General features: G+C 45.4%; 1 protein-coding gene across 1 annotated transcript; it reads right to left on the bottom strand.

The window, feature by feature from the left end:
* Positions 1–6,152: 6,152 nt before the first annotated feature.
* Positions 6,153–52,661, bottom strand: LOC124511691 (zinc finger protein 721-like). Its single transcript, XM_047079073.1, has 12 exons — positions 51,835–52,661; positions 48,145–48,271; positions 47,760–47,852; positions 37,296–39,007; positions 31,863–31,983; positions 31,490–31,585; positions 20,027–20,181; positions 19,863–19,918; positions 18,113–18,212; positions 14,765–14,891; positions 13,294–13,389; positions 6,153–8,211 (listed from the first exon to the last, which is right to left on the bottom strand). Exons 1-12 carry the CDS (start codon positions 51,847–51,849, stop codon positions 6,494–6,496), a joined length of 4,416 nt encoding a protein of 1,471 aa, XP_046935029.1. The 5' UTR covers positions 51,850–52,661; the 3' UTR covers positions 6,153–6,493.
* Positions 52,662–66,619: the final 13,958 nt, after the last annotated feature.

The raw sequence follows: 66,619 nt of genomic DNA on the forward strand, positions 1-66,619 counted from the left end.
CTGGCTGGCTCAGTCCGTGGAGCGTGCCATTCACTCTTGATCTCTGGGTTGTGAGTGTGAGCCCCACGTTGGGTGTAGAAATGACTTAAAAAAAATAAAATCTTGGAAAAAAATAAAAGGTTCATTCTTTTTTTTTTTAATTTTTTTTTCCAACGTTTATTTATTTTTGGGACAGAGAGAGACAGAGCATGAACGGGGGAGGGGCAGAGAGAGAGGGAGACACAGAATCGGAAACAGGCTCCAGGCTCTGAGCCATCAGCCCAGAGCCCGACGCGGGGCTCGAACTCACGGACCGCGAGATCGTGACCTGGCTGAAGTAATGATCGTGACGCTTAACCGTGACGCTTAACCGACTGCGCCACCCAGGCGCCCCAAAAGGTCCATTCTTGAGTCACTGAAGAGGTATCATTTTTTTTAAAAGTTTTCACATTCCCAATTTTTGCAGTTTTCCATTAACATCTTTGTATCGTGATTCTGTTACTTTAATATAAAAAGATGTCAATCTTAGAAAAGTTTTAGAATATTTAATGATGTAGATGTTCATAACATAGTAAATATAATAAAAAGCCTCATTTTTCTTTCATGAAAGACATACATATGTTTGAAAATTTGGGAGAAGATACTGTTAACAATGCTAGACTCGCAGGTACAGTTATGGGTGATTTAAGATGTCTTCATTTGCTTATATATGTTTTCTAGTTTCTATACGTTTAGAACTTATTGTTGGCATAATTTCTTAATAGTATTATATTCCCTTCAAGGATTAAATGGGCAGCCCCATTCACCTGGGATGTCAAGCTCTGAAAAGTGAGTTCAGCATCTGGTCCAGAGAGCTCAGGGCAGCCTGGGTAGCCTATTCTTGGATGATCAGTTTCCTTGCCATGGCAGGATGTGTAGATTCACAGAAGGATAAGAAGTAAAAGGATTCTAAGCACTTGCTTGCTAGAGCATTCATGTCTGTCTGTTTGTTTGTTTGTTTTTACCGTAGAGTGCCCAGAATCCATCCTGTTACAGAGTGGAGATGGTGACAGGAACACTAATCCAGGATTTAGGGAAGAGATATTAAAATTTAAGAAGAGTTCACAAAGATCATTTTATAAATGCAGGGTCCTGGACCCCAATACTAGAGGTCCTGGTTTAGGAGGTCTGGAGTGTGACTCAAGGATTTGTATCTTTTTCAAGCTTTTCAGAGAATCCTGAGTCAGGAAGCCCAGAGAAAACACTTAGAAACTGATCTGGAGTGTTCCTGGCTTACAAATATGCTGGCTGGTTGCCCTCAGTACACTTAGGTCTTGGTTCAAATTACATCTGCTCAGAACAGCCTTCCTTGAAAACCCTTATTAAAATAGTTCCTCCATTACAACCTATGTACTAAGCTTAATATTTCTTCATAGCACTTAGCAGAACTGACATTCTATTATGTATTTATTTTACTCAGTCGCATTCACGACATGATATGTACCACAAAGGCCATGACTTTGCCTGTTTTGTTCATTTTGTTCATTGATGTGTCCCCAGCGACTACAATGGTGCCTGGCACAGTGTAAATGCTCAAAAAATATATTTTTAGGGGCGCCTAGGTGACTCAGTCAGTTAAGCGTCTGACTCTTGATTTAGGCTCAGGTCATGATCTCACAGTTCATGAGTTCAAGCCCCACGTTGGGGTCTGCACTGACAGTGTGGAGCTTCCTTGGGATTCTCTCTATCCCTCCCTCTCTGTCCTCTCCCCAACTCATGCATATGTGCCCACACTCTCTCTCAAAATGAATAAACATTAAAAAAAATTTTATGTTTATTTTTTTATTTTTGAGAGAGAGAGAGAGAGACAGAGCATGAGTGGGGGAAGAGCTGAGAGAGAGACACACACACAGAATCCGAAGCAGGCTCCAGGCTCTGAGCTGTCAGCAGAGAGACCGATGAGGGGCTCGAACCCATGAACTGTGCGATCATGACCTGAGCTGAAGTCGGACGCTTAACTGACAGAGCCACCCAGGCGCCCCCCAAAATTTTTTTTAAATAAATGAATTACTCAACACTAAGTTGGTAATGAATTTTACCATAACACTGCATGGCAAACGTCTTTTTCCCCCCACAAGTAGGATTTGTAAATTGGATTGCATATCCTTATTATATCAAGAGAAATAACTGACCAAAAAAGAGAGAACCAGAAAAAAGAGAGAACAAGAGCCCTTTTGCTACGAAAACTAACAATTTGTTGCCAGCAGATCTGCTCAAGAATTACTAAAGGAAGTTTTAACAAAAAGGAAATGACAGAAGGAAACATGAAACATCAGGAATGAAGAAAAGGGAACATATGGCCAACTAATTTTTGACAAAAGCAGGAAAGAATATCCAATGGAATAAAGCAGTCTCTTCAGCAAGTGGTGCTGGGAAAATTGGACAGCGACATGCAGAAGAATGAACTTGGACCACTTTCTTACACCATACAAAAAAAAAAAAAAAAAACTCAAAATGGATGAAAGACCTGAATGTAAGATAGGAAGCCATCAAGATCCTAGAGGAGAAAGCAGGCAAAAACCTCTTTGCCCTTGGCCACAGCAACTTCATACTCAACATATCTCCAGAGGCAAGAGAAACAAAAGCAAAAATGAACTATTGGGACCTCATCAAAATAAAAAGCTTCTGCACAGCAAAGGAAACGATCAGCAAAACTAAAAGGCAACCAACAGAAGGGAGAAGATATTTGCAAACAACATATCAGATAAAGGGTTAGTATCTAAAATCTATAAAGAACTTACCAACTCAACACCTAAAAATAAATAATCCAGTGAAGAAATGGGCAAAAGACATGAATAGACACTTCTCCAAAGAGGACATCCAGATAGCCAACCGACACATGAAAAAAATGCTCAACATCACTCATCATCAGGGAAATACAGATCAAAACCACAATGAGATACCACCTCTCACACCAGTCAGAATGGCTCACATTAACAACTCAGGCAACGACAGATGTTGGAAGGACGTGGAGGAAGAGGATCTCTTTTGCATTGTTGGTGGGAATGCAAACTGGTGAAGCCACTCTGGAAAACAGGAAGGAGGTTCCTCAAAAAGTTAAAAATAGAACCACCCTACGACCCAGCAATTGCACTACTAGGTATTTATCCAAGGGATACAGATGTGCTGTTTTGAAGGAGCACATGCACCGCCATGTTTATAGCAGCACTATCCACAATAGCCAAAGTATGGAAAGAGCCCAAATGTTCATCGATGGATGAATGGGTAAAGAAGATGTGGTATATATATACAATGGAGTATTACTCAGCAATCAAAAAGAATGAAATCTTGCCATTTGCAACTACGTGGATGGAACTGGAGAGTACTATGCTAAGCAAAATTAGTCAGAGAAAGACAAATATATGAGTTCATTCTTATGAGGAATTTAAGAGACAAAACAGATGAACATAAGGGAAGGGAAGTAAAAATAATATAAGAACAGGGAGAGGGACAAAACATAAGACTCTTAAATACAGAGAACAAACAGAGGGTTGCTGGAGGGGTTGTGGGAGGGGGGATGGGCTAAATGGGTAAAGGGGCATTAAAGAATCTACTCCTGAAATCACTGTCGCACCATATGCTAAACAACTTGGATGTATGTTAAACAGTAAATAAATTAAAAAATAAAATAAAAATAAAAATATCAAAGTAAAAAAAGGAAAAGGTGAATATATCATCAGACATGATAGGCTTTGAGTTTTTTGTTGTTTTTTTTTTAATTTTTTTTTTTCAACGTTTATTTATTTTTGGGACAGAGAGAGACAGAGCATGAACGGGGGAGGGGCAGAGAGAGAGGGAGACACAGAATCAGAAACAGGCTCCAGGCTCTGAGCCATCAGCCCAGAGCCCGACGCGGGGCTCGAACTCACGGACCGCGAGATCGTGACCTGGCTGAAGTCGGACGCTTAACCGACTGCGCCACCCAGGCGCCCCGATAGGCTTTGAGTTTTTAAAATTATGTTCGATGGTTGAAAACAAAAGTAACAACTTTCCCTGATAATGGTTCTCAGCATATGTAGAAGCGCTAAGTCAGCATCACGTGCCGTTGGGAAAGCTAAGACCACCACTATATGCTACATACACACACTGGATGGGATGTCTAGGATCCGATATGACCATGCCAAATGCTAGAAAAAACACAACTGGAGCATCTGTACACTGCCGGTAGGAATGTAAATTAGTATGGCTACTCAGGAAGAGCCTGGCTGTTTCTTATAAGGTTAAACACAAATTTAACATGGGTACTTATCCCAGAGAAATGAAAACTTACATTCACACGAAACTGGATTCATAGCATCTTTATTCATAACAGTGAAACACTAGAAACAACCCAAAGTCCATCAACACTGAACAGATAACCATGGTACATTCATCACAAAAGAACACTACTCATAACAAAAAGCAAAACTATTTATATGCCCAACAAAGTGGATGGAACTTAAGGGCAATTTGCTGCGTAAAATAAAGCCCGTCTTCAAAGGCTACACTGTATCATCCCATTTCAACAGCATCCTTGAAATGACAAAATCAGAGTGATGGAGTACTGGTCAGCGGTCGCCATGGGTCAGGGTTGTGGGGAGAGTGTGACTATAAGGGGCAGCACAAGGATGTTTCTTTGTGTTGGCACAATTCTGCTTCCTGCTTGTGGTGTGGTGGGATTTACAGAAATCTATGTATGTGATAAAGTTTCTTAGAACTCTCCACTAAAAAACAAAACAAAACCTCACACAAATTGGTGCATGCAAAAACTAGTGAAAACCAAAAAAGGTCTATAGTTAACAGCATTGTACCAATGTTATTTTATTGGTTTTGATTATGTATTACAGTTATGTAAGATCACGTCACTGAAGAAGCTGAGTACAGGTACTCAGGAACTTTGCATATTTTACACTTTCCTGTGAGTCTAAAATTATTTCAAAAAAATTTAGAAAAATCATACATAAGGTTATTTTTGTAAACTACTTAATGCTAACTTATAAACTTAGATAAATACCTCCAAATGTTAAATTACATTTATAAATATATCCCTTTTTCTTTTGCCCAAAAGAGATGAATTTAGAGCCTCAGAAATGCAAGAATCAGATGACACACGTTGGGCACAGAACACCCCTGCCTTGTGTACAACATTAACATTTAATCAGCAGTGAGAACACCCTGCTTTAAAATTATGGAATCACTGAGAATGTGATTCAAGGTACCCTGCCCCAAAATGGACATCAGGTGTATTAAGTTTAGATTGTGACAGAAAACTCAGGTATGCATCATTTTCATGAGGCTTCTTTTCTTCAGAATTTCTGATGTTTTGCTAGTTCCAACACATTTAGTGTGTTCATGAGTTTTATTTCTGCATGACTTCATGAGAAAGGATGAGGCAGAATGTATCACTAAAATCCTGCCATATTCACTGCCATTTTCCTTCAGCATGACTTTCAGACAACTATTGAGGTTTTACTTCTAGGCAACGACTTTCCCACGATCATCATGTTGCTACTGTGTGTAAGTTCACTGGTGATCTGTTATGATCACTTATTAGACAGGATCTTTATTCCCATGAGGCTTTCCTGCTCTCTCCAGTCACAAGATTCATCTTACTGTATGCTTTTCAGATATATAATTACCTAAAAATGTTTCCTCAAGACGTTTCTACATTGAATGTGTCAGGGGTTTTGTCTACCTGTTTTGACTTACGGTGTGAGGTAACTGATCACTGAAGGCACTAGCACATTCTCTGCACCCATTAGATTTCACTCCTATTCAAAATTCCCTACCTTCCCAAGGGTGAAAATTTAGCAACAGGCTAATTAATCTACACTGACTTTTTCAGGTATGCTGGGAGCACACTGGTGTTTAATGAGTTCACTGAACTATCACTGTTTGTCTCCTGCCTGGGTTCACTTGTATGTAACTTCAGATTCCCTGCAAAGGATTATGTACTTTGACTTACACATTTTTTGTGTGTATTTTTTTAGTGTCTATTTTTGAGAGAGAATGCAAGTGAGCCAGGGGCAGAGAGGGAGGGAGGGAGACAGAGGATCCGAAGCAGGCTCTGTGTTGAGAGCACAGAGCCTGATGCACTGAAAGCACACAGCCTGATGTGGGGCTCACACTCACAAACCGTGAGATCATGACCTCAGCCAAAGTTGGACGCTTAACCAACTGAGCCGCCCAGGTGCCCCCATTTCTTGTGTGTATTAACGAGGCTTGACAAATGAGAGAGATGTAATCCTCGGTTATTGAACCCATCGAGTCTTTCTCTTCTATGAATTCTTTGATGTCCAATGGTGCTGACTTGGTGTCGGAAGACTTTCTCACACTCACCACATACACAGTTTGTCTCCTGCATAAATTCCCTGGGAGGTACTGAATAGGATTTTCCACAGTCGGTACAAATAAAGGAAGTCAATCCTGTGTGAAATCTCCAATGTGGCACAAGGCGTATTTTCCTCCTCAAGGTGTGACCGCGTTCATTGTGTCATTAGGGTTTGTTTCCATTATGAGTTCTCTGATGTACAATCAGATTTCTCTTTGAGGAGAAGCCTTTTCCACATTCACCGCATATAAAAGGTTTCTCTCCTGTATGAGTGCGCTGATGAACGATTAGACGGCTTTTCACAGTGAAGCCTTTCCCACATTCATTGCATGCATAAGGTTTCTCTCCAGTATGAATTTGCTGATGTAAAATGAGCTCGGTTTCCACAGCGAAGGCTTTACCACATTCGCTGCAGACGTAGGATTTCTCTCCTGTATGGATTTGTTGATGTACGAGGAGATAGCGTTTCATGGTGAAGCCTTTCCCACATTCACTGCACGTAAAGGGTTTCTCTCCAGTATGAGTTCGCTGGTGTACCACGAGATTGCTCTTAAAGGCAAAGCCTTTTCCACATTTATTGCATATATAGGGTTTCTCTCCAGTGTGAGTTCGCTGATGTAACATCAGTCCGCTATTCACAATGAAACCTTTCCCACATTCACTGCATCTGTAAGGTTTCTCTCCGGTATGTGTTCGCTGATGTACGACCAGCCGACTCTTCAGGGGGAAGCCTTTCCCACATTCGCTGCAGACGTAGGGTTTCTCTCCAGTATGAGTTCGCTGGTGTATGATGAGCATGCTCTTCACAGTGAAGCCTTTTCCGCATTCACTGCATACGTAGGACTTCTCTACCGTATGATTTCTCTGATGTACAATGAGATTACTCTTCCTGGGAAAGCCTTTTCCACATTCGTTGCATACATAGGGTTTCTCTCCGGTGTGAGTTCGCTGATGTTCAATCAGTCGACTCTTCATGGTGAAACCTTTCCCACATTCGTTGCATAGATAGGGTTTCTCTCCTGTGTGATTTCGCTGATGTATGAGGACATAGTGCTTCGTGGTGAAGCCTTTCCCACATTCGCTGCAGACGTAGGGTTTCTCTCCTGTGTGAGTTCGCTGGTGTATGATGAGCATGCTCTTCCCAGTGAAGCCTTTCCCACACTCACTGCATACATAGCATTTCTCTCCAGTATGATTTCGCTGATGCACAATGAGATTACGCTTCCCTGGGAAACCTTTGCCACATTCGCTGCAAACATAGGGTTTCTCTCCGGTGTGAGTTCGCTGGTGTTCAATTAGACGGCTCTTCATGGTGAAGATTTTTCCACAATCGTTGCATATAAAGGATTTCTCTCTTTTATGAATTCTCTGATGTTCGTTGAGCCTGGACTTTCTGGAGAAAACTTTTGCACAAATATTGCATCCATAAGGTTTCTCTCCTGTATGAACTCTGTGATGATCTGTCAGCTGAGACTTCTTAACGAAGGCTTTTCCACATTCACCACACACATGGGCTTTCTCTATTTCATGAGTTCTCTGATGCTTAGTGACTTGGGACTTATTGCTGACGGGTCTTGTACTAACAGGGAATTTAACCGCAGAATGAAAATCTTCACGCTTATCATGCAGAAATGATTTCTCACTTCCATTGACTTTTGTAGAGTTCCTAATTTCATAGATCTTGCTCTGGTTGGCTAAACTTAAATTTGATTTCAAAGTTTTTATATAGAACTCAAACATATGATTTTGCCTGAAAGGAAAATGACTTTTGCTTTGAGGGACGATATTTCCGAATGCATTGTGTTCGGGGTACAGTTCCATACCTTTCAGCATTCTTTCATCTTCCCAGTGACCCTGCAGGTGATTATCAACTTTGCCAGTTTCTAGAAAAGAAGAGAACAATGAATCCTTTCATAATCTTGTTTTGAATAAAACTTTATTTATTTTTTATTTTTTAGAGAGAAAGAGAGAATAAAACTTTATTTTTTATTTTTTTAGAGAGAGTGACGGAGAAAGAGATCATCTCAAGCAGATTCCAGACTTGGAGTCCGATGTGGGGCTCAATCCCAAGATTCTGGGGATCACGACCCGAGCCAAAATCAAGAGTCGGACACTCAACTGACTGAGCCACCCAGGTGCCCCCAAATAAAACTTCAAGAAATTCTTTGGTGTTTCTTAAAAACGGCATTTTAGTGACAACAGTATAATACAGAATGCCATATATAAATGTTCCTTATCTCTTCTACATTGATAAAAACATAATTACACAGACAAATGAAAAGAAAAAAGCAGTAAGTGTACCAATAAGGTGACACTGTTGACAACGTATGTACATTTGGCTGCTTTCTAACTAGGAACTTGCAGAGATACTAAAACACAAGTCATTTTTGGCAGCAAATGACAAGGTCGGAGGGATACCATTCCACAGAACTTGGAAAGACATCAGGTCACAGGGGTAGAAGAGACTACTATCCGGAACGATGAGGGTTGTGTTTATTCACTCCAAGCTGTTTACTGAATGGCTCCTGTGTACAGGCACTTATGCTGGTGTTTGGAACATTTAAAATATGCCTCACTTTCACTGATCTTAAGCCCAGTTGGGGAAAACCAAATGAAGAAAAAAAAAGAAAGGAGTTGGATACTGTTAAATGTGATTAAAGGAGAAATGGACACTGGAAAGTAGAGAAAAACAGGACATACTTGCATAAGGAAAAGACAGTTAAATGACGAATTCAGCAGACAGTGGTTAGGAATCAGGGTGACCCTGCTAACTTTATGGCTTGAGCCACTGGGTAGGTAGAAACATGTCAAATGGAGATGAGGAATATTACTGAGATCCAGAAAGTGTTGGAAAAAGTCTATGTTGCAAACATCGAGAGGATTATTAGGAATGTAGTATAGGGGCATCTGGGTGGCTCAGCTGTTTGAGCGTCCAACTCTTGGTTTTGGCTCAGGTCATGATCCCATGGTTCGTGGGATGGGGAGTCCTGCATCAGGTTCTGTGCTGCTTGGGGTTGTTTCTCTCCCTCTCTGCCCCTCCCCCCACACATGGTCTTTCTGTCTCTCTCTCTCAAAATAAATAAACTTAAAAAAATGTAGTATAGACATCAAGATCTGGTTGGGGGTATAAATAGAGATAGCAGTGTGGAAATAATACATACCTGTTATTCAAAAGAGGACCGGGTGAAACATTGGGAGGACACAGAGAATGAAAGATAATGAAGGTTTTAGATAGTCCAACATTTCGTTTGTGGATTCTTTAAGTTCACTGAGAGAAACCAAATTCTGACTAGAGAGATCAGGGAAATATGCATACTAAGGTGTATATAGAAAAAATGCATTTGTTACCTAGCAAATAAGAAAGCAAGGCCTTCAGAATTTAACATGAACTGAAAGATACTCTTGCATTATAATCCTGTTCCTAAATTTGCCTTTCTATAGACCACCATCCAACTAACTTCCCAAACATCAATCAGATTTAGTGGACCACAGTCCAACCTTGGTCCACCTGGCTCATATAGGCCACACGTGATTGGCAGGAAATCTTTGTACAAAAAATACAAAACCAAGCACAGCCCTCCACCATGCTACCTCAATTACTCACCTATCAAACCCAGTCATCCTGGCAATAAATGTGTACATCATCATGAATACTCCCATTCATCCATGTCCCCGCTGCTTCTCCTACAGACACCTTCAAATGCTGGCTTTCATCCAGCCAATTCCAGACCACTCTGAATAGTCAGCCCCATGGCCTTGCCCATTTCCTATTTCATGCCTTCATTCCTAATTCATGGCAGCATCTTCTTAATTCAAAATGCACGTGTACCTTATACATATCATGCTGTCATTCCATTCTGATCGGACGGCCATGAGCTCTATTTCTTCTTTATTTCTAAATTAATTCCTTTATTGTTTGTGTTTAGAGTTACCTTCAGTGAAGATTTAACCTCCCCCAAAGAGAAGTATGGCCCTTGCCCTTGGCTCCAGGGAAGTGATCTCTAGGCCCTTGGAATGTCCTACCTGACAGGAGTGTCTTTGTTTGCCCGGGGTCTTTGACCACTGGACATTCTAACAATGTGATTTACGATGGAGGCTTTGGGTCATGCCATATCAGTTCCAACCTTCAGACCCTCAGAGGAACTGGAGACTATAGGAATTAGCCTGATTTCTGGAGGGGCTAGAAACTAAAGTTCAGCCACGTGGGCAATGTGGGGTTGAGCCCCAGTAAAAACACCCAAAGGATCAAGTGAGGTCCCCTGGTTGGCAATACTCTGTTATTGTCACACACCGTGGCTGGGAGAAGGAAATGCTGACCATGAGTCTGGAAGCACCGTGTTCAGACACTTCCTGGACTCCATGTGACCCAAGAATTCCACTCCTTGATGTATACCCAAGAAAAATTAATGTTCATAGAATAATTCATAAAAGCCCCAAAAGTGGAAGAACCCAATGTCCATCAATGGATGAATAAGTAAATAAAATGTGGCATATCCATACAGTGGGAGTATTATTTGGCAATAAAAAGGAATGAAGTGCTGATACATGTTAAAGCACAGGAGAACTTCAGAAACATTAGGCTACATGCAAGAAGCCAGACACAAAAGACCAAATATTTTATGATTATATGAAATATCCAGAACAGGCAAATCTGATATAGAGAGTAGAGCAGGGGTTGCCTGGGGCTGGGGGCCTGGGAGGAAATGTTTTTCTTTTTATTCTTTATCTTATTTTTTTAAAGATCTTACTTAAAAAAATTTTTTTAATGTTTATTTATTTATGAGAGAGACAGAGTGTGAGCATGGGAGGCACAGAGACAGAGGGAGACACAGAATCTGAAGCAGGTTCCAGGCTCCCAGCTGTCAGCACAGAGCCCAACGCGGGGCTTGAACTCATGAACCGTGAGATCATGATCTGAGCTGAAGTCAGAAGCTTAGCAGACTGAGCCATCTAGGCATCCTTTTAATGTTTGTTTATTTTTGAGAGAGAGAGAGAGAGAGAGAGAGAGAGTGTGTGTGTGTGTGTGTATGTGAATGGGGGAGGGGCAGAGAGAGAGGGAGACACAGGATCTGAAGCAGGCTCCAGGCTCTGAGCTGTCAGCACAGAGCCCCACGCAGGACTTGAACTCATGAACCATGAGATCATGACCTGAGCCGAAGTTGGCCACTTAACTGACTGAGCCACCCAGGCACTCCGATTTTTACTTTTTTAATTTTTTTTTTTTTGAGAGAGAGGGAGAGAGAGAGAGAGAGAGAGACAGAGAGAGACAGAGAGAGACAGAGAGAGAATACGAGTCGGGGAAGGGCAGAAAGGGAGAGAGAGAATCCCAAGCAGGCTCCATGCTGTCAGCACAGAGCTCAATGCAGGGCTCGATCTCACAAACCATGAGACCATGATCTGAGCCGAAATCAAGAGCCAGATGCTTAACCAACTGAGCCTCCCAGGCGCCTCAAAGATTTTACTTTTAAGTAACCTCTATAACCCTGAGATCAAGAGTTGCATACTCTCCTAACTGAGCCAGTAGCCAGATGCCCTAGAAATGTTTCTTTTTAAAGTGATAAAAATATTTCAAAATATTTCAAAAAAGGAGCCCTAGAAATGTTTCTTTTTTTTTTTTTTAACTTTCCTTTTTTTTAATTTATTATGAGAGAGAGATAGAGAGCAAGTGGGAGAGGGGCAGACAGACAGAGGGAGATAGAATCCCAAGCAGGCTCCATTTGGGGCTTGAACTTAATGAACCGTGAGATTATGACCTGAGCCAAAATCAAGAGTCAGACACTTAACCGAATGAGCCACCCAGGTGCCCCAGAAATGTTTCTTTTTAAAGTGATTAAAATCTTTCAGAATCAGGGATGGTTACATAACTGTGTTAATGTGATACAAAGCACTCAATTGTATGCGTTAAGTTGGCAAATTGTAGGCTATGTGAATTATCTTAAAACTGCTTACAAAAAAAGAATATGAAAAACAAATGATTTAGAGAAATTAGTACAATGGGAAGACCTACGATGAACCAAAGGAAAATCACAAATATCAACCACAGGAAGGAAGCCACAGAAGCAAACACAGCTGATTTAGGCTAGACCTGATGATGTAAAACCATCTTTTCCAGTGAAACAGTCAACAGAAACTTTTCTAGTGACACAGTCAACAGAAACAGCAGAGATCTTTAAGACAAGAATGCCACAGTTAACAGCGTGGGCAGGGTAAGGTGTGCAGTACTAAGACAGAATAATGTTAAAATGGGATCAAGAGGGATTTTTTGTGTGGAGGGCAGAGCATTCCTATTCCTCATGCAGGGACTCGGAAATCTTAGGCAGGTAAAATACCTAGAACTGAATTCACACTAGACAACAAGTAGGGAGGTATCGATTTGGAGTCTCATCCAGACATCAGAAAGAGCTTAATCCATAACCCAGAAGAGAAATCTCAAGTATTAGGAATACAGCAGAGAAAATGGAAAGGATCTGAAGACCTTCGAGGTGGGGGAAGAGCTAGGAAGCGGACCAGGGAAGAGAACAGGTTACTGTGGAGACACAACATACAGGGTGGGGTTGGCTGTTGGGAGGGAAATCAGCATTTCCAGAGGGGCCGGAACGTGCAACCGTCGGAAACAGTGTGAAGTCACACATTTCTCTTTGGACTCAGCCCCTGGGAGGGTAATTTCACAGCCAGGGTGGGAGGAACAGGGACACCCACTCTGATGGGGCACAAAGAAGGGGGTCAGCTACAGAATCCATGGAAGAACACTAGGCAAAAGCAACACAAATTAAGGTGTAAAATGAAAAAAAGCAAGGATCAGATATCAGAAGAGGAAAAAAAGAGTTCTACTTCCTTCTAAAGACCTGGAGGAAAAGCTCTCCCATGGCGGGGAGATGCATGGAGTCCTCAAGCACCCGGCCCGCCTCCTCTGCCCGGCTGGAGGGGGACTTCCTCAGTGACCCAGCTAGCTGGCTCCCACTCACCTGGACTGGTTCCACTGCGGACTTCCTCTTCTATCGCCCACGGTTCTTCCCCTCGTTCCAGCTTGGCGAGCACGTCTGGTTTGCTGGCTTGATGCCCTGCCCGTGGGAGAGACAGGACACTTGGAGATGGGCTGGGGTGTGTCGGGATGGGAGGACGCTACACGTGAGGGGCTGACAGTTGTCGCATCTACACGGCAGGGGTTCTTCTCTCGGGAGAGGGCACTCGTGATGCTGTGATATTATAATATATATTTAGTCTTTGTACAGGCTCCCGGCACAGAGCTCGTAAGGCCCTTGTAATTTCCTGAGTGGCAGCTGTGATAGGAACATCTGTTCCAGGATTTGTTCTAAGTCCCAGTTCCTGACACAGGAACTTCTAAGGCCCTTGGAGTCTCCAGAGTGAAGGGTGTCTTTTGTGAACTAATGACTGGTCACAGGGGCACCAATCTAGCTTTAGCCTGGGGGCTGGCTGCCAGAAACACCCACGAGTGATTAGGAGGTTGGGACCTTCAGCTCCAACCCCCTCCCCCAGCCACTGGAGACTGAGTTAATCACCAGTGGCTAATGATCTCAGTGGTTATGTCTACATAATGAAATCTCCATAAAAAGTCCCAAAAAACCAGGCTGGGAGAGCTTCCAGGCTGATGAACACACTGGGGTGCTAGGAGCGTGGCTTATCTGGACAGGTCATAGAAGGTCCACACCCCTCCCCCCATACTTTCACTTCTACCTTTCTTCCTTTGGGCTGCTCCTGAGTTTTATCCTTTATAATAAAATGGTAATCTTCTTTTTTAATGTTCATTTATTTATTTTGAGAGAGAGAGCACAAGCAGGGGAGGGGCAGAGAGAGAAAATCCCAAGCAGGCTCTGCGCTGTCAGCACAGAGCCCAATGTAGGGCTCAACCTCACGAACCGCGAGACCATGACCCGAGCCGAAACCAAGAGTCAGACACCTGACCGACTGAGCCACCCAGGTGCCCCCATAAAATGGTAATCCTAAGTAAAGTGCTTTCCTCAGCTCTGCGACCTGTTCTGGCAAATTAGCAAACCAGAAGCGGGGTTGCAGGAATGCCTAATTTATAGCTGGACTGAAGCGTGGGTACAGTGGGTACCCAATACTTGCAACTGGCCTCCAAAGTGAGGGCGGTCCTGCGGTACTAAACCCTTAAACCTGTGGAGTCTGATGCCAACTCTGGGTAGTGTCAGAACTGAAATGGATTGCAGGACACCTAGCTGCTACCTGAAGAGCTGGAGGCCTGGTTGTCGGTGCGGAAAACCCCCACGCGCTTGGCATCATTTGTGTTGCTAATAAAAACAGTTCATAATACGTTAGACCCTTTTAGCATGTGCCAGAGGTGGTCCTGGGAATCAGCCATTCAGAACAGTGCAGGGACCCTGAAATGTAAGCAGCTGAGAAAGGAAAGGCCACCGACCGGGCACCTTCTGAGGGACACAGGGAAACTGTCCTCACCCACTGACACCAGGTTCCTGTAGTTCTCCAGCATCACATCTCGATACAGGTCCTTCTGGGCGGGGGCCAGGAGCCGCCACTCCTCCCGGGAGAAGTTCACGGCCACGTCCTCCAGTGTCAGTGATTCCTGTAATAACAAAGCCCTGTTTAATATGAAAGGTTCGCTTTTACTGGTTCATGAGGAATATAAAGGAAGCTGCCCTGCTAATAGTAACTATGACACTGAGACCAGTTCTGAAGTATAGGTGGTGTTTTTGTGTGTTTTTTAAGCCCTTCTCTGACACCAGCTGGATGGCCTACAATTGAACTCAATTCTGACACTACCTACCTGGAGACGGCATCACATTTCACAGGTTAAGGGGTCAGTCCCACAAGACTGCCCCTGCCCCCGCTTCAGACACCAATCCAAGTCCGTGTTGCCACCCGTGCTCTAACAAACTACAGAGTGGAGGTTCCAGTGACCCCCCTCCTTGGGTTTGATTAATTTGCTTAAGCGGCTCAGAGAACTCAGTTTACTTAACCGCGTACTAGTTTATTATATATGATAAAGGATACAGATTTCATCCAGATGAAAGAGACGAACAGGGCAAGGTCCGAGGGGAGGGGCACGTCACCCCCTCAACACCCACGTCCACTAAGCTTGGAGCTCTCCAAACCACACACCTTTGGGATTTTATGGAGGCTCCATCACAGGCATGGGGGGTCATGAACTCCATTTCCAGCCCCTCTCTCCTCTCTGGGTAATGGGGATACAGCTGAAAATTCCACACTTCTGATCATGGCTTGGCCTTTCTGCAGACCAGCCCCCATGCAGGAGCCCACCCAGAGTCACACCATTAGAACAAGAGCTGCTCTGGGGCGCCCAGGCGGCTCAGTCGGTTAAGCGTCCGACTTCGGCTCAGGTCACGATCTCACAGTTTGTGAGTTTGAGCCCCGCATCGGGCTCTGTGCTGACCGCTCAGAGCCTGGAGCCTGTTTCAGATTCTGTGTCTCCCTCTCTCTCTGCCCCTTCCCTGCTCGTGCTCTGTCTCTCTCGGTCTCAAAAATAAATAAACATTAAAAAATTTAAATAAAAAGTTTATTAAGAACAAGAGCTGCTCCTATCACCCAGGACATTCCAAGGGATTTAGGAACTCTGTCACAGATGAGATCGAAGACCAAATATTGGACCGAAAGATGCCTCTAGTGCTCTTTTCACTTAAGGAACTACAAGGATATTAGGGGGCGCCTGGGTGGCTCACTAGTCAGTTAAGCGGCTGACTTCGGCCTGATCTCACGGTTCGTGGGTTCGAGCCCCAGACTGCAATTATGCAATTTGATAATGTGCTATTATTAAGCATTGGTGAAGATTTTAGGCATAGACGACCCACATATCACTTAGAAGGTACCCGCTAAATGCTTTACACAGTTTTACTCATTAAGTATGACTACAGACCAATGGAATTTTGTATAGTTAATATTCATCAATCCATTGCAGTCATTATTTCTTTAGATGCCTGGATTAAGAACAGATTATGCTCTTTGGAGTATAGTTCCACCGACACACAAGATGTCATGACAGGTGTGTTTACATACACAGATGTACATAAATCCATTTACATTTGTAAGTGGGCCATGTGCACAGATGCACACACAGGTCCAGGGACAGCAGGAGCACACCACACATCTGTTAAAGCGGTATGAAGGAATGAGGAAAGAGGACATGAAGAGAGAATGTACTTTTTTGCTTTTAAGTTTTATTTATTTACTTTGAGAGACAGCATGAACAGGGGAGGGGCAGAGAGAGGGAGAGAGAGAATCCCAAGCAGGCTCCATGCCATCAGTGCGGAGCCTGACATGGGGCTTGAATTCACAAACTGTGAGATCACGACCTGAGCCGAGATCAAGAATCAGATGCTTAACCGAATGAGCCACCCAGGTGCCCCGATTTTTTTTTTCTTTAAAAGGTACTCGTGAGCAATTTGTATAGTTACAGGAAACAAAAGCACTAAAAAGAAGAGTAGGTAAAAACTGGATCTAAAAACAGGAAAGGGGGGCGCCTGGGTGGCTCAGTTGGTTAAGCGTCCAACTTCAGCTCAGGTCATGATCTCGCGGTCCGTGAGTTCGAGCCCTGCGTCAGGCTCTGTGCTGACAGCTCAGAGCCTGGAGCCTGTTTCAGATTCTGTGTCTCCCTCTCTCTGACCCTCCCCCATTCATGATCTGTCTCTCTCTGTCTCAAAAATAAAGGTTAAAAAAAATTTTTTTTAAACAGGAAAGGATTCTTCATTTTCTGAGATAACATAAAGTTGTAAAGCAAACATCCTAGAACCCAGTAATTCAAGCCCTTACTAGACAAAATTTTGTGCAACTATCTAATGCCAAATCTGTACTTGAATGCCAGTACAGGCACCTGTTCCTGGAGCCTTACTTTGGTCCCCTGAAAAAGCCGTGTTCACTGAATTTGCTTGGTTTATGCCCCAGGAGTCTCTGTGGAACTCTATAATAAACAGCAGGAGGGAGTCAGCTGCTGCCTTCATTAGAAGGTTAGTGTTCTAGGGCACCTCGGTGGCTCAGTTGGTTAAGTGTCCGACTCGTGATCTCTGCTCAGGTCGTAAACTCACAGTTTGTGAGTTCGAGCCCCAAACACTGCACTGATGGCACACAGCCTGTTTGAGATTCTCTCTCTGCCCCTCCCACGCTCGTAGTCTCTCTCTCTCTCTCAAAATAGATAAACTTTAAAAAAAAAAAAAAGGTGACTGGTGAAAACACTGTCTACCCCATCACCTCTAAGAAGAATATAAAATTTTTCCTGAGTCCTCAGTGCCATGAAATATTGACATCCCCTGAGGAACCTTTCTGCTTTCTCCTCTCAGTCACTGCATATCATGTAACTTAGCATGATTCTCTTGTCATTGTCACACATATTAGATGCAGCGTGTCAGCTGATGTAACCCAGAGGATCCTTTAGTTACATATTATGTTCCAATGCTGGTCATTTACCAGGAATCACATTAACACTATATTCTTGATTCTACTTTGCCATGATGTTGGAGGTAGAGTCAACGTTTATTTCTCTCTAGATACTGAACGGATTTAAAAAAAAAATAAAGTTATTTATTTTGAGATACAAAGAACGTGAGCAGGGGAGAAGCAGAGAGAGAGGGAGAAAAGGAGAATCCCACACAGGCTCTGCACTGCAATGCAGAGCCCGATGCAGGGCTTGAACTCACCAACTGTGAGATTGTGACCTGAGCCGAAATCAAGAGTCAGACGCTTGACCAGCTGAGCCACTCAGGCTCTATATTTTCACAAGCCTCTATAAATTCACCAGGGAATAAAGAAGAGAATTTAAAAAAAGACAAAAATCACCTGGGCATTGATCATTTTCTTCTGTTTTGAGAAATGGCCAACAACTGGGATATTCTGTCTTTGTCTCTTCCGGATATGCCCCAAATTTCTAGTTAGAAATCTAGTAGCCAGTCAAAAGTGCTCCAGAAATGACACTGTCTAGGTCGTGGAACCTCCTCTTTCTTCATTCATTTCTTGTCTCTTGTCAGGACCTGTAGGCCGAAGAGCAAAATTACTTTCAGTGTTACATCCTCTCTTGCTGTGTACTCACCTTGACACATGGTCCCCAGTATTTGTGTCTATTTGGTTCCCCAGGAATCATGACTTAGGCATAAGACCCTGAAGTAGCAGGTAATGGGAAGTGGCAAAGGAGAATCGGAACAGAACTCTGCCTCAGTGGCAAGTAATTTTCAGATCAATTTTAGAAATGAGGCCATATGGACAGCGAGGAACAGTGAATTTTTCCTTTAAACTATGTTGCTCTCCTATCTCTTTATTTACCCTATGTACATACACTTCAATATGCAGAACAATGAGCACACCAAAAAAAGAGAGAGAGAGAGAGAGGGAGAATATGAGCTATAGAATCAAAGTTTTAAAAACACCTCCACAAATTAAAAATTAAAAGACAACTCAAAAGTATAAATACTGAGCAGCGCCTGGGTGGCTCAGTCCGTTAAGTGTCCGATGTGATCTCAGGTCATGATCTCTCAGTTCATGGGTTCGAGCCCCACATTGGGCTCTGTGCTAACAGCTTGGAGCCTGGAGCCTGCTTCGGATTCTGTGTCTCCCTCTTTCTCTGCTCCCTCCCCTCTCACACTCTCACACTCTGTCTCTCTCTCTAAAAAAACAAACATTTAAAAAATTTTTAAATAAATACTGGGAAAATAGCAGACTTTATATAATATATAACCTGAAAGGAAATATCCAAGACAACACACAGTAAAATTACAGAAGGATAAACACAGAATCTTAAATAAAAGCCTAATAAAAACAAAAGGCTAATTAATTTTAAATCTGCTGAATCGTTTCTCTCTCCCAAAACTTTCATTTCTGCAGATTCAAAGGGACGGGATGATGTGGAGAGCCAAAAGAGATTAGAAAATTATATGGAGGAGGGACTTGGACCTGAAGCTTTTAAGGAACGTTAACATTCAACACGTCTGTTCCAGGAGCCGGTCTGAGCCCAACGCACGAACCAGCCGGGGCCCCTGAGCCTCCAAGCCTGCTGTCACACGATCCTGCACAAAAGACAGGCCACGACCCCACCAAATCAATACCAAAACTGGATCAGCTACGTATGTACACTGACCTCCCTTAATGGTTCCTCAATCACTGAGCTCCAAATTATTGCAGAACCAGAGCCAAACGCCGCCTTCTGTGACAAACACCACCCCACCAGCTGTCAACCACCTACCGGCTGAGTGACCTGCGAAGACCCTAAACCCTGACCTCAGGACTCTCGGTAGTTGATCTGTTGAGATCTTTAATCACTGACCAGCACAGCCCCCCCAGGATTGACCCCAAAGACATCTCGATTACAGACATTCAATACAGACTCCTCCGTGCTCACCTCCAAAAACACACCCGCCCTACGCTACCTTCACCGACTTAGGGGAGCAACAACTTACCTAGAGGCCGACAGGCCGCCCCTCTCCCCGCCTTTTCTACAAATAGACCCACACTAGGACTTGAGTCTCTCCTGAACCTGCAGCGACCTCTTCAGGGCCTAACTTACTTCCCTAAACTTCCTTCGCTCTAGTTCCCTCGCCCGGCCTCCTCTCCCGGGAACACCTGACGAGGGTCAGCGGCGTTTCTGGCGCGTTTCTATGGAGAACGGAGTACGGGTTTCCGGCTCCTCCTTATGAGGTCATAAGTCCGCGCGGCCGTCGCCTCGGCGCCCCGGGGGCCGCCATATTTGAATACCCGCCGTACGGAAACCTGGGCAGAGGTGTGTTTGCGCCGTGAGGCGGCGGTGAAAGAACGCCGCGGAAACTCTCGCCCTTTCTCGCCCCTCCAGGCCTCACAGGAAAATGGGGAGATGTTCAGAGTCTCCCGCTCACGCGAAGCAGACGTGATATGGCGGTAACCTTTGAAGGGACAGAGGACCCTTGGTTGTAGGGGACGCGGAACGGCGCCGAGTTGACCAAAGCCGGAGCCCTTCCCCATCTAAGGGGCGCGGCTCCTCCGGCCGTGAGGTCTCCGCTCGGTGGGAAATTAAAATAACCTCTGGGCACCTCGGTCTCCATTCTCATTGAGGAAAGGCTCAGCGGCCGTGTAAAAGCTCCAGCAGGCTTGCCAAGAAAGCGGGCGGCGCGCTGCGGACGGAGAGGGCCGGGGCAGGTGCCCGCCGGCTGGGAGGGAGCCGCGCGGCCGGGAGCTCGGCGAGGGTGCCGGGGAGACCACGGTTTGGAAAAGAGAGATGGGGTGGGGCATGCGGCGGTCGCCAAGAGATCTGAAGCCACGGTCGTTGTGAGCCTCTTGCCAGCCTCATCCCATCCATGTCCCTTACACATCCCAGGCAGCCACTTCTGTCACTCAAGATTAGGGGCGCCTGGGTGGCTCTGTCGGTTAAGCGTGGGACTTTGGCTCAGGTCACGATCTCACGGTTTGTGGGTTCCAGCCGGCGATCGGGCTCTGTTTCCCACTCTTTCCCTGCCCGTCCCCCACTCGTGCTCTCTCAAAAGTAAATACATGTTAATTTAAAAAAAAAATTTATAAAGGGGCGCCTGGATGGCTCAGTCGGTGGAGCGTCCGACTCTTGGTTTCGGCTCAGGTCATGATCTCACTGGTTCGGGGGTTGGAGCTCCGCATCGGGCTCTGTGCTGACAGTGCGGAGCCTGCTTGGGATTCTGTCGCTCCCTCTCTCTCTGCACCCCGCCCTCGCCAAAGTAAATAAATAAACTTAAAAAAAATTTATAAAGATTAGTCTGCAACATATTCATGAAATTAGTTGCGTATGTACTCCTTTTTCTAGCTTCTTGCACACAGCATGATTGCCTTGGGGTTGTTTCCAGTGATCTGGATATTGCAGCTGGAAATGCTGTGAATATTCACGTGCAGGAAATAAAATGAGCACAAAAAGCAGATTGACCACAGCCCTGTGCATCTTCACCAAGACGTGTTTGCCAGTCTTTTGCAGGCCTGCTACCCGTTTCCAGCCTGCTCTCGCTCATATTCTCTCCACCCCGTACGGCCTCCCCACCCACACTCCCGCCAATGCCAGTTGCTGAGCTTAGAAGTCTCCCTCACCGCGAGGAACCAGACACCTCAAGAACACAGGCTGTGTTCACCTATTTGCCTCCGCTGTGTTAAAACCCGTAGGCTATTATAATTTTCAGAATGCACCTGATAAAGTCATGTAACCACAGGTCAAAGCAAAAGACAGTTCCATCTTCATACTCCTCCATCATTCCTATGTGGCCCAGTCTCGCCCCTGATACTAAAACTGTCCCTGCTTGCACCGTTGGTCTGTGCTAAGCTCGTTTTCATACAGCAGGCAAGGTGATGTTTGTAAAATACAAATCAATCATGAAAAATTTCCTGTTCTCCATTATCTAATGACTGCAGTACAGAATAAAATCTCAGATATTGAGATAACCAAGTTTAGGTGCTTAAAAATATATGTTGGGTTGGGGCGCCTGGGTGGCTCAGTTGGTTGAGCATCTGACTTCAGCTCGGGATATGATCTCGCATTCCTGTTTGTGCCCCACTTTGGGCTCTGTGCTGACAGCTCGGAACCTGTAGCCTGCTTTGGATTCTGTGTCTTCCTCTCTTTCTGCCCCTCCCTGCTCATGCTCTCTCAAAAACTAAAATAAAAATTTTAAAAAATAGGGGTGCCTGGGTGGCTCAGTCGGTCGAGCGGCTGACTTCGGCTCAGGTCATGATCTCACAGTTTGTGAGTTCAAGCCCCACGTCGGGCTCTGTGCTGACAGCTCAGAGCCTGGAGCCTGCTTCAGATTCTGTCTCCTCTCTCTGTGCCCCTCACTCGCATTCTGTCTCTGTCTCTTTCAAAAATAAATAAACATTTAAAAAATAATAATAAAATAAATAATGTTTAAAAATAACGTTTTTAGGGGCGCCTGGGTGGCTCAGTGAGTTGAGTGTCCGACTTCGGCTCAGGTCATGATCTCACAGCTCATGAGTTTGAGCCCCGCGTCGGGCTCTGTGCTGACAGCTCAGAGCCTAGAGCCTGGAGCCTGCTTCAGATTCTGTGTCTTCCTCTCTCTCTACCCCTAACCCACTCACATTCTGTCTCTGTCTCTCTCAAAAATAAATAAACATTAAAAAAAATTAAAAAAAAAAACGTTTTAAAAATAACATTTTATTTTTTTTTTTAATTTTTTTTTCAACGTTTATTTATTTTTGGGACAGAGAGAGACAGAGCATGAACGGGGGAGGGGCAGAGAGAGGGAGACACAGAATCGGAAACAGGCTCCAGGCTCTGAGCCATCAGCCCAGAGCCCGACGCGGGGCTCGAACTCACGGACCGCGAGATCGTGACCTGGCTGAAGTCGGACGCTTAACCGACTGCGCCACCCAGGCGCCCCAAAAAATAACATTTAAATGTTTAAAAATATATATGTCGGATTCAATTTACCCCTTAATCCAGGGTTTGTGATGGAAATGTAAAACAGCTACTGCATAGCAAATATCCATTTCTTCTCTAACCAGGACTCAAGCAGGATATCTTTATTGGATCAAGAGAAAGACTGGAAAGAGGAGAGAGGACAAGAGCCCCAGTCATAAGAGGAAAAAGGAATAGAAAAGGCAAACCACATATGCTGTTAAGCAGGTCACAGAGGAAATGGGAACTCAAATTATAGCAACTTTCAAAGGTGATAAGGCTGTGAACAATTTAAGGGTTCTTCTCCAATACACTCAAGAGGAATCTTACCTCCTTTCATATCGCAGCTTTCCTCCATCTTGCCTGAGGTTCTCATGTTTTTTATTCTGCTTCTCTGGGGATCCTAGTCCTCTTCTCTCCCCCTTTTATAGGCAAACATTTAGCCTATTAACACACACGTACACACAGTGTTTTTTTGAACAATTCCATTCTTTAGAACTGCCTTACAATCGCTCATTCTTTGCACTGATAGAACTTTTTTCTTTATAGTCCATTCACCTTCATCTTCAAATCAACATATAATTCTTTTATTTCTTCTATGTCACAAAGAATGTATGACCCTATAAAGCAGCACCAATCAATAGACGGTTGTGATGATGTAATTGTCATGTAATACATCTGTATTGTCCGACATGGTAGTCACTAGTCACCTAGAACTATTGAATTCTTGGAATGTGAACTCTTGATATTAAGGAAATACAGGTCTAATTTAACTTTAATTAACCTACATTTAAATAGCCGCATGTGGCTAGTGGTACTGAAGCAGTGCAAAACTATCAAGGAATGTACAGTCAACATGGGGAGAAAAGACATGGGCATTTCTAAAGACGTAGTTGTATCCTGGATTATTTATACATTATTTTTCTCTTTCCAAGTTTTAATTTAAATTCCAGTTAATTAACATACAGTGTAATACTAGTTTCAAGTGTAGAATTTAGTGCTTCATCACTTAATACAAGACCCAGTGCTCATCACAAGCGCACTCCTTAATCCCCATCACCAGTTTAACCCACCCCTCCCCACCCTCCCTCTCGGTTTGCCTTTTTTTTCCCTCCCCTATGTTCATTTGTTTCCTAAATTCCACTAGTGACATCATAAGGTATTTGTCTTTCTCTGACTTATTTTACTTAATGTAATACTCTCTAGCTCCATCCATATCATTGCAAATGCAAGATTCCACTCTTTTTGGTGGCTAACATTCCATTTGTGTGTGTATCACATCTTCTTTATCCATTCATTAACAGATTATTTATACATTATTAATAGGACTCCGCTTGTCTCCCATTCAAATACTCTCCTTGGGGAAAAATGTACTTAGGATCATTCTAACTCCACGTCATTCTAAGCACAAAACCCGTGATCCAATTATTTCACGTCCCATTTCACCTAATGTGGAGTTTACATACCCTGAGTATGTTAGATGGAGGGTGAAGATACACCACTTACATATAATTCAGCTAACTTAACATTCCAGGAGGGCAAAGACATTTTGTTCACCTGTGTCCTTAGCTGATAGAATACTACCGGGTATAAAGCAGGTACTTCACAAATACTCACTGAATGAACAGCAATTCATTGAAAGGCTGTTTCTCAGGTGACTTTACATAATATAAGGTCCTGAAAATCTATGAAAGGAGTACCGACCGCTTTTCAATTAGTCCTCCACACTATCCTAGGGAAACTGAACAGATCTTATATGTTCCCTAAACTCCACTAGTCAAAGACTGCTTTTTCCTATCAACCAACTCTATATTATAAAGATTTTCATTCCTAGCAATATCCAGATACAACCTTATCTCTTTATACTCACAGCAGTGTTTTGTTTCACTTATGATCCCAGGCATTCCAGATTAGTTGACGAAACTGAGCAATTGATGTGGAAGCTAGAGAGTATTATGTTACGCAAAATACCTCAGAAAAAGACAAATACCTTATGATGTCACTCGTGGAATTTAAGAAACAAATGAACATAGGGGAGGAAACAAAAGAGGCAAAGAAACGACAGGGTTACTAACATCAGACTGTGTCTCTGTATCAACAATATAGAGAATGAAATTTATCAGGCTTTCCCAGTCTCTGCATTCATATTTCTCTCAAAATACACTTAACTACATAATGGCCTGGAATTTTTTGTTCAGTTTTTCTACTCTGCATTTCCTTCCCATAGGTTTTTTTGAGACATAATGTGTGAAATCATTGACCACTGAAGGCACAATCACATGGACTACATTTGTAAGATTTTTGTTCCCCTGGGCAAATTTTCTGCCAACACTGGAGGGCGCAATCTAGCAAGAGGCTGTTCCAAAGGGGCTAAGTTCCTATTTGCTAGAAGCCCACTGATATTTAATAATGTCTGAGTGGCGACAGAAGGCATTTGCACAGTCACCAAATTAACAGGACTTCACTTCTAAGAAGCTGTGACTCTGTGGAAGGGTTTTCCAATTTTATAAATCTACGTGTTTCTCCTTTGTGTGGGGGGTTTTTGTTTGTTTGTTTGTTTGTTTGTTTGTTTAATAAGGCAAGACTTGTAGGCAAAAGCTTTCCCACACCCAGTGCATTCACAGATCTCTCTCCTGTAGGAGTTCTTTAATGGATAATGAGCTGTTGCTTCCTGATGGTTTTCCCACATTCACTACATTTATGAGGTTTCTTTCCTGTGTGCGTTTCTGATGTTTAATGAGACCTGACTTCTGAGGACAGGATTTTTTTTTTTTTTTTTAATTTTTGAGAGAGAGAGAGTGAGAGGTAGATCGTGAGTGGGGAGGGGCCGGGAGAGAGGGAGACACAGAATCTGAAACAGGCTCCAGGCTCGGAGCCGTCAGCACAGAGCCCAACACAGGGCTCCAACTCACGAACCACGAGATCATCCCTGAGCCGAAGTTGGACACTTAACTGACTGAGCCACCCAGGTGCCCCTGAGGACAGGATTTTCTACAGTCCCTACATACAAAGGAAGCCTTGTTTGCATGAATTCCCTGATGTCGTAAGAGGCCCACCTTGTGGATGAAGCCTTGTCCACACTCACTACATATACAGGGTTTCTCACCAGTATGAGTTCACTCACGTACAATAAAACTAATCTTCTGGGTGAAGCTCTTTCCACAATCATACATAGGGTTTCTCTCAGGTATGAGTTTTCTGAAGTAAAATGAGATGTCATTTAATGAGCAAGGCTCTGCCACATTCAGTGCCTCAATGGGGTTTTCTCCTCTTCCGTTTCTCTCGTGTATAATGACTCTGACTTCCTATAACAGGCTTTGCCATATTCACCTATAGGTTTCTCTCCTGTGTGAATTTTCTCGTGTCCAGTGAACCTGGACTTTGTGGTATGTGCCTTCCCATATGTACTGCATTCATAGGGTTTCTCTCCCCGGTGAATCCTCTCACGTTTAGTGAGCTGAGGCTTCCTGATGAAGGATTCCCCACATTCACTGCATATGTGCATTCCCCAATTTTGTGAGCCCTCTGATGCTGAACAAACGGGAGCCTTAGTGCTGATGGGTTTTCCAATTTCAGGCAATTTTAGTATGAATTTGCTCATACTTTGTAAGGAGAAAGGATTTCTCATCTCCACTACACTCCATGGAGTTCTTTATTTCATAGCCTCTGCTTTAACTGACTGAATTTAAATTTGACTTCAGAGTTTTTCCCTAATTTTGCCTTAAAGGAAAATGATGGTCCAGATGGACAATATTTTCAGAGGCATCATGTTCACAGCATTGTTCCGCATTTAGTTGTCTTTAGGCATCTCCAGCCATGCAAGTGTCACCGTAGGTGATCATCAACTTCAGCTTCTAGGAAAGAAGACAACAATGAGTGCCTAGGTGTGGACTAGCCAATCTTTAGTATTGACTGCGTGATCTCAGTATAAAAGAGTCTCTATTAATGTCCCTTATTTCTTGAACACTGGTAAAAACACAACACACAAAAATCAAGTGGCAAAAGCAAAAAGCATACAAATAAGTTTAGATAGTTCACAATGAATAACTATACAGTCGGCTGCTTTCTAAATAGCATCTTGCAAAACATGCAGAGAGAGCAGAAAATAAGAAAACCACTGTTAGAAGAGAAAACACAGGTGGAAAAAAAACTCCATCCAAGGTTACAAGGGCTGCATTCAGTCATTCCACAAATCCTAATAAAATGCCTGGTAGGTACTGGCCACAGCGCTGGTGTTGGGGACACGTGAATGTATTATTCTGAGTTTACATTCTAGGTATGGAAAATACACTGAGCAAAGAAAAATGGGAGGCAGGGGCGCCTGGGTGACTCAGTCAGTTAAGCGTCTGACTTCAGCTCAGGTCATGATCTCACGGTCCATGAGTTCAAGCCCCGCATCAGGCTCTGTGCTGACAGCCTGCTTTGGATTCTGTGTCTCCCTCTCTCTCTGTCCCTCCCCCGCTCATGCTCTCTCTCTCTCTCTCTCTCTCTCTCTCTCTCAAAAATCAATATTGAAAAAGAAAGAAAAAAGGGAGACAGCTGCAAATTATGAGAAGTGGTTAGAAGAAGCAAAGGAGATGAAGAGAGGTGGAGGAAATGAGGATACACTGTGGAGTAAGACAAGTCTTACCACTGAGTTCAAAATGGAAGGAGAAAGGACATGAAGAATTAAGGTTCACTCCTAAATATTTTGCTGGAGTCAAGAGGTAGGTGGAAACTTTCTTGAAGAGGGTGGATGTTACTGAGGTTCAGAATGTGGGGGAAATAAGTGGACTTTCCGAAGCATATAAACATTTTGATTTTTGTTAGACGGCAAGGTGCCAGTACCCAGCTGGATAGACAAATGTTGAGAACTGGCCTGAGTGGACACAGCGATGTGGAAAATATCCATATGTAAATTTTTAAGGATAAAGGATAAGCTGAGGTCGTGTTCAGAGCGCAAAGACTGAAACAAAGTTGAGGCAAAGGACCAAGATGTTAGTTGCTCAAACATTCAGACTTCCGGTTTGGAAGAGTCCCACCAAAGGAAGCAAACAGACTATGGTGGTCAAGGGCAGAAGCAGATGCTTGTTATGAACAAACATCTCAGGCAATTCAGAATGTTGGACCCTCAGTGTTTGAGTTTGACATTTCTGTGATACTCTTGGGTGGTCGTCCGCTTTCGAAAATTTACCCCTTTCTTCGTTCTGCAGAGCACCATCACCCTGGCCATACATTTAGGGACAGACTCTTATCTCCACACTCCCAACTTTTAGTCTAGCTGGGGCACGTTCCTGAAGAAAGGGGCAAAGGTGAGAGAGAATGACCATCCAAAAATTCCACCAGACTGGTAGACACGCAGACTTCTCCAGGGACAGATGTGCTTCAATATGGAAGAAGAAGACCATCACCTTCCGTCGCATTCTGCAAGCTGTACCTGTACAGATGTCACATCTGATTTCCTCCCATTTTGACACCCCCAAGGCACTGATCCCTCATCTTGCAATGGACTGCGTCTTCTTCCACAATTCTGCATTTCTGTCTCCATGTTGGCCTCAGTTAAGCAGCCTTTAGGACCACTTGCCTCCTTCTGAACCAAGACTCGGGCCACTGGTACGCTGTTTTTCCCACAGCCTCAGGCCCTTCCTTATTATTGCTACACAGCTGCCACCAGGTAGAAATTAAGACAACCCAGAGCTGAAAAAACAAAACAACAAAAAACCCCTACCATTCATCATGCTACCTCAACTAGTTCAATTACCAATACATAAAGTCTAAACAGTCAGCCTGGCAATAAAAGTTAATATTGCCTTGGGGTGCCTGGGGGGCTCGGTCGGTTAAGCGTCCGACTTGGGCTCAGGTCGTGATCTCACAGTTTGTGAGTTCGGGTCCCGCATCGGGCTCTCCACTGATGATGTGGAGCCTGCTTGGGATTCTCTCTCTCCTGCCCCCCCTCTGTCCCTCCCCAACTCGTGCTTTCTCTCTCTCAAATAAATAAACTTAAAAATAAAAAAGTTAACGTTGCCTCGATCACCCCATTTACCTGTTTCCATTCCAGTGCTGCCCCCACAAATACCCTCTGACACTGGCCTCTGCGAGGCTTCAGGCTGCTCTGTGGCAGTCTTGGCCATGGCCTTGCAGATTTCTTACTATTTATGCCTCTCTTCTTTGCCCTTCATTACCTTCTTTATTTAAAATCAAGGTATGCGCCCACATATCGTGGCGTTATTCCCCAGGCTCTCTATATCACTGTAGGTTCTATTTCCTCTAGATTTCCACAGTATCACACCTTTGCTAATCATTTTGACATGTAACCTCAACCTTGAATTCTAGCAACAATACTGTGTGTTCAAAACCTGTTGGGGCGCCTGGGTGGCGCAGTCGGTTAAGCGGCCGACTTCGGCTCAGGTCACGATCTCGCGGTCCGTGAGTTCGAGCCCCGCGTCGGGCTCTGTGCTGACAGCTCAGAGCCTGGAGCCTGTTTCAGATTCTGTGTCTCCCTCTCTCTGACCCTCCCCTGTTCATGCTCTGTCTCTCCCTGTCTCAAAAATGAATAAAAACGTTAAAAAAAAGTTTTTTTTTAATTAAAAAAAAAAACCTGTATTGCATACAGATTTTCATGGATCCGTGTCATCTATTTACCACAAACATCTCTGCTACTAGGTGGTATTTCTTTGCTTCTTTTGAAATTCAGCACTTTAGCTGTGAGTCGCCAAATAAAGCGCCACAACAGCAGCCTCTAAAGAACTTTAGATATCAACGTCCCCAGACTTGTACCCGAAATCTCATCAGCCAGGCTGAGAGAGAAAGGCCTGGATCCATGCATTATACACACGGTCTCCAACAAAAGCCTCGGATTTAAGAAATGTTTGAAAAATAGATATGATGTTTTCAAGGCTGAGTTTCAGTGCTGTGGGCACAAAGCACTAAGAGAATTCATAGAAGGAAAACAAGCAGTCAGAGACCATTTCGTGAACACAGAATTCAAAGTGCAGCAATACACACACACACACACACACACACACACACACACACACACACAATTATATGAATGGGAAGACAACACTGAGATCATATCCCTGTCCCTTAGTTTACGTCTTTCTTGCTGAATCAGCAACTCCCAACAACGTTTATGGCTCTTACTTTCCTGAAAGACATTTTTGTTCTGCTTTTGGAGAACCAACCTCTCTTAGATCTTCCAACCTCACCACCTCTTTCTTAATTTCCATTGCTCTTTCTTTCTTCTTTTATATTTATTTTTAAGAGAGAGAGAGAGAAACAGAGTGTAAGCAAGGGAGGGGCAGAGGAGAGGGAGATACAGAATCCAAAGCAGGCTCCAGGCTCCCACCTGTCAGCACAGAGCCGGAAGTGAGGCTCAAACCTACAAACCATGAGACCATGACCTGAGCTGAAGTCAGATGCTTAACTAAGCCACCCAGGTGCCCCCCATTCTTAACCTTCTATAGTACTCATTTTTCTAAACTGTTAGAAGACACTAAACTTAAGGGGAAAAAAGAGGAAGGTGGAAGAAATTTTCTTCTAGAGAAAGTGATTTTAGTTCCTTACTAAAAAGTCTGAATTCATTCAGGAGTTTCTGTGAACTTAGAAGTCTCTGTTGAAAATAAAAGCTTAACTCACAAATTAAAGGGAAAGTTTAAGGACAGGAGAACAGAACAAGAAATGGAAAACAGAATCTTTGGACAACTTCCGAGTGGGGAAAGAGAAGTGTCTCATTAGTTCATTCAGGTTGCTAGAACAAAAACCGACAAAAATGTATTTCATATTTTTGGAGGCTGGGAAGTCCCAGATCAGGGTACCAGCAGATTGGGTGTCTGGTGAGACCTGCTTCCTCGTGGGCAGTACCTTCTAGTTACAACCTAATATGGCAGAAAGGGCAGGACCGTCATGACCTAATCACCTCTCAAAGGCCACATCTCATAACACCATCACCTTGGGGATTAGGATTTCAACACCTGAATCTCGAGAAGACACAAACATTTAGTCTAGAACAAGAAGCTAAGAAGCCATGAAAACACAGAGATCAGATTACAGTGTGGACACAGCATCCAAAGCGAGGCTGAATGCTGGGAAGGGAAATCACTAGTTTGCAATGGGGCAGTTACATGAACCAATTGGAAGACTATTTTGAATTCAAAGAGCTATGTCTGGAGTAACACTTAGAAGGTGGAATTTCATAGCAATGGAAGTGTGGAAGAAGTAGTTAGAGACACTGCAACAATGGACAAAGAAGACTTGAGAACTGTAGGAAGAAGAGAACTAAGCAAACAATGACAAAAATCAAGATGGGAATGCCCGGCTGGCTCAGTCGGTACATCATGTGACTCTTGATCTCAGGGTCATAATTTTGAGCCCCACATTGGATGTAGAGATTACTTAAAAATAAAATCTTAGGGGCGCCTGGGTGGCTCAGCCGGTTAAGTGTCCCATTTCGGCTCAGGTCATGATCTCACAGTTCACAAGTTCAGGCCCCACGTCAGGCTCTGTGCTGACAGCTCAGAGCCCGGAGCCTGCTTCTCCCTCTGTCTCTGCCCCTCCCCTGCTTGTACTCTGTCTCTGTCTCTCTCTCTCAAAAATAAATAAAACATTAAAAATAATAATAATAAAATCTTTAAAAAAAATTAAGATGTACATAAAATAAACAGGGGTCGGCTCTCGGAAGAAGAAAAGGGGCATATTTTCCTATCGCCTCCTACAAAGAAGCTCTCACCAGGGAAGGATATGAGGGGCAGCTGTTTAGACATCCTCAGACACTCTCACAGCCCTGGCACCTTCCCTGGCTCGTGAGAATGTGACCTCCTTGGCCATTCACCTTGCTGTTGTCACTTGCTCACCTGGACTGGTTCCACTGCGGACTTCCTCTTCTATCGCCCACGGTTCTTCCCCTCGTTCCAGCTTGGAGAGCGCGTCTGGTTTGCTGGCTTGATGCCCTGCCCGTGGGAGAGACAGGACACTTGGAGATGGGCTGGGGTGTGTCGGGATGGGAGGACGCTACACGTGAGGGGCTGAGGCACTTTTCACATCTGCACGGCAGGGGTTCTTCTCTCACAGGAGCGGACACGTTAGACACTCTTGTCTGAAGCCAGAGAAGGACCCGAGAATCTACCACTGGAAAGCGCTGCAGATACTCTGAAGTGTTAAGCAGCTGGCAGAGGAAACGCCACTGATGGGGACTCTCTGAATGACAGGGGGGCTGTCCTCACCTACTGACACCAGGTTCCTGTAGTTCTCCAACATCACGTCCCGGCAGGTTCTTCTGGGTGGGGGCCAGGAGCTGCCACTCCTCCCACATGAAGTCCATGGTCACATCCTCCAGTGTCAGTAACTCCTGTAATAACATGGTCCTGTTTAATAGAAGTGTTTCCCTTTTGTTATTTTTTTAAGATTTTATTTTTTCTTGGGGTGCCTGGGTGGCTCAGTTGGGTAAGCGTATGACTTCAGCTCAGGTCATGATCTCATAGTTCGTGGGTTCGAGCCCCATGTCAGGCTCTAGGCTGACAGCTCGGAACCCGGAGCCTGCTTCCGATTCTGTGTCTCTCTCTCTCTCTGCCCCTCCAGACGCAGGGCTCGAACCCATGAACTGTGAGATTATGACGTGAGCCAAAGTCAGACGCTTACCCAACTGATCCACTCAGGAGCTCCACAAGCAGTTTTTTAAAAACCACTTTGTAGGGGCACCTGGGTGGCTCAGTCGGTTAAGCATCCGACTTTGGCTCAGGTCATGATTTCACGGTTTGTGAGTTCGAGCCCCACATCAGGCTCTGTGCTAACAGCTCAGAGCCTGGAGGCCACTTTGGATTCCATGTCTCCCTCTCTCTGCCCCTTCCCCGCTCACACTCTATCTCTCTCTCAAAAATAAATAAACATTAAAAACTGTTTTAAATCAGTCTGTAGAAGGAAAATACTATTGGGATATTCTGCATTTATACATTCAATAGTCCATTTATTTGACAAATCAGAAATTTCTGTAATAAGTAGATATGACATTCTCTTGCCAACCAAGAATCATATACATGGGAGCACTTACTTGCCAAACATTATACACTTGCCAAACATTAATCTTGATATTAAGATTAATAAAACAAGATTAATCAATATTAATAAAACACGATTAATAAAACATATTATTACACTCATCAAGGGCCTTCCCAGACTTGGTGGATCTGAATGAACCATGTGGAGACAAGAGATGAAGTGTGCTTAAAATGTTCTAAGGAATTTCTAAGAAGTGTTGCAAGGTAGGGCACCTGGGTGGCACAGTCAGTTAAGCGTCTGACTCTTGGTTTCAGCTCAGGTCGTGATCTCCCGGTTCGTGGGTTCGAGCCCCCACATCGGGCTCTGCACCAACAGTGTGGGGCCTGCTTGGGATTCTCTCTCTGCACCCCCTCTCAGAATAAATAAATAAATAAACATCTTTTTAAAATGTCGCCAGGAGTATTTTTAAATGTCTAAGGAACAGGAACTATAAAGAGACAGGTAGGCAGAATTGAGGAACAGTATCTCTGAAAAAAAGAAACACCCCCATAGGTTGAAAGCATTATTAGAGGCACTGAAGGGATAATTAGTGAACTAGAAATTACCCAAAATGCAGCAGAGCTACTGCAGCTGGGGAGAATATTCCGAAAGACCATGATAATTTGCTAGCGGGACTCAGAACTCACTGAAAGCTGTTAGAGCTTATGATAGTTAAAGGATACAGGTTAACATGAGCCAAGAAAAGTGGCGCAAAGGGCAGAGCACAGCAAAGTCCCAGACATGGAGCTTCCAGATGACCTCCCACAATGGAGCCACGGGCAGTGTTACTTCCTCAGCATGCACCTGCGACAGAAGGCAGCGGAAACTGCCAACAGAAGACTCCCGAGCCTTGATGTCTGCTCCGTGTGGGGGCTCAATCAGCTGGGCAGGACACACGCATGTCCGCCTTCAGTCTCCAGCCTCTCCAGGGGTGCACGGACACACAGCCGCCCCCCAAGTCACGCTGTGGCTTTTCCTTGGCTGTTTTAATCTCTATTCTTTCTATCATGAATGTAACCTTGAGTATAAAAGGCTTTCTGGGGGCGCCTGGGTGGCGCAGTTGGTTAAGCGTCCGACTTCAGCCAGGTCACGATCTCGCGGTCCGGGAGTTCGAGCCCCGCGTCGGGCTCTGGGCTGATGGCTCAGAGCCTGGAGCCTGTTTCTGATTCTGTGTCTCCCTCTCTCTCTGCCCCTCCCCCGTTCATGCTCTGTCTCTCTCTGTCCCAAAAATAAATAAATGTTGAAAAAAAAATTTAAAAAAAAAAGGCTTTCTGAGTTCTGAGTCTTCTTAGCAAATTAGCATACCTGAGGGTGATCCTGGGGACCCGCAAGGTAAAAGGGAACTCACTTGTTTGCTGAATATACATACAATATATGCATAAATATTAACTATTAAATATACATATATATTGGGCGCCTTGGTGGCTCAGTCGGTTAAGCGTCTGACTTCAGCTCAGGTCATGACCTCGGGAGTCCATTCTCGTCGGGTTCTGTGCTGACAGCTCAGAGCCTGGAGCCTGCTTCGGATCTGTGTCTCCTGCTCTCTCTGCCCCTCCCCCTCTCACGCTCTGTCCTCCCCCCCAAATAAGTGAAATTAAAAAAATTTTTTTAGGGGCGCCTGGGTGGCGCAGTCGGTTAAGCGTCCGACTTCAGCCAGGTCACGATCTCGCGGTCCGTGAGTTCGAGCCCCGCGTCAGGCTCTGGGCTGATGGCTCAGAGCCTGGAGCCTGTTTCCGATTCTGTGTCTCCCTCTCTCTGCCCCTCCCCCGTTTATGCTCTGTCTCTCTCTGTCCCAAAAATAAATAAAAACGTTGAAAAAAAATTAAAAAAAAATTTTTTTTTAATAAAAATGAATTAAGAAAAGAAAAAGAAACCTGGACCAGATACCACATGAGGACACAGGGAGAAGGTGGCACGTACAAGTCGAGGAAAGACCTCGGAAGGAACCAACCGTGGGAACCTTGATCTCAGACTTTAGCCTCCAGAATTGTGAGAAATGTCTGTTGCGTAAGCCAGCCAGTCTGTGCTCTGTGACAGCCCGAGAAGACTAATACACCCACCCCACTGAGCCAGACAAGGCAGTGACCCATGTAGACCCGAGCCCTTAGGCCTTAGGATCCTCACTCGTCACCCTGTGCCACAGCTGAGAACGTGGCACCTGGACCGAGGGGAAAATGATGAGGCTTCAAAGGTAGAAAAGCAGTTCCCTAAAATACATGAAGATGGAAATGGAGCGTTCCAGAGTCTAAGTAACCAACAATGCCATTATCATCTGGCAGTCAGCACGCTTAGTAATTGTTACGATTTTTATGAAGGTGAGGGGTGGAGCCTAGAGGATGTAAACAGACATGGCCTTCTCAAAGAGGACCATCTGGAATTACCTATCCTACTAAAATGTTTTATTTACCTGGGACGCCAGCCTCGGAAAGGTGAGTCAGCTCAGGGTTCAAGGCAGGCCGGGGCAGCCCCTTCAGGGACCCCGACTGAAGATTCAAGGACAAAGACACGGGCCACGAGAGGCGGTGCAGATTCGCGACACGAGGAGTGGCGATGACCTGAAGCCTGAGTCGAACAAGAGTCCATTTCTGATTCTTTGAAGAGCATCTGTCCCAAATCCATCCTTCCAGAGGCCATTACTTTGCATGTTTTGTTCACCAGTGTGTACCCCATGTCTACAACAGTGCCTGGCACAGTGCAGGCGCTCAAAAAAACATGTTGCAGTAAATTCCTCAAAAACCCAGTGTTTGGAATTCAATGATGAGACAGCCACTTGATGGCAAATTTCCACTTTTTTTCCTTGTAATCAGCGCTCCGCTTTTAAGCTGGACAGATCTTTCCTGAAGCAAGGGAAAGAACCCTGAGTACAGGAGAGAGGACAAGGCCCCGTTCCCAGGACAGTGAGCGTGATGAAGCTACGTGTCCCAGTTCATCACATCACAAAGGAGCTGGGATCCCTGAGATAAAAGCTCTAACAGGGGGCAGACTGTGGAGCAAGGGTCAGGGCGCTTCACGGCATCGAAAGAATCTCACCTCCACCCATCTAACGCACTGTCCTCCTTTTTGGAGGTGACGTCATTTTCTATCAATTGGGCTTGCTCTGAGGATCCTATTCCTTCTCTGATCTGCCCTTTCTCTATTGCCAGGGGTCTCTATTCAGGATTCTTTTTTTTTCTTTCTTTCTTTCTTTTTTTATAATTTTCTGATCTTTGAAATTTCTTTCCCGTAGCTCCTTTCCTTAAGTGAACAAAAATCCGCTTGATTGATTAGTCCAGTGGGTCATTCATTTAGGCCACACATTTACTTTCAGTCACCTTTCAAAGCCATGGGATTTGTTTCCAGTCTGCTATGGGCTGGGGAATATGCGAAAATCTATAAACTATCTGGGTAGGGATTTATAATCCAGGTAGAAAGAAAGTATCTTTTAACAAAGTATCCACATCCTATTTTACATATGTAAAACCAACTGAATCTTTTCCCCATCCCTGTCCAAATAATAACATGCCCCTCAAGCAAGAAATTACCATGATACTTTGTACCTTTTACCTTATGTCCCTTTCAACTAATGTAGGTGTATCTCTCCTCTGATTACATGTGCTGGAAGGTCAAAGTGCTATATGCATGTAATTCAGTTTAAAAAGAAAAAAAAAACCACTTCAAAGGCAGCAAGGATTCTTATTTAGTTCACTACTGTCAGCATCTGTAGATCATGTAAGGAAATAGCTAATGAAAGGTTTTCTGAGCGGTGTGTGTACCGGCTGGGAACTGTCTTCTAGGCAAAGAACTTGACGGATAGGTTATTCAGGAGTTCCGAGTAGTTGTTCCTTTGGGGGATATTTACAAAGTCAAACGCATCCAAATATGCCATGGTACAACACTGAATTAAATGTATTCAGCTTCCTTTTGAAGGACTTCAGTGGTCTAAAATTAACTGAATAAATTTAGAACCAAAATAATACAGGAGCTAACCAAATACTGATCCTGGGTGGGAATGAAAGATTCATGCGCCCCCCCAAAAAAGGGGGGGTGCACGGTTATAGTTCTAACCACTGATGTGCACCATCTACCACCTCCTTTGAATTAAGGAGTCACCATCACATCAATTAGGAGTCTGATTCAAGGTATATTGTCCTGAAATGTGCACTGTGTGCAATGAGGCTAGACTTCTGGCAGAAATCTCTGAAATATTCACTTTCACAGGGCGTATTCGCTGGATGTGTTTGCTGCTATTTTGCTGAAGACGTTCCACAGTTGGTGTGCTCAGAGTCCTTTTTTTTCTGTAGGATTTCCCCAGCCTGAGGATGCTTCAGTGACAGTCCTGCCACAGTCACTGCCTTCAAAGCTCTTCCAACAGTTTCTCTCCTGTGGGAACGGTCTGGCACCTAGTGAGGTCTTCTCTCTGGGGAAGGACTCTCCCACAGTCATTATATTTCTACCAGCTATGAGCTCACTGCTGATATGGGACCCGTGAGACACCCGGCAGGCTCTATCTTTCCACAAAGGCTTTCTGGATCTTTATTCTATTGGTCTTTTTATACTATTCCCGGGTTTTACACTATGCGTCTCAGTATACGCCTGTCAGCCACACACTGACCTGGCAGGTTTTATTCAAGGGCTTTCCACCTAGATTGTATCACACTTTATGCCTGTGTGCTTTTTGGGACATAAACTATGACACAACTGGTCGGTGAAGGCAGCACCACATTCACTGCATTCAACAGGTTTCCCTGTGCAAACTCGGTTATCTGCTGGTGGTGCACATCTAGCACCTGGCTGTCCCACCGTGGCTGTGTTCCTATTTGCTAGGAGCCCACAGAGGCGTAACGAAGTCTGAGCCGCTACAGAAGGCATTGGCCTGGACACCTTATTAACAGGGTCTTTCTCCTGCGTGCTATCACTTGAACGTGACGGGCTGTGGCTCTCTGAGAAAGGATTCCCCACCGTGACTGGACATACCCCTTTCTCTCTTGCGTGCAACATTCCCTTATGGTAAACGAGGCAAGACAGGTGGGAGAAAGCCTTCCCACAGTCAGTGCACCTGTAGGGCCTCTCTCCTGTATGAGTCCTCCGGTGTCTGTTAAGGCACGACTTATCTCTAAAGGCCTTCCCGCAGTCACCGCAGGTATAGGGTTTCTCTCCTGTGTGAATCCTCCTGTGGTTAATGAGACCGGACTTGTGGGAACAGGATTTTCCACACTCACTACACACAAAGGGCGTCTTTCCAGTGTGAAATCGCTGATGGGATATGAGGCAGGTCTTCTGGCTAAAGCCTTTCCCACATTCGGTGCATACATAGGGTTTCTCTCCAGTGTGAATGCGTTGATGTTTAAGGAGATTGCCCTTCTGAATGAAGCCTTTTCCACAGTCACTGCATACGTAAGGTTTCTCCCCAGTGTGCGTCCGCTGGTGTACGATGAGATTGCCCTTCTGAATGAAGCCTTTCCCACAATCACTGCATATATACGGTTTCTCTCCTGTATGAGTCTTCTGATGGGCGTTGAGCTGCGACTTCCAGCGGAATGTTTTGTCACACTGGGTGCATTCGTAAGGTTTTTCTCCTGTGTGAGTTCTCTGGTGTTCAATGAGCCTGGACTTTCTGGAAAATGCCTTGTCACACAGACTGCATCCATGGGGCTTCTCTCCCGTGTGAACTCTCTGATGGTTAATGAGCCGAGACTTCTTGAAGAAGCCTTTTCCGCACTCACTGCATACATAGGGTTTCTCTCCTGTGTGAGTTTTCTGATGCACAAGGAGCCGTGATTTCTTGGGGAATGATCTGTCACATTCAGTGCATGCGTACCGCCTCTCTCCTATGTGAGTTTTCTGGTGTTCGGTGAGCCTGGACTTTCTGGAAAAGGCTTTGCCGCATATGCTGCATCCATGAGGCTTCTCTCCTGTGTGCACTCTCTGATGATCCGTGAGCCGAGACTTCTTGAAGAAGCCTTTTCCACACTCACCGCATACGTGGGGTTTCTCTGTCTTTTGAGTTCTCTGATGCTTGATGAATTGGGAATTTGTATTTGCAGAATTTCCACGTTCAGGAAATTTAATTTCAATACAATACTGGTCATGCTTTGTATGGGAAAAGGATTTCATATCCCCATTAACCTCAGTCAGGTTCTTTACTTCATAGCTTCTGTTGCGGTTAACTGAACTTAAATTTGACTTCAGTGTTTTCCCATGTAAGTCAAAGATGTCATGACTTTGCCTTACAGGAAAATTACTTTTACTCCGATGAACAATGTTTCCAAATGCATTATGTTCATGGCATTGTTTCATTCTCTTTGGACATCTTTGATTTTGCAAGTGCCCCTGTAGATGGCCACCATCTTTCTTGATCTCTAGGAAAGAAGAGAAGAATGAATCTTTCCATGAGCTTGATATATCAGCTTGATATATACTAAAACTATTTCTCAAGTGGATCTGTGTAGGTTGGTTCCTTATTGACAACACCATGACCTCATTTTAAAGACTCCAGGAAATATGTTTGTTATCATTTGAACAAAGGTTAAGCACAATAATATAAGCAAAGAAGAAAGGTAAGAATAGTCAGCGCATAAATAAGGTTAGATCACTCAAAATGAATAAACATAGATTTGGCTCCTTTCTAACTGTGACCTTACAAAGCATGCTAAGAAAGTACAATAAAACCAAGTTCCCAGAGGAGATAGAAGGATATCTGTTTTAAAATGTTGTGGGACACATTCATACATCCATAAATCCTTAGGAAACTATGACCATGTACCAGGCATTGTGCTGGTGATGAGGACATAGAAACACATTTCCTGTTTCCACTGAGCATACGTTCTAGTTAGGAAAAACCAAATTAAGCAAGCAGTGACAGAGAAAGCAGGTACAAACTGTGAAAAGTGGGTTCAGGGAGCAATGGAGAGTGAGGTGGACGGAGTCAGAACATAATGCGGAGAGAGAAAAGACAAGGCTCGCTCACAACTTCAACTTGGGGGGAATTAATACACATGAGGAATCAGGTCTTATTCTGAAGTATCTGACCTGGGCCAATTGACAGGTGGGTAGTGACTTTTAATGAGATGGGAAATATTATTGGGGTTTCGAATGTGGGGAAATTAAGCGAGCGTATCAGCCTTCAGAGGCGTTTTGGATAGCTGATACAGACACGAAGAGCTTGATTGGATATGTAAATCCTAAGAAAGGTCTCAACTAGAAATAACAATGTAGAAATCACCAGTGCATAAATGTCACATAAAGACAGGAAACAGGTTGGGTTCGCACTTGGATAAATGAGTATGTTGAAAGATGAAAGTATGGACCATGTTTACAATTACTGGAACATTAGGAGTTTGGGTTTTTAAATGTTTATTTATTTATTTTTGAGAGAGAGAGTGCTGGGGGCGGCGGGGAGGCAGAGAGAGAGGGAGACAGAGAAACCCAAGCAGGCTCTGTGCCGTCATCACAGAGCCCCATGCGGGACTCAAACTCACAAACCGTGAGAACATGACCTGAGATGAAATCAAGAATTGGATGCTCAACTGACTGAGCCACCCAGGAGCGCCAGGAGTTTGGGTTTTAAACAGCCCATGGACTGGGGCGCCTGGATGGTTCAGTCAGTTAAGGGTCCACCTCTTGATTTCAGCTCTGGTCATGATCTCATGGTTTGTGAGATCGAGCTCCACATCAGGCTCTGTGCTGACAGTGCAGAGCCTGCTTGGGATTCTCTCTCTCCCTCTCTTTCTGCCCCTCCCCAGCTCTCTCTCTCAAAACAAATAAATGAACATTAGAAAAAAAAAAGCCCATGGAGGAAGACAAATACCATATGATTTCACTCATATGTGAACTTTAAGAAACAGAAACAGGGGTGCCTGGGTGGCTCAGTCTGTTAAGTGTCCGACTCTTGCTTTCAGCTCAGGTCATAATCTCATGGTTCATGAGGTTGAGTCCCGGGTCAGGATCCACACTGACTGTGGAGCCTGCTTAAGACTCTCTCCCTCTCTCTCTGCTCCTCCCCTGCTCGCAAGTGCATGCTCTGTCAAAAAAAGAAACAAAAATACACAAAGGGGAAAAAAAAAAGAGAGAGAGACAAACCAAAAAAACAGACTCTCAACTATAGAAAACAAACTGACGGTTACCAGAAGGGAGGAGGGTGGGGGTAAGTGAAATAGGTGAAGGGGATTAAGATTACGTTTATCTATCATGATCAGCACTGAGCAGTGCGTCCAATTGTCGAATCACTATATCGGACACCTGAAGTGAATATAACACTGTATGTTAACTATAGCGGAATTAAAACTAAAAATTTAATTAGAAACAAAAATACCAAAGGGGGGGGAAAAAAACCCAGGGAGAAGCAACAAACATTGTCTACATTAATAAGGGAAATAAACATGCCCATAGTCAGGAAATTACAAGGGTTGTAGACACTCTGTGCCAGGAACCAGGGCGAAAGACCAAATACATGTTTCTTACATCACAATACCACACGAGGGCTGTCACCGTCTTCTGTCACATTTACATTTTGTACTTGCACACAAGGAATATTCCAACTGTTCCCATGTCAATGTAATGAGCCCCCAAATTGACACCTTGCCCGCAATAGCATCTTTTTCCAAAATTCTTTTTTGTTTTAAGTTTACTTAATTGAGAGAGAGAGAGAGAGAGAGAGAGAAAGAGAGAGAATGAGCGGGGGTGAAGAGGGCAGAGAGAGAAGGAGAGAGAGAGAATCCCAAGCAGGTTCCATGCTGTCAGCACAGAGCCCGACATGGGGCTCAAACTCACGAACCGTGAGATCATGACCTGAGCCGAAATCGAGAGTCGGACGCTTAACGGACTGGGCCAGCCAGGTGCCCCTCTTTCAAAATTCTACATATACATCTTGGTTTCCATCGTTTACAGGATGCTAAAGGATCACATTTCTGATCCTAGACCAAGACTCTTGGCGGCTTTGCCTTCCATTTTTCTTAGAACTACTGGATGCATATACACCACTGCCACTCAGTTAAAAAGGGAGACCACACATCCAAGGACAATACAAATCCAACTTACAGCTCCACCATTCTACCTCACTTACTAACCAAGTCCCGACAGTTAGCCTGGAAATAAGTTACGTCTCCAACAATCACCCCATTTATCCATGTTTCCCCCACGAATTCCTTCTAAACCTGGCCTTCATGTGGCTGCAGTCAGGCTAATCCTCTGACAGCCCCCACACGGCTGTGCCCATTCCCACACTCACACCTGCGTTCTTTGCCCTTCATCATCTTTACTCCAATCTTATTTATGCCTCCCACATATCATGCCACCCTTCCCCACTCTGCGTCACTGTGAACTGTTTCCCCTCGGTTTCTAAAGTACTCCTAGCTTTACCGTTCACTGACAATTAACTTCACCCAGCCCAGGACTGTAGCATGAGACGCCTCATTCAAAGCTGAACCTCCATGTTTTACATGCCAATTTGTCCCGTTTTCTTTTTTTTTATGTTTATTATTTATTTTTGAGAGAGAGAGGAAGAGTGCACTCATGCATGCAAGCAGGGGAGGGGGAGAGAGAGAAGGGGGACAGAGGATCCAAAGTGGGCTCTGTATTGACAGCAGAGAGCCCGATGCGGGGCTCCGACTCACGAACCTGCAAGATCATGACCTGAGCCGAAGTCAGACACTCAACCAACTGAGCCGCCCAGAAGCCCCTGTTCTCTATTTTCTACTAAAATCCTACTTCTAGAATATATTGCTTTACTTCTCACTAAATTCAATTTCTTCCAGCACATATGAAGACTGTGGCTCGACCAGTTAGGCTCAAGAGGGCCTGTTTTACAGCATCATATATAGACCAGCCCAGGCCATCACCCCGAAGCTAACAAAAACACACTCTCAAAAGAAAGGGTCTGGGAAACCCTGCGTTTAACAAATGGCCACCTTTCTGATTCTTAGCTGTCCAAGGCTCCTTTATTTTTTTTTTTTTAGATATCTATTTATTTTTGAGAGAGAGACACACACACACACAAAGCATGAGTAGAGAGGGGCAGAGAGAAAGGGAGACAGAATCAGAAGCAGGCCCCAGGCTCTGAGCAATCAGCACAGAGCCCAACGATGGGCTTGAACTCACGGACGGCGAGATCATGACCTCAGAGGAAGTTGGACGTTTAACCGACTGAGCCACCCAGGCACCTCTGTCCAAGGCTCTTCTTAATCTGTCCACATACGACACGAGATATACTCAATCCATATTTCCATCTCTAGTCCTAAACTCTCCCTGGACTCCTCTGCCATATCCAAACGCAGCATGCTAGCCTGGACACGCGTGAGCACAGTCTGATGTACAATGTGCAAAACAGAACTCACGACTTCTCAACCCACACCTCCTCCTCCGCATGTCGTCTTCATCTCAGAAATGGAAACTCTACTCCTCCCGGACTTGCACCCGAAAGACTTCCTGTCATCCTGCTTCTGTGTCTTCTCTCGCAGCCTCTACGTACTTCAGTAGGAAATTATTTCTGCCCTCTTTATAAACACGTTCAGAAGAACACCGACCCTCACCCTCTCTGCCCAGGTGTCCTGGACCATAGCAACAGGTTCCCAGCTGGACTTCAGCCCTCAGCCTGTCTGCTACCATCTCCTTTCTACAAAGTAGCCAAAGCCATCATTTTAAATAGAAATGATTTTGTATTCATTCTCTACTGAAAACTCCCTAATGCTTTCTTATCTCGTTATTTAAAAATATCAAGTCCTTGGGGCACCTGGGTGGCTCAGTTGTTTAAGTGACTGACTCTTGATTTCAGTTCAGGTCATGATCTCACTGTTCGTGAGTTCAAGCCCTGCATTGGGCTCTGCGCTTACAGCACAGAGCCTGCTTGGGATTCTGTCTCTCCCTCTCTCTCTGCCCCTTCCCGGCCTGTCTTCTCTCTCTCTCCCTCTCTCTCTCAAAAATAAAAAAATATTTTAAAAACATCAAGTCCTTGAAATGTGCTTCCAAGGTACACGAGATGTCTAATCTAACTCCAGCCACTACCCCATTGCCCTTATCTCCATGTGATCACCAGCCACTGTCCCTCTGGCTCCCTTCCCTGTACTCACACCAGTTTCCCTGAGGTTCCTCAAACATGTTCCTGCCTCAGGCCTTTGAACTTGCAATGATGTCCTCTGGCAGCTCAGTTCACCCGAGGCCCTCACACTCCTCATACAGCTGCTCAAAGGCGTCTTACCAAAGAGTTACTCCCATCCCTGAAGACCTAAGCTTAGAGGCCCCAGCTAGACTCCCAGCTCCTCCAGCAGCTCTGGGGCCTCGCACACAATTCCACTGCTGTCCCACCGATCTTCCCGGACTTTTCCCCACAAGGTGTTACACTTATTTGCTTGTTTTAATCAACTTCGTTTCCCCTCGTACAAAGTCATCTCTGAAAATAATTTGTTATTGCTGTTGTTGCTCACGGCTGTCGGTGCCTACGTGTACAAGGCTACCAAAAACCCATTTAAGGTAATCAGAAAATATTTCAAACAATGAACCAAGGAAAGATCCTCATGTATGGAACACATTAAAAAGACTCCTTCATCCTATACACCAACAATGAAGCGACAGAAAGAGAAATCAAGGAATCGATCCCATTTACAGTTGCACCAAAAACCATAAAATACCTACGAATAAATCTAACCAAAGAGGTGAAAAATCTACACACTGAAAACTAGAAAGCTTATGAAAGAAATTGAAGAAGACACAAAAACATGGATAAAGATTCCATGCTCCTGGATAGGCAGAAAAAATACTGTTAAAATGTCGATACTACCCAAAGCAATCTACATATTCAATGCAATCCTTATCAAAGTAACACCAGCATTCTTCACAGGGCTAGAACAAATAATCCTAAAATTTGTACGGAACCAGAAAAGACCCCAAATAGTCAAAGCAATCTTGAAAAAGAAAACCAAAGCAGGAGGCATCACAATCCCAGACTTCAAGTTATACTACAAAGCTGTAATCATCAAGACAGTATGGTACTGGCACAAGAACAGACACTCAGATCAATGGAATAGAATAGAGAACCCAGAAATGGACCCACAAACGTATGGCCAACTAATCTTTGACAAAGCAGGAAAGAATATCCAATGGAATAAAGACAGTCTCTTCAGCAAGTGGTGCTGGGAAAACTGGACAGCGACATGCAGAAGAATGAACCTGGACCACTTTCTTATACCATACACAAAAAGAAACTCAAAATGGTTGAAAGACCTCAATGTAAGACAGGAAGCCATCAAAATCCTCGAGCAGAAAGCAAGCAAAAACCTCTTTGATCTTGGCCACAGCAACTTCTTGCTCAACACGTCTCTGGAGGCAAGGGAAACAAAAGCAAAAATGAACTACTGGGACCTCATCAAAATAAAAAGCTTCTGCACAGTGAAGGAAACAATCAGCAAAACTAAAAGGCAACCGACAGAACGGGAAAAGATATTTGCAAACGACATATCAGATAAAGAGTTAGTATCCAAAATCTAAAGAACTTCTCAAACTCCACACCCAAAAAACAAATAATCCAGTGAACAAAAGGGCGAAAGACATGAATAGACACTTCTCCAAGAAAGACATCCAGATGGCCAAACGACACATGAAAAAATGCTCCTCATCACTCATCATCAGGGAAATACAAATCAAAACTGCAATGAGATACCACCTCACACCTGTCAGAATGGCTAACATTAACAACTCAGGCAACAGCAGATGTTGGCAAGGATGCGGAGAAAGAGGATCTCTTTTGCATTGTTGGTGGGAATGCAAGCTGGTGCAGCCACTCTGGAAAACAGTATGGAGGTTCCTCAAAAAACTAAAAATAGAACTATCCTATGACCCAGCAATTGCATTACTAGGCATTTATCCACGGGATACAGGCGTGCTGTTTCGAAGGGACACATGCACCCCCATGTTTATAGCAGCTCTATCAACAACAGCCAAAGTATGGAAAGAGCCCAAATGTCCATCGATGGATGAATGGATAAAGAAGATGTGGTATACAGATACACAATGGAGTATTACTTGGCAATCAAAAAGAATGAAATCTTGCCATTTGCAACTACGTGGATGGAACTGGAGGGTATTATGCTAAGTGAAATTAGTCAGAGAAAGACAAAAATCATATGATTTCACTCATATGAGGACTTTAAGAGACAAAACGGATGAACATAAGAGAAGGGAAAGAAAATAATATAAAAACAGGGAGGGGAACAAAACAGAAGAGACTCATAAATATGGAGAACAAACAGAGTTACTGGAGGGGTTGTGGGAGGGGGATGGGCTAAATGGGTAAGGGGCATTGAGGAATCTACTCCTGAAATCACTGTTGCACTATATGCTAACCAATTTGGATGTAAATTTTAAAAAAGAAAAAATAAAATCTAAAAAAAGAAAAAAAGAAAAAAAAAGACTCCTTCCAATACAGTTAATCTTGACTTTAGGAAAAGGGAAGCAAATTCTATATAAGCAAGAGACAGCATATTATCGAGACTGTTGATCGAAGAGAAATTTCTGTCCTATATAAGACTGGTAATGTGATTAGTTGGGATTTAATGTTGGTGATTATCATAAGGAAAAGGAAAGATTCAAGGGAATGAATCCAGCAGTCTCATTTAGGAAGACTAAAGGAAAGATCAGAATGAATAATTATACAAGGAAATAAAAGCAATGATGTAGTCTGGGCGGAGAACAAAGAATGAGAAATTTTAAGAAATCAAAAGGCTTTAAATAAGAGAGCTAAGGAGGTAGGGAAGTGTCGAGGAAAAAAGACACACTTCACTGCCCCAGGTTCCCACAGAAAACACCCCAAACCCTTACAATTTCCTAAGTGATAAGAGCACTCAGCATCTTCTGTTCTAATGTTTGGTTTCTGACCTCGGTTCCTGACACAGGGCTCATAAATCCCTTGGAATTTCCTGGGTGATAAGAGTATCTTTTGTTCTAATAAGGTGACTCTGGGTGGGCTGCTGGATGGGGGCTGGTCAGCAGAAAGACCAGGCCTGATTAGAAGCTTGGAACTTTCAGCCCCACCCTCCATCCTCCAGAAAGAAGAGACTGGAGAGAGAGTTCATGATTGATCGTGTGTGTAATGAAGCCTCCAGAAAATCCCTGTACTGTGGGGTTCAGGGAGCTTCCGGGTTGCTGAACGCATGGAGGTGTGGGGAGACAGAGGCCTGGAGAGGGATGAAAGCTCTGTGCCCCTTTCCACATACCTCTCCCTACACACCTCTTCCACCTGGATGTTCATCTGTATGCTTTATCATATCCTTTTATAACAAACTAGTAAACAATAAGTATTTCCCCAAATTCTCTGAATTATTCTAGCAAATAATCAAATTCAAGGGGGAGGAGGTCATGGGAACCTCAAATTTGTAGCCAAGTCAGACAGAAGCTGTGAGTAACCTGATTGATATCTAAAGCGGGGGGCAGTCTCATGGGATCTGCCCTTAACCTATGGGATCTAACACTACCCTCCAGGTAGATAATGTCAGAACTGAGTTCAATCATAAGACACCCAGCCGGTGTCACAAAGAACTGCCTGGTGTGGGGAGAAACCCCAACATGTAGCATCAGAAGTTCTGTGCATGTGGCCGTGGTGTCAAAGGAGAGATACGAGAGGTTTTCTACACAGCCCGGATGCAAGATGGGAAGATCAGAAGTTACATCCCTCCCAAATTCACATGTTGAAATCCTAACTCCCAATCAAAACCAGAAGTGAATGTTAGGAAGGGAAAATGACGTTATCCAAAGGGACAGGAAGGGGTACTAGTCAGAAGACGGGGCTCAAATTGAACACTTCTCTTTGGAGACAGGTGTGGAAGGTGGACTTTCGGAGCAAGGGAAGCAGAAGGAACAGGTGATGATACAGCACCGGGCAAAGAAGGCTGATGAGATTTGAAGATTCGAAAAAGAAACCCAGAGAGAAAAACAACGGAGACCTGTATGAAACAACCACGAATTGAACCCAAGCAGAGACAGGTCCTCTAAGCACCTAAAAGAGAAAGGACCCTTCTACGGGAGATTCTCGGAGCTCTGTGACACACGTCCTCAGACACCCTTGCAGCCGTGACACTCTGAGTGACTAAATGCGACCTCCTCACCATCTTCCCCACTGGCTCTCACCTGGACAGATCCCACGGCGGGTTTCATCTTCTGTCATCCACCGTCCCCCTCGTTCCAGTCTGGAGAGTGCAGCCGGCATGCTGGCCACATACCCTGTTCGTGGGAAACGACAGAAGAGGCAGGCTCTGTGAACTGGGCCGTGGTCTGCCAACACAGAACAACGTTCTATGTCAGGGGCCATGCAATTGCAATTTCCAGGCAGGCAAAGATAAAGGGCTTGTCTCGGGAAAGGCACATGACACCCTCGAATCTGGGGCCAGAGGGGACGGACTGAGAACCTACATGTCAGAGCAGCACAGACAAGCCAGAGCTCTCCGAAGCTGACAGAGGAAAGGCCACTGACTGGGAACCCCCTAAAAGAGAGACACAGGGGAGCCGTCCTCACCCACTGACACCAGGTTCCTGAAGTTCTCCAGCATCACGTCCCGGTACAGGTCCTTCTGGGCAGGGGCCAGGAGCCGCCACTCCTCCTGGGTGAAGTCCACGGCCACATCCTCCAGTGTCAGTGATTCCTGTAACAACACAGTCCTGTTTAACATGACTGTTCCTCGAGTTCCTGAAATGGAAGGAATATAAGGGGAGTTGTTCTCATTTTCGCCACATAGGCCACATATGTACACTTAGGTCTTTGGATATATTTTTTTAATTTATTATTTTTTGTTTTATTTTTAATTTTATTAAAAAAAATTTCAGGGGCGCCTGGGTGGCGCAGTCGGTTAAGCGTCCGACTTCAGCCAGGTCACGATCTCGCGGTCTGTGAGTTCGAGCCCCGCGTCGGGCTCTGGGCTGATGGCTCAGAGCCTGGAGCCTGTTTCCGATTCTGTGTCCCCCTCTCTCTCTGCCCCTCCCCCGTTCATGCTCTGTCTCTCTCTGTCCCAAAAATAAATAAACGTTGAAAAAAAAAAAAAAAAAAAATTAAAAAAAAAAAAAAAAAAATTTCAATGTTTATTTTTCTTTCTTTTTTTTTAACGTTTATTTATTTTTGAGACAGAGAGAGACAGAGCATGAACGGGGGAGGGTCAGAGAGAGGGAGACACAGAATCTGAAACAGGCTCCCGGCTCTGAGCTGTCAGCACAGAGCCCGACACGGGGCTCGAACTCATGGACCGCGAGATCATGACCGGAGCTGAAGTCGGCCGCTTAACCGACTAAGCCACCCAGGCGCCCCAGTTTATTTATTTTTGAGAGAGAGAAAGATAGTGTGAGCAGGGGGGGGGCAGAGAGAGAGGGACACACAGAATCCGAAACAGGCTTCAGGCTCTGAGCTGTCAGCGCAGAGCCCAACGGGGGGCTTGAACTCGTGAACTGCGAGATCATGACCTGAGCTGAAGTCAGACACTTAACTGACTGAACCATCCAGGTGTCCCAGGTCTTTGGATATTTTAAAAAAAAATTTTTTTTTTAACGTTTATTCATTTTTGAGAGACAGAGAGAGACAGAGTGTGAGCAGGGGAGGGGCAGAGAGAGAGAGGGAGACACAGAATCCGAAGCAGGCTCCAGGCTCTGACCTGTCAGCACAGAGCCCGACACGGGGCTCAAACGAACCACGAGGTCATGACCTAAGCCAAAGTCAGACACTTAACTGACTGAGCCACTAAGTCACCCCAGATATTTTTTAAACTATGTTGCTATAGAAGCAAAATACATCCATGTTTAAAGTATATATAACAAAATACTCAGTAAGCGTGCAGTGAAGCATCATTCAACAAATCAGAAGTTTCTGTAATAAGTAGTCATTAAATTCTGCTAAACTAAAAACATTTGCAATATATGTATTTGAAGCACTGGCTGTATCTATACATGAAGAAGAATCATACTTTTGCTATATAACTCTGTAATCATTGGAGTTTTTTACCTTTAAAATATATCCAGGCTGTTCTATGGGGTTAATATTTAAAAGGTAATAGAAGGAGATGGCACCTGAATGGCTCAGTCAGCTCACTCTCGATTTAGGCTCAGGTCATGATCTCACAGTTCGTGGGTTTGAGCCTTGAGTCACAGGGCCTCCTGGGATTCTCTCTCTCCCTCTGCCCCTTCCTCACTCACACACACACTCCCTCTCTCAAAATAAATAAACTTTAAAAAATATACTGTATTCCAATGGGGTGTCTGAGTAGCTTAGTCGGTCAAGCATCTGACTTTGGTTCAGGTGTTGATCTCACAGTTCATGATTCAAGCCTCACGTCAGGGTGCTGACAGCTCAGAGCCTGCACCCTGGTTCAGATTCTGTGTTTCCCTCTCTCTCTTCCTCTACCCCGCTTTCTCTCTCTCTCTTTCTCAAAAATAAACTTTAAAAAAATCCTTAAAAATATACTGTATCTTGGGGCGCCTGGGTGGCTCAGTCGGTTGAGCGTCCGACTTTGCTCAGGTCACGATCTCACGGTCCGTGAGTTCGAGCCCCGCATCAGGCTCTGTGCTGACAGCTCAGAGCCTGGAGCCTGCTTCAGATTCTGTGTCTCCCTCTCTCTCTGGCCCTCCCCCCGTTCATGCTCTGTCTCTCTCTGTCTCAAAAATAAATAAATGGTAAAAAAAAAAAAATTAAAAAAAAATATACTGTATCTCAAAAAACAAATAAAATAGGGGCGCCCAGGGGCACCTGGGTGGCTCAGTCAGTCAAGGGTCCAACTTCAGCTCAGGTCACGATCTCACGGTTCATGGGTTCAAGACCCACGTCGGACTCTGTGCTGACAGCTCGGAGCCTGGAGCCTGCTTCTGATTCTGTCTCCCTCTCTCTGTGCCCCTTCCCTGCTCATGCTGTCTCTCTCTGTCTTTCAAAAATAAATAAATGTAAAAAAAACCTTTTTTTTAAATAGGGGTGCCTGGGTGGCTCAGTCGGTTAAGCATCCGACTTCAGCTCAGGTCATGATCTCGCGGTCCGTGGGTTCAAGCCCTGCATCAGGCTCTGTGCTGACAGCTCAGAGCGTGGAGTCTGCCTCAGATTGTGTCTCCCTCTCTCTCTGCTCCTCCCCTGCTCATGCTCTGTCTCTCTCTCTCTCAAAAATAAACAAACATTAAAAATATTTAGTAAATAAAATAAAATAGGAGACAATAGAAATTGGCTTTGAACGTGAGCAAGGAGCATGTACTATCTTACATTAAGGGGGAGTCTGAAAGCAAACTGCCTGGATCCCCACAACCTCACCCAACACCAGTACCTTCAACTCTCTACTGCCATATTTGAACTCAAACTCCAACCAGTTCAGCCCCCTGTTCATAAGGACTTTTTAAAGTCATGCAGTCCTTCCATTTTCTTAGGTCACCTGGGTTTTATTTTCAGAATAACCCTGATGGCCCCAAGGCTGGATCCATGGGCCCTCTCGTTATGGTCCCAGAAAAAACTGTGCCCACTGAGGTCTCCTGGTCTATTCTCAAAGAGGACTCTGAGGAACCCTGTTTTGCATTTAGGAGAAGGTTGAAGTTCAAGACACCATCTCACATCTAGGAAGCACCCCTAGACAAAAGTCCGGATGCCTGGGTGCCATGAAATATATAGTGACATCCTTGTGGAACCGGTCTGCTTTCTCCTCAGTCACGGTCTATCCTGTGATCATCGTGATTCTCCGGTTACGACGGCCGTCAAAGACATCAGACATAAGCCAACAGCTAACGTAGCCCAGAAGATGCTCCAGCCACACGGGATGTTCTAACACGAGCTAGTGTGGATTCTAACAACATGTTCCTGAGCCTATCTGCCTCGATACTGGAATTGGAATCTAAATCTATTTCTGCACAAATCCTATTTACCAACGTATGCTCTTCCGTTTAATTCAGTTGCATTTTATTTTTTTTTTTTAATTTTTTTTTTTAACGTTTATTTATTTTGGGGACAGAGAGAGACAGAGCATGAACGGGGGAGGGGCAGAGAGAGAGGGAGACACAGAATTGGAAACAGGCTCCAGGCTCCGAGCCGTCAGCCCAGAGCCTGACGCGGGGCTCGAACTCACGGAGCGCGCGATCGTGACCTGAGCCGAAGTCGGATGCTTAACCGACTGTGCCATCCAGGCGCCCCTCAGTTGCATTTTAAAGTCCTCCAAAAATCAATCACAGAATTAAGGGAAGAATAAAATAAAGTCACCTGGTCCTTAATCATTTTCTTCTGTTATTGGAAAACAGCCAGTAACGGGGACGCTGTGTCTCTAGTTTCTCCTTGCATTGCCCTAAATTCCTGGTTAGAAATCTTGGTCTCTGGTCAGTGGTGTCCCCACAAATGACCGCACGCAGGTCCCGAGACCCGCTCCTTGCTTCGCTTGATGGATTTTGCTCCCAGAGCTGGGACCTGTGGGCTGAAAAGTAAGTTCACTTTGAGTGCACATTTCCTCTGGGCCCAGATGCTATCACTGCTACTGTCACTCACCTGATTTCAAGGCCATCTGTCCCTTTGTATGGAGCCCCAGAGGCTACTGCACTCTGGAGCAAAGAAACACCAGACTGTGAGTGTGTGGGCACTTTCTTCTAGGAAGTGAAAGTGGGGTCTGCAAAAGGCGCCATGAAAGGAGAGACAACACAGCGTGACGCCCCCAACGGGGGCCTCTCACACAGGTCAGTGTTTGGGAGGAGAAGAAGTAAAAGGTGAGAATTTGGACATCTATTCCTTTAAAATCACATGTGTTCGTGTACCTCCTCAAAAGTCTTCATACATGGCTCAGTTTGAAGACCCAATGTGCTCAGCAAAGCATTATCTAACAAACCATTTTCATTAATTGTTATGTGAAAGAAATAAAGCCAAACCAATGGGAAAAAAATTAAAGCATATTGGACAAGGCTATTCTTTCTGGCTATATACACATTGAATGAAACTATAAAAACATGCTTTATATAAACCGAGTTCAGGGGCGTCTGGATGGCTCAGTCGGTTAAGTGTCCGGCTTCAGTTCAGGTCATGATCTTGCAGTTCGTGAGTTCGAGTCCCGCATTGGGCTCTGTGCTGACAGCTCAGAGCCTGGAGTCTGCTTCCGATTCTGTGTCTCCCTCTCTCTCTGCCCCACCGCTCCCCACCCCGCTCGCACTCTGTCGCTCAAAGATAAACATTAAAAAAAATTTTTTTTAATAAAAAATAAAAAAAATAATAAGCCAAGTTCAAGAAAGTCATAGTAGTGCTTGGCTGGCCCAATCAGTGAAGCGTGTGACTCGATCTCAGGGTTGTGGGTTCAAGCCCCATGATGGGTACAGAGATTACTTTAAAAAGGTAAAATCTTGGGGCGCCTGGGTGGCTCAGTTAAGCATCTGACTTCAGCTCAGGTCATGATCTCACAGTCTGTGAGTTTGAGCCCCACATTAGGCTCTATGTTGCCAGCACAGAGCTCGCTTCAGATCCTCTGTCCCCCTCTCTGCCCTTCCCCTGCTCATGTGCGTGTGCGTGTACTCTCTCAAAACTAAATGAACTTAAAAAAAAAAAGGGTAAAATCTTTAAAAGAAAGAAAGAAAGAGAAAGAAAGCCATTATCTCTGGGGGTGGGGGGTGGATTAGAGGCCATCACTTAAGTTGCATTTGCAGTCAGTGAATTTTTTTTTAAAGATTTTTATTTGTTTATTTATTTTTAAGTAATCTCTGCACCCAACGTGGGGCTCAAACTCACAACCCCAAGATCAAGAGTGGCACACTCCTCCGAATGAGCCAGCCAGGCGCCCCGCGATCAGTTTATTTCTTTAAAAAGTACCGGTGACCAACAAAAAAAACCAAAACAAATCAGGTACATCCTGAAGGAAAATTCCCACTGAATGACAATGACAGAGTGGGAAGTTTCAAGGGCCCATAACTCCACAGAAACATCAAAAAAACAAGCAAGAACTGTCAGAATAAAAAACAAAACAAAACCTTTATCATAACTCTGAAGAACTCTAAACTCATAGGTTTATAGCAGCAGAGTGATCACTCAATCAACAAAGAGGCAACTTGGGGGGCGCCTGGGTGGCTCAGTCTGTTAAGCATCTGACTTTGGCTCAGGTCATGATCTTGCGGTTTGTGAGTTCGAGCCCCGCGTCGGACTCTGTGCTGACAATCAGAGCCTGGAGTCTGCTTCACATTCTATGTCTCCCTTTCTCTGTCCCTCCCCTGCTCACACTCTGCCTCTCTCTGTCCAAAATAAATAAACAGAAAAAAATTTTAAATAGATAGCATTCCAAAACACACATTTCTTACAGTAGTGTTACATGACTGACTATTAGGGGAATGGCTTAACACTTCGTATTGAACACTTTCAATAGAGATTTTGCTAGAATACAAAAAAAAATCCACTTTTAGGAAAAGTTGCAAAAGAAATAATGGAACAAGCAGGCCAAGTTGATATAAAAGTATAATTTTAGGTCTGCTAATAGAGAGTTAATTGAATGCATAAAAGTATACACATCCAGTGAAATATTATGCAGCTATGAGAAATGCTAACAATCTATATTTAGTGAAAAGATATATACCTTGAAGTTACGCATAGCATAAGCACATGAAAAGATGCCCAATATCATTCTTCTTCAGAGAAATGAACATCAAAACCACAATTGAGATATAGTTAAAAAAAAAAAAAGAAAAAGAAAAAAGAAAATCGCAAGCGTTGATGAATATGTGGAGGAAATGGAACCCTCATAACTGCTCGTGGAAATGCAAAATGGTGCAGCCACTTTGGAAAATAGTGTGGTGATTCCTCCAACAGTTAAACATATTTACCGTGTGACCCAGCAATTCCACACCAGGTTTATACCCAGAACTAAAGGCATGTCCACACAAAACTTTGTACACACGGGCGCCTGCGTGGATCAGTCCCCTGAAGCGTCTGACTCTTGATTTCTACGCAGGTCCCGATCTCACAGCCATGAGAAAGAGCCCCACTTCGGCTCTGTGCTAACGGTGTCAAGCCTGCTTGGGATTCTCTCTCCCTCTCCCCTCTCTCTGCCTCTCCCTCGCTCTCTCTCACAATAAATACATAAACTTTAAAAATATATATATTATTTTACTTGTGTTACAGTGGCATCGAAAAGAAGTGTTTCCAAGTGTGTGTGTATGTGTACACACAGTAAACTTCCAGAAAGGGCAAAATCCTCATCTTTAGTAGAAACCTTACCACTTTGGTTGTGTTTAATGCTCGATTTCCAACAAAGCTCTCATATCTAGGGGGTCGAGAGGAAGAGATGCGACCCCGAGGAATAGAGGAAGAGAGGAAGGAAGGCAAACTAGGGCTTGGATTGCAAGGGCTGACAGGGAAAGAAACGTTGGAACCCACCCACCCACCTGCTTCAGCCCTCACAAACCTCTCAAGGGCCGACACACCTGGACTTCCCCCAAACACTCGTCACCCCCCACCCTGGAATAATCCCGAAACCTGTACCAGACACCTGTGTTCGCTAACCGCGCGCCCTCGCTCCTGTCAATGAGCCACAGGGTAAAACCCGAATCCGAAGCGGACACCGCTTTCGTGAACAAAACCCACTTCCAAAACTAGTCCTCAGTCGCTGGGCGCTACAGACGGGCACCGAACCCTGACCACAGACTCGGAAACGTGGATCTCGACAGACGTGTAATCACTGACCCTCACAATCCTTCAGGACCGACTCCAGAGGCACTGCACCCACACACACCCGACCACGGGCTCCCACTTCCGTCCTCTCCCCACGGACCCCACAGTCACCTCGGTCCTCTCACCCTGTTCCCCAGACGGACCCACACACAGACCTGATTTTCTAGAGACCCCACGACGACCTCCTACAAACTGCACTTCCGCGAATTCTCCTGCCGCGCCCGTGCCCAGCTCCCCGCCAGCGACGGCGGCCGGCGAGGGCCAGCGGCGTTTCTACGGAGCACGGACGCCTGGACTTCCGGCTTTTCCCGGAGTCAATATGTCCGCGCCCATCTGGCCACGGGTGTCCCAGGCGGCCATCCTTCTGTACTTGACGTACAGAAGGCGAAGTAGTCCTATTGGCGAGTCGCCAGGTAAGGCTCGGCACAGTGAGCACCTACGGAAAACACTCCCATTTCTCGCACCTTAAATCTTGCGCTGCAAACCGCACGGATATTCAGAAGCTCGAGTTTACACAAGACAAACATGGGGTAATAAGCTATGTCCATCTCAGCGGGCTCGCGAGAAAAGTAAACGACTTTGCGCAAAGAAAGATTGCCGAAAGACACAAGGCGCAGTCTTCTTAGAAGTTGCGTGTCTCTACAAAGGAAAACACCTGTCAATGGAGGATAAAGGGCAAACATAAAGGGTAAATACCCCAGGAACGCTGATGACTGGATATAGAGGGCAAGAGGAAGATTTGGAGAATCTTCAGTATCTTCTCCAGTATCTGGAGAAGCACTCACAATATAGGGAGAGTGATAACGCCATCCAAGGAAGTGAAGAACAGCGACCGGAAGAAACCAAGCTTCCTTTGGGGAGGTGGAGGGAGACACTACAGCAGGATTCTCACACAGAGAGATGGGACACATAGGCTTTTCAGTCCAATACGCAACTTTATTTGTCGTGCCTGCACAGGCTCAGTGGGTTCATACCCCAAAACTGAGTCTCAGGCACAGAGGAGTGTAGCTTTTACGCAATTTATACTTCTTTGTCTCCCATGTATAATGACATACAGTCTGACCGGACACAGGCCAAGTTACAGAGTAATGTCAGAGCTACGCATATGCCTATAGGAGTTGATTGGGCCACGTTACCTTCCTTTGTTCTGAGGAGGCCTCCACCACCTTCCTTAGGGAGGGACTCTACCACATTTCCTCCTTTGAGGCTGGAACCCCCCCTTCCTTTGGGTCAAAGAGCATCACCTTGGTTTAGAGGTATGTATTTCCATAACATCATCACATGCATGGCCATTTCTTTTTGACCATTGCCTCAATGAGGCTGGAGACAGACGGTATAACCAGGGGAGCTAGGCAAGGTAGGATTAAGCAAGTTCCCAAAATCAAGAGAATAGTATCTATGAGGGTTTTGAATCCTCCAAGAGTTGAAAACCAATCTCCAAATAACTCCCCGGGGTCCCAACCTTTCCAGATCTGGATGGGACATGAGCAATCTTTCTCATTCGATCTGTGATCTCCTCTATGACTTTTCCTTCACCATCTATCTGTAGGCAGCAGTTGTTCAGGTTAAACTTTCCACAAAGTCCTCCTTCAGAGGCAAGCAGATAATCTAAGGCCAAGCGATTTTGATAGATGGTATTGCACATTTTGTTTCTCTGTTTAGCTAGTAAGTTAAGAGCCCTAGCAGTTTCATTGGTTATAATTTCTACAACTGCTTACAGTCTGATTATTCTGTTTAGCATGTAAATGGGAGTGCGGTAACCCCAGGTCCCATCCTCTGCCCAGGTGGCAGGACCATAATATTGGATTATATGCTAGGGAGGCCATTCACCACCTTTCCAATTGCCAATTTGTAGGGCACATCATTTCCTTTGAGTCTCTCTGTCCCCATACACTTGGACCCCCAAATATTCCCCTCTGGCAAGTGGGAGCAGGAAGAGAGGATGGATGAATAGTTTCCAGCACACATAACCCTGACCAGCCTGAGGGAAGTGCTGTATAGGCTGTCCTTCCACATATCCAGTATAATTCACCTGGGCCCGCCATTTGATGGCTGTGTCAACATTATCCCAGGCCTCTCAGAGATGAGAGAAGTTAGACAAGGGGTGGGGATCTGGTTCAAGGTGATCTGGGGACCCCCACCATTGGGTTTCCCAGGTGGTTGAGTTATAAAATCTTTGGCCTAGGCATGTTATGTTTCCAACAGAAATGGTGAGCTTTCTTCCCCACTGGGCAAGGCAATTTTTCCCTATAATTGAGTTTTTGAGGAGCCAAGCCCCAGTAGTAGGACTGGGGTATTCTGTTCCATTATAAGCTTCACAGGGATCTAATTCTATAGTCTCCCATGGCCATTGATCCCCCATGTTGGTTCCCCTGCATACATAGCAAGAAGAGATCTTTAGAGTTCGGGCTATGTCTCTCCTAGGGCTAGAAACAAGTTTCTTACTGTGACTGAAGTGGGAGGGGGGCTACTTCTTATTTCTCCATAGAAGGCATGGAAGACTTGACGGAACATGGTTGGATGGGCGGTAGTGACTCTCTTGAAATATAGCACAGTCCCTGGGTCTCTGCCTCACCCATGGATCCAGATGCCAATTCAGGTGCCCCATGGCCATTTGGAATCTCCTGGGTTAATAATGGTAAAATTAACAGGGTTACAGGCCTTCGATCGACAATCTGATGTAGTAGCCCCTTCTGAAGGAGCACTGTTGTGCCTTCTTTTTTCCAAGTAGCCCATGAAACACTGCTCCAGCTGGGGCATAAAAACTCAGGTGTATAGGCACATAAACCGCTTTCCTCACACACGTATTTGTCATTGAGTCAGTATTCCGGCTCCCAATCTAAGCCTCTGCATGGTGTACCAAGAGTCTGTGGGCCCTCTATGACAAGTGCCCGCGTTTTTCGTATGACAGATGCCCCTGGGCCAATACTTATAACCACACAGACGTCAAACAGCATTGACACAGGTCGCTTTGGGTTAGTAATTTATGTCTGGCTGACAAGCCCCCCCCTCCAGCCCCCACCCTTGGTAGGATTGGACTTCTAACCAGTCTTCACTGGGGGAGTATTGTGGGCCAAAGCAAGTGTATTGACTCTCGCGTTGGCAGATAGAATAGGTGGTCTTATTGTGTCTGCAGGGCCCCAGGACCCTTCCCTGGCATGAGAAGTGGGTATGGTATAGTAAGGTCCAAGTGACTCCCTGGCCTGACCTGGTTATGTGAATACATGGGTCACGTGATGAAGAATCTAGGTCTACAGAAGGGGTCCAGATTAGAAGCAACCAATGCCAACAAACTATCCTATCCACAAAAGGAAGGCGAATGCTAACAGAAACCTCTCACCACACTCCCCGCTGGCCGGGGCGGCCTCTGCCAATCCTATGGCAAAAAGTAGAGCAAGAATCACAATAACAGTGAGAGATGAAAGGTGACAGCGCATCAGAGTAAGGAAACAGATATAGAAAATAAGGACAGTCTATTTGTTCCACCGGACCGTCGACTCCTCAAGCTTCTGCCATGCATGGATCAGTCAGCTTCCGGAGTGACTGAAGCAGGGCTGCAGTCTCCCGGAGCCTCTGGAGTTGCACATTGCTTCTTCCGTATGGTCAGCTTGCATGGCACTGATGCATCAGGAATGTACTCCCAGTTTGGAGATGCCAGCTTCACTCTGCTGTGGTGAATCCAAGGGATCCACCTCGGCCACCTTTACTGCAGGAGGGGCAGACAAAATGACAGTGACCGGGTCCCTCTAGAGGGGTTTTAGGGACTGGACGTTCCGCTCCTTCACCCATATAGCATCTCCTGGTTTAAATTTTTTTTTTCAACGTTTATTTATTTTTGGGACAGAGAGAGACAGAGCATGAACGGGGGAGGGGCAGAGAGAGAGGGGGACACAGAATCGGAAACAGGCTCCAGGCTCCGAGCCATCAGCCCAGAGCCCGACGCGGGGCTCGAACTCCCGGACCGCGAGATCGTGACCTGGCTGAAGTCGGACGCTTAACCGACTGCGCCACCCAGGCGCCCCTAGCATCTCCTGGTTTAAAGGGGTGAGTGTCTCTGTGGTCAGACTCACAGGTAATTGCTCCCTAACCCAGTGGTGGAAGATGGTTAGGGTAGAGCCAAGGGCCCACATCTGTTGTCTTAGGATTAGATTCCCTATCTCATTTAGATCCCTCCTTATGCCCTTGAAAATACAGGGAAGGCGCACATAATGGATTTCATAAGGGGAGAACCCCATCTGCTTAGTGGGGCTACACCTTTTTTTAAAAAGTTTTTTTTTAATTTTTAATGTTTATTTATATTTGAGAAAGAGCAGAGAGAGATGGTCACAGAATCCGAAGCAGGCTCCAGGATCTGAGCTGTCAGCACAGAGCCCGACGTGGGGTTCGAATCCATGAAACATGAGATCATGACAGAGCTGAAGTAGGACGCTTAACCTACTGAGCCACCCAGGGACCCCTACACCTTGATTCTTAACAAGGCAATTTGCAACACCTGGTCCCAGTATAGGTGGGTTTCCTGACATAGTTTACTTACTTGCAGCTTCAGGGTTCAGGTCATTTGTTCCACCTCCCCGGAGCTCTGGGGTCGGTATGTTGTGTGTAACTTCCAGGTGATCTTTAACCCCTTTGCCACCAGATGCACCACCTTGGCCACGAATGCTGGCCCGTTATCTGATCCCATAGTGATAAGGATCCCAAATGGAGGAATGATTTCTTTTAGAAGTTGGGCCACTTCATGTGCCTTTTCTATGTGAGTAGGGAAGGCTTCCACCCAGCCAGAGAAGGTGCACACCAAGACCAACAGATATTTACAGACTTGGACCTGGGGAAGCTCAGTGAAGTCCACCGTCATATATTCTTTTTTTTAAATTTTCTTTTAATGTTTATTTTTTTTGAGAAAGAGAGAAAGAAAGAGAGCGTGAGCAGGGAAGGAGCAGAGAGAGAGGGAGACACAGAATCTGAAGCAGGCTCCAGGATCCAAGCTGTCAGCAAAGAGCCCGACGCGGGGCTCAAACCCAAGACCTGAGCCAAAGTCAGATGCTTAACTGACTGAGCCATCCAGGTGCCCCCACCATGATATTTTCAAATGGGGCTTCCCCCAACACTCTGTACCCCAAGGGCAGCCTTGGGTCCCCGACATGGGTTATGCTGGGCACACATTTCACATTGCTTGCCTACTGCTCAGGCTATGCTAGAGAGTAAAGGGATGTAGAAATGTAGGCTCAAAGTAGTCTCAAGAGCTGTCTGGCCAATATGGGTTTCCTGATGGAACTGCTTGACAAGAGTAAGGGCCAGGGCCTTAGGAATCGCTACTCGGCTGTCTTCGAATTTCCACCATCCACCTAGGAGGTAGCTTCCATTTTCAGTCTTAAACCAGGTACTATCATGTTGTGAGTAATTAGGGTCCCACTCTGCCCAGTGGACTAGGGAACAGTGTGGTGGTTAAAGCTGCTGATTCCGCTGTTCCTTTGGAGGCTGCAAGCTTTGTCTCTTGGTCTGCCTTACAGTTTCCCCGTGCAGCCGTGGTGTCTCCCCTTTGATGTCCCCAACAATGCCTGACTGCCACTCTTTTAGGGGCTCACACAGCGTCTAAGAGTTCAAGGATTTCCTTACCATACTTTGTGTATTTTCCTCGTGAGTTTATTGACCCTTCTTTTTATATAAAGCCCCATGTACGTGGAGGGTGGTGCAGGCATACTACAGTCTGTGTATATATTAACACGTATCCCTGCCACCAGTTGGAGGACTCTGGTTAGTGCGATGAACTCTGCCTTCTGTGCCGAAGTCCCCTTTGGCAGGGGTTTGGCCTCGATACAACTCAGGGCCACCATGGAATACCCTGCAAGGCGTTCTCCCTCTTTCACAAAACTGCTACCATCGGGGAAATACTCAGAGTTGGGGTCCTTGAGGGGCTGGTCCCTCAAGTCTGGTCAGCTGGAGAACACCTCATCCATGACTTCAATGCAGTCACGATCTGGTTGACCTGGCCTGACAGGCAATAGGGTTGCAGGGTTTAGGGGCTGCACTACCTCTAGGTGAATGCATGGGTTCTCACATAGCATTCCCTGATATGTGGTCATCCGGGCTTTGGATAGCCAGTACTGTCCCTTGTACTCCATAAATGTCAATACTGAATGTGGCACTCAGACTGTCAGTTCTTGTCCCATAGTTAACTTGTCAGCCTCAGACACTAAGAGGGCCGTGGCTGCAAGTGCCCATAGGCAGGGTGGCCAGCCTTGGGCAACAGAGTCAGGTTGCACAGATGTGCCACCGGGAGGTGCCATGACCCCAACATCTGAGTTAGGACTCTCAGCACAATGCCAGTATGTTCATGAACATACAAGAAGAAGGGCTTGGACGTGTCTGGGAGCCCCAGACCAGGCATGTTGGCAAGGGCCCACTTGAGCTCTTTAAAGGCCCTTTGCTGTACTTGCTCCCGTAACAGGCATTCCTGCTCTCCCCACTTGTGGCCTCATAAAGGGGTTTTGCCAAGACCGAGAAGTTAGGTATCCAGATTCTACAGAAACCTGCAGCCCCGAGTAACTCCCGAACCTGACGTCGGGTCGACAGGACCGGAATTAAACATATGGCCTATTTTCTCTCCAGGCCGAGTTGGCACTGCCCCTGGGAGAGGTGAAAGCCAAGGTACTTGACTTTCTTTTGACAGATTTGGGCCTTTTTCTTGAGACTTTATAGCCAGTTTCCCATAGGAGGGTAAGGAGTTCCCGAGTTCCTTCCATGCAATCCTCCCGAGACCTTCCAGCCAACAGTAAATCATCTAATACGGAAGCAGGACACAGCCATGTTGATCCGCTGGGAAGGCTTTTAGGTCTGAGGCTAATGCAGTGCCGAAAATAGCTGGGGAGTTTTTGAACCCCTGAGGCAATCTGGTCCAAGTCAACCGGTCGTTGTCACCATTTTCAGGATTCTCCCACTGGAAGGCAAAGACTGGTTGACTCCGGGGGGCTAGGTGGATGCAGAAGGCATCCTTGAGCTGTAGGCATGTGAAGAAGGCAGCTTCTGTGGGGATAAGATCCAAGAGAGTGTATGGGTTTGGGACAACCGGGTGTAGGGTGACAACGGCCTGGTTTACTGACCTGGTGATAGCATGCAGGTCTTGGACTGGCTGATAGTCATTGGTGCCCGGCTCTGGACTGGTATGAGAGGCATGTTCCAAGACGACTGACGGGGTTGGAGGATCCCATATTTTAGAAGTCTCTCCAGGTGCTTCTGTAGCCCTACCTGTGCCTTACGAGGGATGAAATGTTGTTTTTGGTGGATAGGCTCTGCCCCTGGCTGCAATTACTGGAGGTATGTTCCAGGCCAGTCCTGGGGGGTTGTCCTCAGCCCACACAAGGGTACTCTGAAGGGCAGCTCAGGTCCCTGTTGTGGTTCCTCCATGAGACTGTAGAGGCGCCATTCTTCCCCTTGAGGAATCCTGACAGTCATAATCTTTGCTTCCGGCTTTCGTAGGGTCCAGAGCAGCTTGTCCATGGGAGTTGAAAGTTATCTGGGCCTGCGGCTTTCCCAACAGGTCCTGGCCCATTAAAGCCACAGGGCAGGAGGGGAGGTACAGGAATTCATGGATGACTTCACGGCCGCCTAAACTGCATTACCGAGGCAGCAGGAAGGGACTGCATGTCTGATTGCCTGTGGCCCCCACAACAGTAGCTTGTCTCTGCGAGAGGGGGCCCACTGGTTGCGTCACCACCGAGTGTTCTGCTCCAGTATCTACCATGAAGTCAGTGGATCAGCCCCCCATATTCAATTGGACCATAGGCTCTTGGGGGCCTAACAAAATAGAGCCCAGTCTGTCCTAGTCCTCCTCATAGTCCTCCATGGCAGCTCCACAAAATCATCTTTGGGGGCCCCATGAGGCCATGATGCTGGTTGGTACTGGCCCTGGACCACATGGCCCCTTTGTTTCTGCTTGGGGCCCTGCTGAGAATTACCCAGCCGCAGGGGGCACTCATTTTTCCAGTGGCTCTCCTGATGGCAGTGAGCACACTGGTTCCATCCTAACTTTGGTCCTGGGCAAGATGATCCTCCCCGCCTGTCCCCTTTTTGGCCCCGGCTCCGTCCCTGTGGGGCACCTTTCCAGGAGTGTTCCGACTGCTCCACCAAGGCAGCAGCTAACAAGTCTGCCTTCTTCGGCACCTTCTGGCATTCTTTCCTCCATGCCACCTGGTCACTAATGACAAACACCTGAGTTGCTACTTCCAGCAACTGACTGGCATTCATGCCAGCAAAACCCTCCAGCTTTTGCAGCTTGGGCCAGATGTCCCGTTGGGCGTGACTGACAAAAGCCCATTGACCATTTGCTGGGTCACGGGCACTTCGGGATCAAAATGGGTGTAGAGACGAAATGTCTCACATAATGTCTTGTAGAACTGGCTTGGGCTCTCCTCGGGTGCCTGGAGCACTTCTGATGTTTTACTCACATTTATGGCCTTTTCACCCCCTTCCTTCATGCCATTTAGAAGGGCTTCTTGAGACTGTTCAGTCCTTGCGAGCCCTCCATCTACACTTGAGTCATGTGGGATCCTCCCCAGGGAAGTGAGCTTGAGCATAAGCCTGGGTGTCTAGCATCCCAGCCGGGGCATTCTCCTGTAAGCATTTTAGGGCTGCCTGGGTAATTCCACAACGCCCCTCTGTGTCAAAGAGGGTCAGGAGGAGTTGGCGGCAGTCCATCCAGGCAGGTTTGTGGGTGTGAATTATGGATTAGTTCAATCATAGCCTGGGCTTCTCCGTATGGGAAGGAGTATGGTGCTTCCAATTTAGGAGGTCCATAGTGGTAAAGGCTGGGTACACAAAAACATGCTGGTCTCCTCAGATCTGGCCTTCCTGATCATAAGAGACAGGTCCCTTAGTTTCCCTTAGTGGCATCTGTAGGGCTCTGGTGTTGCTGCAGGGAGGGACTGTCTCTGCTGGCCTGATCTTCTAGTTGCTTTCCAGGAGGGGTGTATGGGTTTAGGACAAGTGGTCCAGGCAAGCCCATCACATCTGGAGAGGCCGGTGGTGCTGGAGGTGGTGAGGTCTCAGGACTAGAGGCAGGCTCCGGTAGGGTTTCGGCAGCCCAGTGGCTGGAGGCACACGTGGCAGTGAGGGGGACAGTGGGGCATATCGTGGTGGGGTCTCCTCAAGTTCTCCTGACAGCATGGGTTTTTCAGTTTTGGGCTGGCATTTGGAGAAAGCTGTGACACGAGCCATCATAACTTTACAGTTCTCCTCAATACAGACTTTTAGCCAAGGTAGCCAGGATAGGACCAGGTCTTGCCAAAAATCAATGTAAGGAAATTGGTTGGGGTGGCCTGGATCCCCCACAACAACCCTGAACACTCGGCCAACTAGTTTCTTATCAATGAGTCCTCAGAGGACCAGCCCACCTTGAACGATGGCCAATCAATTTCACAGATTGTCTGGAGCTTTCTGGGAGTTAATTTCATACCATAGTCTTCTGAATATCGCTTTTTGAAATTCCTCAACATACACTCTAGGGGAGTCAGTTTACTCTGCTTTCCACCCATTTCCTCCCCCTAATGGACAACTTTCCCGCACAAGAGAGGAAAAAAGGGGAAGGGAGGGACTAATTTGGACAGGATGCACACTCGCTTTGCCAGTTTCCTGCCGCTCTCCTCTAGGAGATATTGTAGGCGCCTCTCAGCATTGGCGGGTTCAGTATCAAGTCCTGACAGGGATCAGACTCCTGAGGAAGTCTGACACCACCCTAAGCCGTATGAGGTCCCCACGGAACCGCAGCGGGGACTCAACACTTACTGTGGCCCAATGGTCAGGTAGGAGCCTTTCCACTGTCTGTCTCATTCACACACAGTCACATAGGGACTCCAACCCACCGTCCAGCACCCAGCGCCTTGAAATTGCAGTTTTGTCCCTTATGGAACTACTCAGGCAACTCTGGGAGATGATCAGGCTCCCCTTCTGCCTCTTAGGGACAGGTCTACCAAAATGAACCCAGGTTCTTACCAGTCTGATGGGCGGCGCTCCCTGAGCTGGTTCCTGGGCCTCACTGGGTTCCGTTGTGCATCCTAGCCAAGCGGTCCACTGACGCTAAGCAAGGTCACTTCTCCTGGAGCTCCAAGGTTCGCACCCTGGTGACAAAGGAAGTGGAAACACAGTCTCTGGATCCCAGATGTGAGCCCCCAAGAACACAATTACCGCCCAGTCAAGGTGAGGAGAGCAGTCTCCAGCCAATGTCCAGATGGCAAGTTACATGTGGTAGCAGGCTCCCCATCCTGCTGTGGAGCCAGTGACAAGGACCATTGGTTCTCTGAGAACCAAAGGCCAGAATTTCCGGAAGGAAGGAATAAGGCAACTCCAGGGACAATAAAAAATTGTGCAAGAAAGGAAAAATAATCATAGTATACTACATGGCTGAGCTATAAGTAGTATTTACATAGTTATCATAAAGTAAACACCAATCTAATCCAACCAAAATTGACATGTAACTTGGGGGTGCCTGGGTGTCTCAGTTGGTTAAGCATCTAACTCTTGATCTCAGCTCAGGTCATGATCTCCAGGTGTGTGAGTTCAAGCCCTGCACTGGACTCTGCACTAATGGTGCTGAGCCTGTATGGGGTTCTCTCTCTCCTCTCTCTGCCCCTCCCCTGCTTGTGCTCACGCGCTCTCTCCAAATAAATAAATAAATAAGTAAACATGAAAAAAATATATACAACTCGATTGGAAGAATGAGGAAAAGGAAATGCCTATGGCAGAAGACTGTATTTGCGGGAGAGTGTTTTGAAGTGTCCTTCATGATAAATCATGCCCCCAAATAAATCCATTAGAAGTATATCCATTTTACTTAAGATATCAGAAATCTTTAAAAGACTAAAAATCCTTTCAAAACTAACTCCTAAGATTAAGAGAATTGCAAAATAAAACTGAGAACCATATGAGAGCAGCAGTTCCACTCCTAGATATCTACTCAACAATGCTGAAATGGTATATCTTCAGGAAGATTTACACAAGAATGTTCATAGCACCTTTACTCAAATAGCTCCAAATGAGAAACAATATAGGTGTCTGTAAATATAAGAGAATGGGGGTAGAATTAATAGGTATAAATGCCCCCAATATGATTAAGAAAAAGATAACCAATTTAAAATACTGAGGGAAATGGAAGTAAACAATTTATAAAATAAACGAATAAGATTTAAAAAAAATTTTTTAATGTTTATTTTTGAGAGAGAGAGAGAGAGAGAGAGAGAATGTGAGTGGGGGAGGGTCAGAGAGAGAGGGAGACACAGAATCTGAAGCAGGCTCCAAGCACTGAGCTGTCAGCACAGAGCCGGACACGGGGCTCGAACCCACAAAAGGTGAGATCGTGACCTGAGCC

This window comes from Lynx rufus, unplaced genomic scaffold, assembly GCF_022079265.1.
Source record: "Lynx rufus isolate CCGP_SWC_20201006 ecotype Redwood Valley unplaced genomic scaffold, mLynRuf1.p SCAF_16, whole genome shotgun sequence".
NCBI classification, from domain to species: domain Eukaryota; kingdom Metazoa; phylum Chordata; class Mammalia; order Carnivora; family Felidae; genus Lynx; species Lynx rufus.

What these genes read in the sequence shown, in the direction of transcription:
- LOC124511691 (XM_047079073.1), bottom strand. An exon ending in TTCCCGGGAGAGGAGGCCGG is followed by an intron (nt 18,213 to 19,862) that starts GCGAGGGAACTA and finishes ACTGGCTACTAG; the next exon opens with ATTTCTAACTAGAAATTTGG. An exon ending in CCGCAGTGGAACCAGTCCAG is followed by an intron (nt 8,212 to 13,293) that starts GTGAGTGGGAGC and finishes CTTCTTTTCTAG; the next exon opens with AAACTGGCAAAGTTGATAAT.